The sequence below is a fragment of the Manis javanica genome, chromosome 15, assembly GCF_040802235.1.
Source record: "Manis javanica isolate MJ-LG chromosome 15, MJ_LKY, whole genome shotgun sequence".
Taxonomy (NCBI): domain Eukaryota; kingdom Metazoa; phylum Chordata; class Mammalia; order Pholidota; family Manidae; genus Manis; species Manis javanica.
Window position 1 is genome coordinate 38,697,138 of NC_133170.1, and position 72,089 is coordinate 38,769,226.

The following is a 72,089-nucleotide window of genomic DNA, read 5'->3' on the forward strand; positions in this document are numbered from 1 at the left end:
TTGGAACACCCTTCCCCCAAATCTGCATGTGCCTGCATCCTTCTCAGCTGTCAGGATTCAAAGTAACCAATTTTAAATAATTCCTCTTTCCAAACTGTACTGATTGTATGTCTCCTCATATGTCTCAATTTTGTTTGCTTTCTAAACGCATGAATAACTGAAAGGTATTTTCAAAATCTATTTTAGTGCACCCAGTTAAATCCAAAAGCAGAAGATTCTTTAATGTGGGGATCTTGTCTTTGCAATATTATCTCATCTGCCATGAGCACTGAATAATTATTTATGAAATTAATCAATGGAATGCTTCATCCCCTGGGTTTTTTAAAACTATATTTTAGTTAGTTGGTATATATATATATGTATGCTCTCCAAATCGTCTGTAAACACTCTGAAGATGCTGAACTTCTCTGTCCATTTTTAGGTTTCTAAGCATCCACAACACACCAATCAACATATACTTTCAACCTTTCTCACAGCCACACATTTAAAATTATAACATGTTATGTATTTACACTGCAGTAAACTGATAAAACCAGAGACAACTAGCCTAACAGCTTCAGGTGTCCCACAACCTGTTCAGCTGCCCCAGTGATTGACATGACCAGCATTCTGTCTCAGTTGTTACTTATTTATTGTCTTAGCATGCAAGCTGAGAAGCTCTAAAACAAATTCAGTGTGTCCCTTAGGGCAAAATGTTTCCTGAATACACTATATACTATAGAATGCTAATTTATGTGAGATGGTGTATGTTTCCTTAGGTAGAGCTTTATTAACCTTGAGTTCATCTGCATAAATTCTGAGGAATTGAGACTAAAAGCACCAATTGGAGAATTCCCAACTAGAAAAGTGTGGCAATATTCTCCCTGTGATCGTTTTCAGGTTACATCATTTCATAGGAAGATGGTCCAGCAATACAAAGGTGACTCTATCATTATCTAAAAACACATCAATGTAGAATGTCAGCCAAGATAGTTTTATTGAAACTGCTTTCTGTTATGCATAATAACTGGTGGGAAATACATTGCAAGGAAGTCTGGGTAACAGGGAGTAAACCTGTGGCAAAAGGCAAACCGAGGCCCTTCCAGCATTGCAGCATCAGAGGAACCAACATTTTCCATCGTATTTGAAACCAAGCTTTCCATTTCTTTCCCTGAAAGAAAAGAGATGGTGCTCAGAATGAAATGCAATGGAAATCAGTTAAGCCCAGCCTGGATGAACTGGCAAAGGGTACTCACACTATTTAGGTCTGTTTGGGGATAATAATATTGTCTTTTTAAAATAACAATCATCTATAAACTACTTAGCACAGTAAGGCTTAATCAGTAATTTCACTGACACATACCCATTAGCCCAACCTAAGGGTGCTGTTCTAGTAGCTTCCTCCATATGCTTACTTAGCTGCTTTGCAGAATTCACAGTGATTATGGTAAGTTTGTTCATCAGTACCACAAACTGGTTTGTGGATCTTGGGACAGGGTTTTCCACCTGTAGCTAGTTGCTCATAGTTGATGCAAAAAGCCTGTAATTTAAATGAAGTTCTTTTTTTTTTATTTCATGGATAATGGCATTGACATCAGTAGCTCTATCAAAGAAAGAAAAAATATGCTAATTTATGCTTAGAAATTCTTTTAAAAAGCTTAGATTTTATTATTACAATTAAAATATATGTTGAAACGAAGAAGTAGAAGTCATATATGTAGTCTTAGTGCCCAAGAATATCCTTTCTTAGCATTTTCTATTTTTATTTCTATCTCTTCTGTATGCATTGTATTTCCATTTATATAATATTAAAAATAGAACCACACTGTATGTATGTTCTATTTATTCTTTATCGTTTACCATTTCTATACCATTATGCACATTCTGAAAAGTGTGATTTTGTGGTATAATACACCACTATAAACATGAAATGATTTACTTTACTAATACTTCATTGTTGTATGTTTCTTTTTTTTTTTTTTACAGCAGTTGGGCTGGGAAGACCATTTTACATATAAAATACTTGCATATGACATAATATAGGGGGCACAGGGAAGGCAGTACCGCACAGAGAAGACAAGTAATGACTCTATAGCATCTTACTATGCTGATGGACAGTGACTGCAATGCAGTGTGTGGGGGGGACTTGATAATATGGGTGAATATAGTAACCACAATGTTGCTCATGTGAAACCTGAGCATAAGATTGTATATCAATGATACCTTAATAAAAAAAAATACTTGTACATACTCTATTTTCTTAGGGTATGTTCTTATAAGAAGAATTGTTGTCTCAAATATTACAATGTTTAAAGGCTTTTTATGCTGATTATCAAATTGCTTTGTCATAAGTGTATTTCCAAGTATAAATTCTTTATCTCTTTCTCATAATTTCTGGAGATATATGTCTATACCCCTCTTTTATGTCACCCCTCAACCCATCTGGAAGCATATTACCTTTTTATCCAATTCCTGGGACAGGTCCTGGTTAAAGTCAAATGTTGAAAAATATTTGTTGAATGAATGGGAAAAAAAAGAGCAGAAGTTAGGGTGTACATTGCAGATATCAGTGTTATAACTGACTTGCTTAATTGGCAACGAATCTTAGAAAAGTCACACAACACCATTCAAAATCCTACACAGTATGGCCCCTCTATACATTTCCAACTGTGTCTCTATTCTGTCTCAAATAAAAAATATCTAACATTTATGGAGTGCTTACTATGTGCTATGCACAGTACTACTTTCAATGTAATTATCCATTTTAATCTCCTCAGCAGGCCTATGGAGTTGATATTATCATTACCACCATTTTACAGATAAGGAAAACAAGACCTAGAGAAGTTCAGCTTTTTCAAGCTCACATAGTTATTAAGTTGTAGAACCAGAATTCAGTGAGGAAAGTCTGACTCCAGAGCTTATGTTCTGAGCCATCACACCATTATGGCCATGTAAGAACCCACTAATTTAACCAATTTGGTTCATTAATAACCCTTGAAAACTCTTTGCTTTTTCACAACACTATACAACTCCTTCCTCCTGGAATAAGTTTTCCTTTTCATATCATTCTTTAAGGTACATCTCAATACTGTCTCATACTCTGAAATTTTCCTAGTAACACTCAGGCAAAAGTGAATCTCTCCTGTTTCCAAATGCCTACAACTGACACCAACCTTCAGGAGCACAAACATGTTATCTTTTTTTTACCTTTTTTTTTTTCTGCTTTGAATGCAAACTCCTTGAAGAAAGGGATCATAAAATATGTATATATATAACAATAGTTCTATCATGGATCTCTTCATTAGCTATCTTTCTCTCTACCTATTAATTATACAAACAATGCATATTTATAATAGAACCTCTAGAAATACAGAGTCATAGGAAAGGAATTTATTTAAATCACCCATAATCTATTATCCAGAAATTTGCACTATTTTTGCACAAACTATTAACAGGTTTGTGTATATCCTCCCTGACATTTTCTGTTAATAGATTTCAAAAAAATGATCACCCAATTGATAGCATTTTATAAAATGTTTTTTAAACTCGAAATTATGCTTTCAATACCCTACTATGTCAAGTAGTATACATTCTATATTACCATTTTGAGTAGTTATCATATGTTGTACAAATTATTAATCATTTGGTTTGTTTTCATGTTTTTTGCTAATGCAAACAACACTGCCAGGAATATCTGTAGAAATGTATTTTTGGTATAATTCCAATTCTTTCCTCAGGATAGATTTCTAGAACTCAAATCTCTGTGTTTGCATTTGTCTTTTAAAAGAATTTTGATGAAATTATCAAGTAAAAGGTCAGGGATTATTTTTTCATATTTCTATTTTCTTCGGGCCTTGAACATAAGAGATACTCAGTAAACTTTGTTGAATAGTGGATAGATAGGATAAACATTACCATAAAATTATAGAATTTAATAGATAAACTGGAATAAACTCTGAAAATTTTTCTCATAAGTGAGAACAAACTTTCAGTGCCCACCTTTCTATCCTTCCTTTACCCCTACTTCAACCAGAGAAAGTTTGAATTTATCTGGTATCATCTCTGTATGTTGAGATTTTGCTTCTGATTTTATTAAGTCAAAGGACATTTCTTTGAAAAATAATAAGTCCAGTGTTTTAATTCTGTAGGTGGGGGCACAGAGGCTCTCTTCCTTCCTGAAGATATTCTTCCAGTGTCTCACATGATGTGGTGACAGTTAGAAGTAGGTCTTAGATATACCATTACATTGTGCTCTTCTGGTTTGCTTCTTATCTTTATTTATCTATCATGTTGATGACTGGAAACCATTTTTCTTAGAGTCTACCTTTGAATACTAGGTCCCTCCTCTCAAGAAGTTTCTATTTATTCTGATATATCTGTTTGCAAATTATTTGGCATTAAAATATCATAGCAATAATGCAGTTTATAAAGTTGAAGTCATGATACAGTTGCAATAATCTTCAAAATGTATTTCTAAACTTAAAAGTTCAACAAGAAAATATGTGACTCCACCAGCCACTTAGGAGTAATTCAAAGAAAGTGGGAGATGATTTTCAAGCTCTTTTCTACCATTAAGAAAAATGCATCTGTGCCAGTGATGACACTACCTAAATGAGGGTACCATGCCATCATTTCCCCTTCTCACCAGGCCAGCCATGTGGACTCAGGAGGTTTTAAAATGGAATAGCCCCCTTACTTCCCATCTTGAGATCACCACTGTTGTCAAGACAACCTCCTGGAATAGCAAAGGGCCCCTGGGAGAGAAGTACCCGGGAGCCTCCCTGGCTCACAGCCTCTGAAAGGAGAGAACAGACGCTGGTAAATCACAACAGCTCAGAGGAATTTCAGAATTTCTCTGTTAAAATTGTCCTTAAAGATATTCCATTACAACTACCTTGCTTTATGAATGAACAACTGAGGCCCAGAGAAGGGAATAAAACTGCTCCAGGACACAAGGTGTATTTCCTGCACACCTGAGCAAGAGGCTGGTCATGAAGTTCTTTTCACTTTCTTTGCTATTTATGATTTCTGTGGCTTTTATCCAATCATGCTGCTCACTTCTTTAATGTTTACATTAAAACTAGGCTATTACTGAAGAAAGGAGGGCAAACTCTAGATCTAGTCTTTGTCAAAGAGGCATGTATTTAATCAAATAGAAGATGAAAATTCCAAAATCTAGAAGCCATTTAAATGAAGAAAACTCAAGACAAAGGGCAGACAAGGTCCTAATTCAATAACTTAATTTAAAACAATTTTGAGATCATTTGAAAAAAATCGTGTGATTTGTCACCATCCCCACTAACATTACTAATAATATCTGCCATCCACTTGGAAGATTTCTCTATATTAAGCAGTTTATTAACTCTAATATACATGAAGTCGTCCATTAACCCCATTTTAAAGAGAAGACTGAGCTCTGTGGTAAATAACTTCTCTAGTGTCACGCAGCTTGTAAATGGCAGAGCCAGGAATCCAACCCGGGTCTCTTAGACTCTAGAGCCAATGTACTTAACCATGACCTTTCATTGAAAGAAATCTTGGAGCATATAAGGCTCACACTCTCTATTCTCATGTAATGAAACAAAAGCCAGAGAAAGGGAGTGAGCTGCTCAATATTAAAGAAAGAAATATTAGCAGAATGAGGATTAGAAGCCAAATCTGAGACTCGTAGCTGTGGACTCTATTTGTGGACTCTATTTCTCTTTTTCTATCTAACTCTCTCTTTATTTTGCTTACCTAGAGTGTAAGAATGACTCAGCTGTCAGTAAAATGGAAACATCTCAGGAAAATCCAGTTGAAGCTCTTTAGATAGAATTTCTTAAAGGGGACTTTAAATGAGAATTTATAATTTCAGGTTACATTGTTTCCTTAAAGAATGACGTTTCTTTGTAACCTTACGCTGTTAACGGTGGTCTGCCGAGGGGAACACAGCTGGCCTGGCACTCCCAGATGAGTTAGTCATGTGGGGCCCATCTGACTTGAAACAGGCCACCCCATGCTACCAGATGTAACACTGTTTTTGCAGTTGGATAAAGCTATCTCTTTATAGTGCCAGAGTGATAACTAAAGTAACTCATTTGTAAGAAAAATTCCTTCTAAAGTCAGTGTGATAGGCAGTCACTATCACTAACCCTCCTTATCACCTTCAGCATCATCATTATAAACTACAAGGTCACATCATGACTGCCGCCACTTACCAGCCAGCTCCAGAATTCCAATTCATATATAGTTAGCTATACATACGTAGCACTCACCTGAAAAGAGGAACAAATAAGCCACACTGACCAAAAGCAGAAGGCTGCTTGATGACTTCATGATAATGAGGTCTGCAAGCTTTGCAGGGAGCGTGTTAATGGAGTTCATCACTGTGGATGCTGTACAGGCTGTATTTATAAGTGGATGCTTGGACACTATGTTTGGAGTAAACCTTCCCAGAAGTTCAGAAAAATAAAGTATGTTAAATAAATGTGGATTATCTGAAAGGAAAAAATAACATAATTGATATCTGGTTGCACATTTGTTGATATTTTAAAATGTCAAAATACGTCAACTACACAGTAGAGTTCCCAAAGCAGTAAACAGGCACACATACACTCACCACTCTTGTTTACTGGAAGTTAATATTCCTCGGATGTTTTTATGTTTATAAATTTAAAACTTTTTTTTTTAATTCTAAAAGAAACATGAGACATACAAATGTGAGAAGTTGTTAGTCAACACAATATTAAAAGAGAAGAATCAATTTGAAAAATTGACACTATTTGACTAAAGACTTTCTATAGGGTCCCAATTATTAAGGTCTATGGTGTTGGCAGAACAACAGGCAAATAAATCAGTGGAACAGAATGAAATGGAATGGCCAGAAGTTACCCACATGAATGTATTAAACTGATCCTGACAAATGAGGAAAGGTAGTTCAATGGAGCATGTATAGCTTTCCCAATAAAAGTACTGGAACAACTGGACTCAATTATGGGTGAATGTAGTAACCACATTGTTTTTCATGTAAAATCTTCATAATAGTGTCTATCAATGATACCTTAATAAAAAAATTAACTCTTAGATGATAACATAGGATAAAATGTAGATCACCTTGGGTTTGATATCTTTCTAGATACAACACCAAGGCATGATGTATAAAAGAAAGAATTGGTAAGTTAGAATTCATTAAAATTTAAAATTTCTGCTGTGCAAAAGACAAATGTCAAAGAGAAGGAAAAGGTAAGCAAGCCACTGACTGGCAGAAAATATTTGCCAAAGACACATATGACAAAGGACTGTTATCCAAAATGTATAAAATAAATCTCTTAAAACTGAACAATAAGGAAATGAACAACTTGAGTTAAAAATGAGCCAAAGATCTAAACTTTTAACTCATCAGAGAAGATACACAGAGAGTAAATAAACATATGAAAAGATGCTCAACTTCATATGTCCTCAGGGAATTGCCAATTAAAATAATGAGATACCACTACTGTAACTCCAGGGAGAGGAAATCCTGGGGCAAAATACCTCTAAAACTGAAATCTGTCAAAGGGAGAAATAAAGTTTAAAACCCATTCATTGCTTACATACTGCAGTCTGGGGCCTTCTCTCTTGCCTGCTTCTGCAGAAGCAAACCCGGCCCTCCCCTCACCTCTCAGGTACAGATAAGCTCTTGGTTTCCCAGGTAATTACCCACTGACATGGAGATGAATGTTCTCCACCCCTGAGGACCACCTGTTGATATGCAGATGTGCTAAAGCCAGGCGAGATATTCTGGAAATACTACAATTTTACCCACAACTACACACCTTAGAATGGCTAAAATCCAAAGCACTGACACCACCAAATGCTGAAGGATGTGGAGCGGTCACAAAAGACAAGGAGGAAAGTTAAATGCATATTTTTAAGTGAAATAAGTCAATCTGATAAGGTTGGACTTATCAAGCTTTACTATTTGATAAGTCAAGCCTTATCAGATATTATAGCAATTTTGTGATTTTTTCATGTAAATTTGATCTTAATCCACAATTGCTGAATTACAGCTCCCAAAAACCCTCAGAATTTCCTAAGTGTTGAGAGTGACAAAGATGTCTTTTTTTATGTTAATGACTTGACTTTTAGAAAGTGCCTAAGGATGGAGGCTGGTTGCCAGAGGACCAAAACCATGTGATTGGAGGGACAGACCTTTCAGTTCCACACCCTTGACCTCTGGCGGGTAGGGAGGGCTTGGGGCTGGATCAGTCGCCCATGGGTAATGGTTTTATCGATCAAGCCCATGTAATGTGACATCCATCAAAGGATGGGATACATAGTCCAAGCTGGTGAACATGTGGATTTCCTCACACCTTTTGCCCTGTGCATCTCTATGATCTAGCTGGTCTGGAGTTGCATCCTTTCATAATAAAACAGTAATCTGGTAAGTAAAATGTTTCTCTGAGTTCTGTGAACTGCTTTAGCAAATTAATCAAACCCAGCAAGGGAGTGTGGGAACTTCTGATCTATAACCTGCTCAGGTAACAATCTGGACTTTTGATTGGCATCCTGAGTTGGAGGGGGGTCACTGGAACCTCCTGTAGGTCAGGTCACCTTTTAAAATAAAAGAGTGATTCGGTCCTTAGTATAGCGTTTATTCAGGAATAACAGAGGACCTGCAATTCAGAACAAGCAAATTGTGAACTATAGGCAAGTCACGACAACAGAGAAATGTTCTTTCAGAGAGGAAGGGAGGAAGCTGAACAGGTTGTTTTGAATACAAGTTCACTGGAAGAAAACGAGAGTTCTAAGATGTGACAGCTTATCATTGTCTGCAGGCGATGGAAGGGTGGTGGCCGCTCATTGGTTGCAGGAGAGGGTAGCTTGCCTTTGCGCAGGAGCTGAGCGGAATTTTCCTATTTCCTACTCGACTGTGCAAGCTGCGACAAGTGACACGTGCATGATCACCCCCAGTTCGTGGCTTCCCGACTCCAGTTTTGAGTCGCGTGTCCGTGACACATTTTCAGTCGGAAGCACAGGTGACAATCCGGGCCTGCGACTGGCTTCTGAGGCAGGGGTCGTAAGGGGCTGGCAGTCTTCAAGGACTGAACTGTGATCCTATGAATCTGACGCTGTTTCCAAGTAGACAGTGTCTGGATTGGGCTGGATTCTGAGGCACTGGACTGGTGTCTGAGAACTGCTTGGTGGTGGTGTGGGGGAATCCCCTCCCACGTGAAACTGGGAATCAGGAACTATAGATACATAGTCTGTGATTCTCAGTAAGTGACAGTTTTGGAAAAGGCAAGACTATGGAGACAGTCAGAAGATTGGTGATTGCCAGAGGTTCAAGGGGAGAGACTGATGAAAAGGTAAAGAGCATGTAATTTTTAGGGCTGTGAAACTATTCTGTGTGATAAGATGATAGTGGATACATGTTGCCACATTTGCCAAAACCTTGAAAGTACAACAGAAAGAGGGAACCCTATTTTAAATAATGGACTGTGGTTAACAATGATGTTCCATTGTTGATTCATTGATTGAAACAAATGTACCCAATTAGTGGAGGCAGTTGGTGGAGGGGGATGGGCATATTAAGGAACCCTCTATTTCCTGCTCCATTTTTCTATGAACCTAAAAGCACTCTCAAAATAAAGACTATTAATTGAAACAAAGAAGATAAGCATTCCAGAAGCTAAAGACAAAACGAAAAATGGTTGGAAGGAGTAGTTCATTCTCCTTAAGGCTACTGAGTGAATAACAGGGTTGTTTTGCCAGAACAGGAAGATATTTTCCTTTGAAACTGTTATTAACTAAAAACATATTTCCTATATAACTAAAAACATATTTCCTTATAGGTACTTGACCAAGCACTTTTCAATATGCATGGAAACTTTATACACATTGTATTTATTAATTTTTCCTAACATTAAATCTGTGATGTAGTAACATGATTGTACCTGTGACACTTTTTGAGACTTAGCAAGTTACGATTTAAGTCACAATTGCTAATAGGACTCAAACCAAAGACATCTGTCTAACTCCAAATACAGTTCCTTCCAAGGGCTCAGCATCACTGGAGAAAATAGACTGAGACTGCTGACATTACAGAGGTAGCAAGATTACAGTGATTTCTAATACAGACGGGGTTGATGAGGGCCCAGAGGCTGCCAAGGGCCCCACTGAGCAGATGACATTTGAGCTAAAGGAGCAAAGAAGGAAATCCATGAAAAAGAATAATTACTGCCTTTTGCCATCTTTTTGTTTTGTTTAGTCTGCTAGCCTACAAATTTCCATCAGACTTCCCTCTGAGTCTGTTTCTGCAGCTCATATTTCTCCTCTAGGAAGCAGTGAACAGTTTCCTTTAAGGCAGGCGTGTAAAGAGCTTATTAGCAGGTACAAGCAAGTCTCTTCCCAAATTTTAGGGTTTGGGGAGCAGAAAGGAGGTGTCCTTAGAGAGGTTGGGAATGCTGTCATGCCAGGTGGTGTGCTCTTGAGATTTCACAGGTTTCACCTACATAAAAGAGAATGAAGGTTTTTAGCAAGTCGCAGAAATTAACCTGTAATTATTAATGACGCCTGGAGGAGAGGCTCAATGCCTTTTTAAGTACTCAGTAATAAAGTATTTAATGATGTCTCCTTAGATCTATAAAACCGCTTTCAAAGCATTGTGCATCTAGCAAGATTATTACCACAAAATGAGTTAGATTTTATTGAGTGAGCAGTTTTGTGTGTTAGGAGAACAAAGACTGCATTTATTAAGTCCAACTATTCATAAGGAAGGTACAATAATCCAGGAAACCGCCACTGCTGCTCTGACCTGAGAATCACGTGGTCCCCTCTCCCACTGCTGCTTCCCATGCTCGGTAGATGGCTTTAGACACTTTTTTCTTAGCACTTTTTCAATACTCTACTATTAACTATAGTCACCATGTTTATAAATAGATCTCCAAAATGTATTCATCTTAAGTTGAAAGTTGGTCAAATTCCTTCTATTTCCCCACCTGTAAGCCTCTGGCAGCTCCCTTTCTCTCTTTGGTTCTCTGAGCTTCGTGTTTTTGATTCCACTATTAAGTGAGATCAGGCAGTATTTGTCTTTCTGTGTCTGGCTATTAAATTTAGCATAATGTCCTCTAGACTCATTCTTGTTGCTAATAGCAGGATTTTCTTCCCATTTTTTGGCTGCATAGCATTCAATCAGATATACTGTTTTGTTTTGTTTTATTCTTCCAAGGTCACGAACCCTCCCAGTGTGCCCAAATCGCATACTTTTTGGTGTCATATCACTTTTTCCACTAAAATATCAGATAAATTGTCAAAGGAGCTTAGCAAGGAGGCCGTTAGACGGAGGTGGCTCCAATGCCTTGGTACTCACACAGGAGCTGAGCCGAAACCGAGCCGAGTAAGTGCCCTGGAATCTGCAAAAATAAAACTTCAGAACAACTCATCACAACCAGCTAACCAGGCTTTCCCAAATAAGACTGACTTAAGCTATAAGTGATCAAATCATTGCTTTGCTCCCCCGCCTTTAGGAAAGCCCCTTCCTAACCTCTGCTGGTAGAGCGCCTCTGCCACTTTCTTAGTTTGGGGCTACTTGACTTGAACTGATGTTTGCCCAAATAAACTGTAAGTTTTAATGTGCCTTCGTTTATCTTTTAACATGATATACCAGAATTTCTTTATCTTTTCATCTGTGGATCGCCGCGTAGGTTGTCTGCGTGCCTGGCTGCCCCGGAGAGAGCCGGAGGGGCCGAGGGAGGCCGGTGGCCCTTTCGCACCCCAGGGCCATTTCCTCTGGGCTCTCACCCAGAGGGGGCTGCTGAGCTGTACGGTAGTTTTATTTTGAACTTTTCTGAGGAATTTCCATACTGTTTTCCATTCGGCTGTGCCAATTTGCAGTCTCACCAGTTATGTACAGAGTTCCCTTCCCTTTTCTCCAATCTTGCCAACACTTGTTATCTCTCGTCTTTTTGATGATAGATATTTCATTGTGGTGTTGATTTATATCATCCTTACGACTAGCGATGTTGAGAAGCTTTTTATGTACCTGTTGGCCAATTTTATGTCTTCTTGGAACATGTCTACTCAGTTCGCTAACACATTCTTTAATCAGATTTTTTTGAAGTTGCATGAGTTTCTTACATACTTTGGGTATTTACCCTTTATCAGGTACATGCTTTGCAAATACTTTCTCCCGTTCCGTAGGCTGCCCTTTCATTCTGTTGTTCATTTCGTTTGCTATGCAGAAGCTTTGCACTGCGATGTAGTCCCACTTGTTTATTTTGCTTTTATTGCTTGTACTTTCTGTATCATATCCAGAAAAGCAAGGCCAACATCAGAGAGCACTTTCACTATGCTTTCTAAGGAGTTGTGTGACTTTAGTCTTACTTTTAAGTCTTTAACCCATTTCAAGTTGATTGTTGTGTATGATGTAAGATAAGGGTCCAATTTCATTATTTCATATGTGGATATCCAGTTTTCCTGACACCATTTATTAAAAAGAGTATTTTTTCCATTGTGTATTCCTGGCATCTTTGTTGAAAATTAGTTGATCACATATGTGTGAATTTATTTCTGCATTCTCTATTCCATACCATTGGTCTATGTGTTCTTTTTTATGCCAGTTCTGTGCCATACTTAATTACTACCCTTTTTAATTTGAAATCAAAGAGTGTTATGGCTCCAGCTTTGTTCTTCCTTGACAAGTTGCTTCAGCTTTTCAGGATATTTTGTGGTTCAATTTGAATTTTAGGATTGTTTTTCTATACTGTGAAGTATGCCATTGGGATTTTTATGCAAATTGCATTGGATCTGTGGAACAGTTTGGGTAATATGGACATTGTAACAATATTAACTCTTCCAACCCATGAACACAGAGTATCTTTCCATTTATTTGTGTTTTCTTCAATTTCTTTCATCAATTTTTTAAAAAGAGACAAAGAAGATCATTTTTATAATGATAAAAGGTTCAACTCATCAAAATATGTAACAATTATAAAAATATATGCATCCAAATTAGAGTATGCACACACACACACACACACACATAAAGTAAGTATTCACAGAGCTGTAGAGAGAAATAGACAGCAGTACAATATTAGAGGGCTCCAATATTTCACTTTAAATAATAGATAGATAATCTAGATAGAAAATCAGTAAAGAAACTTTGGATTTGAACTACATCTGAGATCAGATGGGCCGGATGGCGCAGAACATCCCACCCAGCAGCAGCAGAGTGCATGTTCTTCCCAGGTGCACACAGCATGTTCTCCAGGATGGATCATATATTAGGCACAAAACAAGTCTTAACAAATTTAAGAAAGCTGAAGTCAAATCAAGTGTCTTTTTTTATCAGAGTTTAATGGAACTGAAAACCAATAACAGTAGGAAAACTGGAAACTCACAAATACATGGAAATTAAACAATACATTCCACAAAAAAAAAAAAAACCAATGGGTCAAAGGAGAAATCAAAAGGGAATAAACAAAAAACAAAACTTGAGACAAATGAAATGGAAACACAATATACCAAAGCTTGTGGAATTGTGCTTTATTATGTGCACTTTCTTAGCATAGGCATCTTACCAGATTTAAAGGGTAACTGCAGAGAGCTAAACTGGGCCACAAGGATGCCCTTTTCTTCATCACTTAGTTATAAATTGTTTCAACCTAAAGCAAGAGAAATCTGTTCTGTATATTTTCCTTTAAGTCAAACTACAGAACAGACATGAACCAAAATTCTGTAAATTTACAGTTACCAGCTCTGGGAAGACAAAAAGAAAGTCAGAGGAAGACAGAAAACATTTCACCTCATGCCTAGTTCAGAGTTAACAGCCTCTTTGAAGCAGGGCTTCTCAAGCTAGAGCTAGAGCTTCACAAAATCAACATGATTGTTCACGTATGAGGATACATGTCACCCTCTTTACATGTTTATGTAAGGCTTTGTAGGATTATGAATACTTCTATTTCTGAGGTGTCCAAATATATAGGATTAATCCTCCAATTCAACACATCCAAATCATTCAAATTACTGTGATGACTATGTGAAAGGGAGTTTAGGAATGTGGGACTGATGTGACCATCTCGAGTAAATCCAGACTCTGAAACTCACTGACAGTCACTTGTGTCTCTCGACCTAAGGCTCTTATAGAGTGGGAGTTAGAACTTCACTGCTATTGCTAAATTTAAATATAATAACATTTGTGTACTTAGTACAGTGAACAAGGGAAATACTCGGTAAATAGTTTGACTAACCTTATTAGTGGTGAATTATTTCAGTCTTTATCTTAGTTATTATTTTCTCAAGTCTTTTTTTCATGTTGTCCTCCTTCTCATTTAATAGAGTATGTGTGTGTGGTGCATATTCTTGTGTATTTCACTTCAAGAAGCCTTTACATTAGTACATACAAGCCCCCAGACAAACCCCCTTCACTCAAGCCTAATCATTGACACACCATGCCTTTTATGCAATGAATTTAGCTTCAGAAAAAACAAAAAAACAAAACAAAGATGACAACAGCTGAGAAGATGTGACTTGGCGACAGCTGGTGTAGAAAGAAAAATGCTTGAGGATAATAAGTGGTTATGTTTGGTGTGATCCAGTCTGACAATGCTCCCACTGTCATCTGAAGTCATAATGACAGATGAATATTCAGAGCCAGTAAGTTGTTTTTTGTGTGTGTGCTTTGAAGGGACTAGTACAGACCATACTTGAAACTGTGTGTTCTGTCCCGGGCATCACAGTAATGAGGAACATAAACAGAATTATGAATATTGACTCCTGTTGGCAGAGTCTCTGTGTTTTTCTTTAAATCATTTAACAAAACATTTTTAATGAATAATTTTAAACATGCAGCAATGTTAAAATAACTTTATGGTGAATTCTTGTAAAGCACCACCTGCATTGTACCATTATTATTTTTTAATACTTTTGTCACATATCTAGTCATCTATCTATCCATTAATCCATCTGTGATACAATTCAAAGTAAATTGCAGACATCAGTACCCTTCCCTTTAAAAACCTTCATATCACAGTTAAGACTACACTGCATGTTTACATTCTTTTTTTTAATGTACAATTTGCAGACTATGACATACCTAAATCTTGTGCATATTCACTGAGATTTGACAAATGGATACATCTCCGAACCCAAACTCCTATACTTCGACTGTTGATTTTCTATATGTAACTTGCCTCTTCTTTCTAAGAAATATAAGATTTCTGGTCTTTGTGGTTTATTTTTAAGTGCTTCCCTTTCATCCCCCAAACAATAGCTCAGAACCAGACAATGTATGGTATTTTGATCATTTATTTAGTCATGGCACCTGAAACAGGCCTTGAGATAAACGGTGGTCTTCAGAGATTTGCACGAGGTTGGCCAAATGGCAGAAGGTGGCCCAAGAGGCCTTCCAGGCAGGACACGGCAAGGAGGTGTAAATGCACTTTTTGTCTGGACAGCTTACAGGAACCTGACCTGGCTAAAGGGGACAGTTCCAAAAGAAGAGGGGGTGGCCAGTTGAGAGGCAATATTTTCAAAGATGCACAATGACTCAGTTACCAAACTACATGTAGTAATCTATGTGTTTACACTAGAAGTATCTAAATTACTTCAGGGAGTAAAAACCAGAGGAGAAGAGGGCTCGAGTTCCCTAATGGGCAGGGAATTTCATGAACAGATAAAAAGAGGACAGCAAAAAACAATTGATGAAAATTTTCAAAATGTTCGATGAACAGAAAATGGACATTTAGAAGACTGTTTAAAGACTGAGGAAAAGAACAAAAGTATCCTGCTCAATGAAGACAGTATAAGGCTGAAACTGATGACAGAGCACAATAATAAAAACTATTCATTTTTGAGCTCTTGTTACATAGCAGAGACGAAGCGCTTACGTGCATCATTTACTTAATCTTCACAAAAAGTTTAGGAGGGAGATACTAATATCTCCATTTTAGAAATGGAGAAATCATACTACAAAGAAGTCCATGTCAGAGCTTATGTCAGAGCTGTGACTCACGTTCTGGTCAGTGTGACTCAAAGAGCCACCCTCCTTTAGTCACCTTACCCAAATTATGTATTACGTAGTTCTTTTTCTCCAGCAAGGGGAATAGTCTTTAAGCTTGGAAAAGGATAAGTCCCACACTAGGAAGAGTAGAATGTATACTTTCTTCCAGCATAACCCAAACCACTCCTTAGCTCTTTATCTGAGTGTCAGATGCTTCCCCTAGTTTGGTGTGGTCCTCTTCAACTATATACATAAACTATATACAAATATCCACATGTGCATAAAATGTAATTGAGATTTTTGAAGTAGGAAACAGTCTTAATATTTATTTCTTAACACATTCTAAACATCAGAATAAAGGTGAAAATCTTAACAGTGACTACAGAGGCTTGGGTGCTTCAGGCTCATTGCTCTCTGACCCCATCACCTACTTGCCCACTCACTCCAGATCAGTCGTCACTGTGACCTTGCTGAACCTTGAACAACTCAGGCATGCTCCAGCCTTAAGGACTTTGTTCTGGCTTCTGCTCTTCTGCCAGATATTCGCCTGGCCCACTCTCTCATCTCCACATCCTCCCAATGAAAACCCTCCTACTACCTGACTTAGCACTGCGGTTGGCCTCCACCTCTCCCCAAGCATTACTACTGTCATGTACTTGTTTATCATGTATACTGTTTTTGTCTATTTCTCCCTGTTGCAAGGTAAACATCATTAAGATATAGAATTTTTGCCCCCCTCACCCTCTCCCATAACTGTACCCCAAGCACCTTAGAACAAAGCCTGCCACAGAGCAGGCACCCAGTAAATGTTTGTTGACAGAAGGATGGTTATTACCTAGTACATACATCTAGAGATGTCTTCTATATGTGTCTAACATGTTATTTCTAAAAACATGCTGTACTGCATGAAAGCACTCACAGGAAGACTTCCCAGAACTTCCATCTGGATTGCTCAGAATGAAATATTTAGATATGAAACTTGTCTTCATTGCATTGATACAGCTGCACGGAGACTGAACTCACCATCAAAACAGTTGTTTTGACCTGGACTTATCTACTAATGGAGCTTTTTTCCTTGACAGTAACTAATTAAAACTTTCCCTGAGCCTTAAGATTCCTCATGATTCATCCAGTTTTCTCATTTCATGATTAAGATCAATTGACTACATTCTTTCAATGCACACACTTTAAGGGACTTTATATATCTATTCACTATTTATTGAACAGTGATTATTTATTGAATGTTTATTCCCTCCTTTCTATCTGCTAGACCCTTTGATGTTGGTAGGAAGACATAGTATATAGTCCAAATCTACCATTCCATAGAAATGAGAAAACTATGGTCTAGAGAGGATAAATATTTTATATAAATATTTTATTTTTATAGAAACTGTTTTTATATAAAATTTTTATATAAAAATGTTTTATTTTTATATAAAATAAAAGTAGTTCTTTCCTGAAATTGGGAATAATGAACATCACATGATATAAGACTTAAACAATAGATGTCATAAAATAAGTAATATATGATCATGGTATTAAAAATCCTTCATAATCCACATGGAAATTCCAAGAATAAGAGAGGAGACAGAGTTTCCCAAGAGGGATTTTCTCAAGTCCCAGAGTGACTGCATGGTTGATTTAGATCAGAAAAAGGTCTTTTTATCCAAATTTATGCTGGGTCAAGTATTCCATATCATATCTGTATGTTTTCTTGATCTCATAGTTAAAAAAACACAAGCAATACTTCTTCAGAATTTACTTTATTGACAACTGAATGAAGGGAAATATATACTGCAGACCCAGAGTAGAAGATGTCTTTATAAATTTAAGAGATCTGCAAGAGAAAAGTAAAAGCAGAAAAATGAAAAGAAGGATGACGGAGATGGCAAGTCACCACAAAACATGGGCTCTAATTCAGCATTTTCCATAATGTTTTAGGCTGATCTTCCCACCACTTTTCCTATAAAAGAAAAAGACAAAAATATGTCCATCACAGAAGTTATGTATGGGTTTAGTTATGTCTTAGTCCATGTAATCATTAGATTGTACAGGTACCCATGTCTGTAATCTGGGAGAGGTTAATTAAATGCACTCAGAGGTGACACCTGGTCTAATTACGCGAAGCATGAATCTTAAACAGTTTTAACAAGGCTTAGACCTTTCGGTTTCAAATGTTCATTTTCTGAGAGTAAATATTCATTCAACTGGAAAAGGTAAAACTGACAGGAGAAATAATGGCAAAGAGACTTTAGTGTCATAGTTCTATCCCGATAGAAGATACAAGAAATTGAACTAAATATTCAGGCATTTGGCATTTTATAGCACACCATGTATTCAGTCCTTCTCAGTGATATGCCCATTAAATTAAATCTCATCTTACCCCTTTGTCCCTCTCATAGGAAAATAATGCTATTAATTAGATATGCTATATATGAATGTAGACACATATTTATTATGTTCTGATTCAATATTTATTAATTTCATTCTATGTGCTTGACCATATTATTATTATTATTGATAGAGAGTTATATAATTTCTTTGCTCAGGAATTACGCAGCAAAAGTTGAGGGAAATTAAGCTAGTAGAAATTCTAAGATAAGAAAATGACAATGGTGAGGAAGTGAAGTAACTTTTATCTGGGTTAAATAAGGGTTATAATTCTCTACTTTTACAGCAAAAACAAATAATCCTAAAATTTGTATGGAACCCCAAAGGACCCTGAATAGCCACAGCAGTCTTAAGAGGAACATAACTGGGTGATTTGCTCTTCTTAAAATGACATCTCCTAGTTTCAATCTATACTTTTGACCCACCCTTAGATGGTCAATTAATCTATGACAAAGAGGCAAGAATATACCCTGGGGAAAAGATAGTCTATTTGATTAATGGTGTTGGGAAAACTGGACAACTCCATGCAAAAGAATGAAACTGGACCACTTTTGTATACCATATAATAAAATGGATTAAAGACTTAAATGTAAGACCTGAAACCATAAAGGTCTCAAATGAAGACATAGGTGGCAAGCTCAGCTCTTTGACATCAGCTTTAATAATTTTTTTTGGATATGTCTCTTTACGCAAGGGCAACAAAAACAAAAATAAACAATTGAGGCTACATTAAACTAGAAAGCTTTTGCACAGCAAAGGAAACCATCAACAAAACAAAACAACCTACTGAATGGGAAGATACTTGTGAACAATGTATCTGATAAGGGGTTGATACCCAAAATATATAAAGAACTCATACAACTCAGCGACAACAAAACAATGAGTAAACAGTGGGTTGAGGACCTGAATGAGCACAGAGATGGTGAACAGGCACATGGAAAGGTGAGCGATATCACTGGCCATCAGGGAAGTGCAAGGCAAACTCACTGTGAGATACTGCACACCTGTCAGAATGGCTGTTATTAAAATGACAAGGAATAACAAATGTCAGCAAGGATGTGGGGGAAAGGGAACGCTCATGCCCTGCTGGGACTGTGAGCTGGTGCAGCCCCTGTGGGCATCAGTATAGAGGCTCCTCAAAAATTAAAAATACCCTATGATCCAGAAATGCCACTTCTAGGAAGTGGAATATTTAATGAAGAAAATGTAAACACTAATTTGAAAATACATATGTACTCCCACATTCATTGCAGCATTATTTACAATAGCTAAGGGATAGAAGCAACTTAAGTGCGTTTGTGCGCACGCGCGCACACACACACACAATGGAATATTACTAATCCATATAAAAGAATGAAATCTTGGCATTTGCAATAACATAGATGGACCTAGAGAGTATTATACTTAGTGAAATAAGTCAGACAGAGAAAGACAAATACCATGTTTCACTTACATGTTAAATCCAAAAATCAAAACAAAGAAACAAACAAAACAAAACAGAAACAGACTCAGAGAACAAACTGGTGATTGTAAGAGGGGTGCGGCTGGGGAATGGATGAACAGATGAAGGAGAGTAAAAGGTATAAACTTCTACTTATAAAATAAATAAGTCCTGGGGATGTAATGTACAGTGTAGAAAATATAGACAATAGTATTGTAATTACATTGTTTACTGACAGAGGGTCACTAGACCTAATGAAGTGATCTTCATAATGTCTAAAAATATTGAGTCACTATCTTGTATACCTGAAACTAATATATTGTACATCAATTATAATTCAGTAACAATAGGATTGATTGATTAAATACATTTTTATTAATTATAACCTATGTTCCATAGAAAGCTCCCAGTATGTTGGCTAAAATCTATAGCACCTGCTGTGTTCCTTAAGAGCGTGTGAGTTCGATAAAATTTGGCCCTTTGTAAATCTCCCTAGTATACTATCACTAAAGTTTGAATAGTCCAGATAATAAAGGTAATCCTCTCCTCTATTCTTTGTTGAAAACCTCTTTTCATGAGACTAAAATAGGAAAGAATGGGAATTGATGTCTGAGCAACATATAATTTGGTATGAAATAAAGTGTCTGAAAATCTAGATAAAGTAATATTTTTACTGATGATACATGTTCTCCAAGTTTTTCGCATTTCTGATTTTGATGCATTTTCAAACTTAACTGCATCTCAAAAAATTTCCTTCATCTTTTCCAAAGTTAATAATAATAATAAGAACAAACATAATTGGATGAATATTATTGAAATTTTACATTAGAAATAAATGGAAAAATGAGAAAATATATCAAAATTCTTAAAGATGTATAATTTTTTTTTAATTTCCAGGATTCATATCTATAATAACAAAGCAAATGATATATGTTTTCAAATAATTTAACATGTACTTTTTTTAAAACCATTTGTTATTGATACGTTTGCCTGAAACTTATTTCTTTAGTCTTTATGGGTGTGTATGAGAACTTTCTAGAATATGACAAGGAAAGTGTCATAGTCTTATTCTGGAAGGTTGTGCTAGCAAGGAACAGGGTTGGTGAGTGTGATACTTACACCACCGCCTTACAGAAGGCACATCTGTTGCCGTATGTCTGGCCATCAGAGCCACAGTGGGGATTTGATTCTCGAGTGCAGAACATGTTGGGGTCCTGGAACTCGCTACAGTCAACCTACCAAAGTGAGCATAGGGACATTGGTATTAGTGCATTCTGCCTGAGGGACTGCCCCTCAGAACAGAAGCAAAGCTTCTCGAAATAGAAAATAGCTTCCTGTATCTGCTTGACTAGAACGTATTAAACATAACTGAAACTTTTCCTTTGAGACACTGGAAACCTATTTCTGCAGGTTTTGTATACAGAGGAGTTAATGAAGCATGGCAGGTGCTATCTGTAGCAGATACATTGTAAGGAATAAGGCAAATTCTATCTATAGACATGTATATCCATCTGCTCCAGCACTGAATTGTTCCAACTGAGAGTAGTATTTGTTTTTTAGATGACATTTGTTCCGGGTTTTTGTTTGTTTTGTTTTTTAGTGTATATTATTAGTGTAATACCAACAGCACTCGTTCTGCACGCTCCAAGATAGGGATGGTCAGTGCAAGGGCGTCCCAGACGTTAACTGATGGCTTGTTAGTTTCCCTGTGGTGGCTACATCCCTTTATAATCTCACCAAAACAGAATTCAAATGTCTTTTTATTAACTTACTGCCTCAGAGTCTGTTTGTAGAATTTAAACTCTCTACCTACCACATAACCCAGGAATGGCCACCTAAGCTGCTGTATTAGGAAGGGTTGTGAGGTTGCATCTAGCCTTGCTGGGAACATGTGCTTTGAGTAATAATTACCATCACAGGCTCTATAGCAGGAAGGCTACCATCTATGCTAATGATATAGCCCTACTAATACAGCATTCTCTCAGAGGTAGTCTTAAGAGCTTTATGTTTGGAGTTTTAAGTTTCTGTTCAGTTCAGTGTCAAATGAGTCAGTTTTTGGTGTGCAAATGACATTTGAGCCATTTTATTCCAGGATACAGGTAATATGCAATAGGTAGACCTGAACTCCTCCTGATGTTAGGTACATGGGATGAAGTGACATTTGAATATGAATAGAGAGACTGTCCCTTTACCCCTATTTTGGTTCCATTAAAATAATACCATCTTACATTTATCAATTGCGTCATAATACCCAAACTACTCTCATATGGATTATTCACTCAATGGAGTCTCACGTTAATCCTGAGATATACTGAACAATCCTATATTAACCAGTTTACAAACATGGATTCTGATCCTCAGGAAAATAATGCCTTACCAGTGCCACACAACCAGCAAGCAATGCGATCAGTGCTTAAACATAGTCCTTGTTGCTGATCCTATTTTACCTATTGTGTATTGCCTGTACCCTGATTACTGATGCAGAATTTCTAGCAAATCTGCTGTGGTTAGTTTCCAACTCATCTTCATGGAGAGAAGTAAAGATCAACGGTCACTATGTACCCTTGACCACATTTGTAGTCGGGACATGTGGGTTTTATTAACATACCTTATTAGGGAAGTGTACGGGCATAGGTAAGAGGAATCACTAAAGAGATATCAGTAAGCTGTTGTATACTGGCAAAGCTCTCTAAAAGTTTTCATGGGGAAATGCTCAGCCAGAGCCATCAGTTGAGTTTGAAATATTATCACATAGATTTAAGCCACCTGAGACCATTCAATAGACATTTTTTTGAAATTTGGCAATCTTTTAGTATTGAGGTTGGAAAGGATAGTACAGATGTCTTCTTAGGGCATGATTGGTTAGAAGATGCTGGGCTTACAGTCCCACTTTGCAGTCCTACTTTCCCCACAGTTCTTAAAGACATCTGAATCCTCTCGTATTATTTCCAGGACAGCAATCTTTTTAAGTCTCCAAATGGAAAAACAGTTAGACAATCTCTAGGGCAATATAAACCATAGGATAATTTCTTCTCAATTTCTAATGTATTTTGTATTTAAGTCACTGGTGTACAAATTTACAGTTGTGTGTTTGAGTCCAGAAAGGACTGTACAACACAGAATCATCACTGATATTTTCATTTATTCCACAGACAGCAGATAACTATTATTTGGAAGATATGTTGCTGGGTAATGGTGATACAAAGAGGAATTAGTTATAAACACTACCTTGATAAGCTCACCATCTTATCTGCACTAAGGAAGCAGAGAAGAACATGGATAATTGTACATGATGTGTAATAAATGCCACAGCGGGACAAGCCCAGGCAATGTGGGAACTGAGAGAAAGGCATCTCGTCAGATGTATGTTGTCTCTACAGCCAGGTCAGTGTGGAAAAGAAAAAGGGAACTCTCTTACATGAAAGAGACACCTCCTTAAGACACCTTTTCTTGGCAATCAGCCCTCTGATCTTGTGATCCAGCCTCTTTTGTCCTTTAAAAGCAGATACAAAAGTGGCACTTGGGGACGGTGTTCCCTTTGAGAGCTTCTAGGCACCACTTCCCTCCCCAAGCCCAGTTTTCCCCTTCCACTGCCCCCTGGGGATGCGACTAGGAAGAACAAAACGTTTCAATAAATAAAAATGAATCAATCAAATGGCATATGCATATACTTCTTAGAACATAGATATGTTTCATGCTTTTAAATTGCTATAGTGGCCCTTGGTGATTCCTGAATTAAGCTAAGGACTCATGTTCTAGAACTTGACCGCTATTCATCATCAGTTCACTGTGTCTTGGGCAAAGTACTCAACATCTGTGCCTCAGTTTTCTTCACCAAAATTAAAACAAAACAAAACAGTTGCCATGCTTCTTTCCCAATGTTGTTATAAGGATTAAATGTGGTCATACAAGAGTGGGAGAAAGTCAGTGTGGAATATTTGAAATAGCTCTAGACTAAGAGTGCAGGAAACAAGCTTCTGATTGTGGGCCTGCATGAAATGCAGCTTTCCATGAAAGGTATTTGTAACTCCTATGAAATGCTGAGTACCATCAGACACTAGAAGGTCTCTAATAGCCCTTCCAGCTTTGATGGTCCAAGATGTAGCAGTGACTTCTTCCAGTGTGGTGGCTTGAATAAAGCTAAGACCTTAGGTCTTCGATTGGGTGGAGAAATAGCAAGTACTGCCCAAATGCTCCTTCCTTTATATCTAGAGAACCCTCTTTACTCACTGCGTGCCTGGGGACAGAAAAGGGCCACTGAGAGCCCCAGAGGTTAGGAAGGTGAGTGGGAGCCTTGCAGAAGCGACCAGGGTGAGGCAGGGGACTGAAAGAGACCATGGCTGGCTGCAGTTTCTGAGTGTCATGTGCTTCCTCTGCCAAAATTTCCTCTCCTCTTTTACATTTTTATTTAAGCTCCTTTAAACAGAATCCAAACAACTGGCTTCTCAGTAGAAGTAAAGACTAATCTAGATGTAGGGTGATAGTAGGATTTTTAAATTTCCTTTACCATTTCCTCTGTGGGAAGTATAAGAGATCCAGGAGAGCTGGAACCCACTCCCCCACCCTTGCTGCAGACTATTTAAAATGCCCTAATGCTCTGCAATGCTGGGAGACTCACCTGGGTTTGAATTTTGCTCCTCCCACTTATTAGCTGTATTACCATGTGCAAACACGTCTCTGCTCTGAGTTTAACTTTATTCATCTTTAACGGGAAGCTGGCAACACCTATCATCTATGGTTATTGTAATGACAAATCCTTTGGAAACACTGCAAAGTTTCAACTATTGTGCAAGATTGCTGTTACACTAGCAATGTAAATTGTATCACATTCTAGACTTTTTTGGATCCCATTATTCCTTACCCTATTTTGGCAAGTTTTTTTTAATATTTGATAGTGAAAAAGAAAAAAACAAGCACCCCCATTTTTTAGTTGGGATGCCGCAGACTACTTGCAGGTCCTTGGGTGCCAGCACTTAATATCAGTCTGACCTCTTGTGCTTCTTTGAAGCACTGTACCCTCTAAAATAGCCCAGATGGAGCGTAAGTCTTTGCATCAGTCATCACCACTTGTCCGGTAAATGAGCTTATATGGGCACTGAATCAGCTGAAGATTGGGGATCATTGATATTCTAGTCCAGCGTCTTAATTATACAAATAAAGCCAATGAAAATTTGCGATCACACAGAAGCACACACACACACACACACACACACACACACACACATCCGAAGAGTGGGATTTCATCTCTTTCCCTTTACTGAAAATATTACCTTTATGCTGAATCAGCTTCTTTCTTGATCATACTAGTTTTCTTAACTCTTCCCTGACTTAGTTTCTAATTTCCCATTTTTACACCCTTTCCATGCCACTAAAACTTCTGTAAGAGATGGCACCTCTCACGATACACCTATAGGCTCTTGGCTATGTATAAAATGTGCATGATTTTTTAAAAGATAACCTGCTCTCGATCAGTCCAGCCTCTTTGAAACTCTTTCCTGACTTCTGCAATATGCCTGTATCCTGATGTCCGACTATTTCTTCTCTATCCCTTTCATTGCCTTTTCTATTTTCCTCCCGAGTATTCATTTTGTTCATTTTCAAGAAACTGTATATACTTGATTTTTTACTAAGAATATATTTTCCCAGATTATAGTGATGAGTTCTAGACTCTTATTGTTCTTGAATCCTCATTAAAATCTCAAGCCTAATTCCTAATTGTCACAAATACACAGTACACCTTTGGTCAACAATCTGATTCACATTTACTACTCCTCTGTGTCCAAAATGTAACTCTTTATCATTCCCTCCAAACTAATTTTATATTCCAATTTTTTAAGTTTTTCATAGTAGCACCATTCTTCAGATTGTTCAACCTACCCTCAGATTAAATATTATCATTTCTTTCCCCTTGCAAGTGTTTCCTTTCGTGTATTTCTTTATTTCAAGTCTTCTTCAACAATTCCAAATTTACCACCTATACCCACCCTCAACTTCCCTGGCCTGAGCCAATGCAAGAAATTCTGCCCCCTCTGCTTCCCTCCCTCCAAGTTTCAAAATCCCTCCTACATGTGGAGACCAGTTATTTTATTTTAAACTACTGTTTTTATTATAGTACTTTGTTGCTTAAGCAGTGAGGATACTAAACACTATTGTATGTTTACTTAGAAAGTATACTGCTCAAAACACCTTTGCGGATATGCACGGGGCTTCCGCTGCTCACTAGCCGTACGTAGCCAGGGCTATGGATGCCCCATATGGAGGCAGGGGTCCTGAGGGGTTGACTGCACAGCTTTATTGCTCTTGGCAAACTTGAGTCACTTAGGTCCCCCTGTTTTCCTATCTGTGGTTAGGTTGTATATGCTGGTTAACATCTCCAAATTGTATTTACAGATTCTGTCAGTATATTAATTTTACATGAATTCAAGCCAATTAGGAAAAATGGACAGCCCCATACATACTCAGGTCATGGGGCATTGTTTTACTAACTACTACAATTTACCATATCTTTATCTTATGATACAAATAAAAATAAACTTAGATATTCCAAAAATTATTATAAAAGAAATTGGTTGCCAATTATGGTTTTTAAGAGGTTTGTGATGTTAATACCAATCTGGAATATTTATTTAAACAGCTCTTTAAAGGTATGGTCCCCAGACACACAGCCTGCTGAGGAGTTAGAAAAATAAAGGCCATGTAGTCAGTGGTTCCAAAAGATAAATTTATTTAGTTCAAAGGATGATTCTGACTCTGAGATTATGTCTTTCAAGCATTTTGGCATAACACTGTAACTTAGTTAATGAAGGCTGGTGATGGTAGATAGTAGTTTTATTTTTTAATTGCTATTATTATTTTGTTATTTTATATTCCTACTTGGCAAATTAAAGAGTTGGTAGCATATTAGTTAGTCATTTACATTTATGGGAAAAATTTTATAGGACCATGAATTCCTAAAGTCCAGAAAGATGCTTTTTGTTTTGCATGAATAATTATTTTGAAAGAATGTGAACCTTTTACAAACCTACAGTGTAGACTGCTGACTATAATCCTCCTTGAGATGCTTCGTCATGGAGATGCGTTCTGGCACAAGAAGGACTGCCTGAGGGCTGGAGAGCTTTCCTCCTTTTGTCTCGTCTAATCAGCCATGACCAAGGGTGCCCCCAACATCAAGCTTCCTCTGCCCAGCTTTGGGGCTGCCACCTGCCTGCCAACCATGCAGAAGATGAATAGCAGCCTTGATACCATCTGCAAGGTGGCACCCTCCCTGCCCTTAGTGTTTGAGTGGAAAAGAGACAGTTGTCTTACCAAGGAAGGCTTGGTTCAGTCGTCATTGAACTCAAACTTTCATTTTAGAGAAGCAGAAACAAGGGAAAGAAGGAAAGAGACACCCCTCAGATCACACAGCCCGTAAGTGTTCGAATAAGGACTCATCTGTGTTGTCCTTTTATATCTGAGCACTCTAAAGTCAGTGCTTGCCTGCGCTAGGTAATTATTAAGAATGAAGATTTGAAACTCCCCACCTGTGTGATTCTTATTCAGTAAGACTGGTAAATACATATTTAGTAGGCATCCCCAGTGATTCTAAAACAAGCAGTCTGTAAGATGTACACTCATCTAAAAGAAGAGAATCAGTAATTAGTAGATTTTAAATCAACTTCAGAAAACACAAAAAATCTGGGAAACGTGTTTTAATGAGAAAACTGGGATTAAATTCCATGTTTTAAATGTATTTGCAATGGTCTTACCACTTTTTTACTCTCTAATGGTATATAAAATGTGTTGGCTAGATCTCATGTCCTTTCCTTGTTTGTTTTGACACTTTGACATAGACCATGCTACCATACGTATTTAAACATAAGAAGAAATCAATATTAAGATGTGCAATTGTATATACCAATACAAGCACCATGGATTAGACACATACAAGTGCACACACACACACATGCACACACACACTGGAGGCTAGTTGTAAGGTATCAACCATTGTAAGATGCATCCCAATTTGCTAGATGCTAAAATTTGAAACAAAAAAGTCTTATGCAATGTAGCAGGTAAACTAGGGTTGGAAAATATTTTTCAACTTCTTTGCCAAAGCCAATCAGTTGGTAGTGTTGTCTGGAAACTTTTGACTCCAAGGGTTCTTGAGCACAGGGCTAAACAAGAACCGGTGCCACGGTCAGATGGGAATGTTCACTATGGACACAGGCGCAGGACAGGCAGAGCAAGTACTTGTTTGGGTTGCCTTTTGGACAGAACAAGAAAGATGGAAACAAGCTGCTGGATTAATTTGGAAAAAATTAGCCTGACAATGAAGATAACTTGTGCCTATTCCAATACTTAAGCCAAATTATTTTTAAGCTTGAGTGAATCTGTTTTTGTGTACTCAGTACAAAACCTTAAAGAAGGGTTCTCTCTATGCTTGTCTTACTTCCAGAAAGGAAATAATTTCTGTGGTAGTAAGCATCCCCAGTCATCCTAAAGCAAGCAGCTTCTGTCCTTTATGAGCTGTTAATTAATAATCATTAAGTCAACTTCTCATAGTTTACCAAATCCTCCCACATAGTTTATGTAATTTAAATCTAATTCTATTATCCCTTATCTATACTTGTGGAAATTGTAGCTCAGAAAAGTTAAGTTGTCCAAGATCACACTGTGGAATCAGTGATACATTACCAGAAATTCAACCTATTTTTATTAATATTCATTCTATTTTAACAACATCTGAAGATGGCCACTTAGGTGCTTATAAACTGAAAACAGTTATGATCACAAAAAGATTATATTTGTAAAGTGTACTATTTCCACTGATTTTTGCACTTGTTTTGTTTGTTCATTGTTTTTGCTCCGTCACCCACCAACAGACCTCTCTGGCCAGGGAATACCAGCCAAGCACCACCCAGGTCTGAAGAATAGATTTAAAAATATGCACTGACCTGTCCTCCTTGACTGAAGACACCTGAAAACATAAAATCAGCACACTGTAATCTTTGAAATGTGAAAATAGTGGGATATGCAAAATTAGGAAATCCCCAAGCATGGAATGATACTTGCTTTTTGTTCTTGACCATCTCAACAAGTCATGGCATGATTGTTCTGTTTGTTTATGCCTGCTTACTTCTTAGGGAGCAGTAGAAAATTGGAAAGTGATTTAAGAAGATGCACTGCTATGGGTGAGGGGAAATAGTTTAAAGATCTGGAGATTGATGTTGCGGTCCTGACCCAGTCACTGATTCACTCGGGGAGTGATCTCCCCAGCTCTGGCCTTGCTCTGGAGAAGTTGGGCTGGAAGAGTTCCCTCTGGCTGTGCCTGAGCTCACAGTGTTCCTCCCCAGAGCCTTTGTTACAGGCAGGAGGGTAAGGGAATGAATTTGTTCTTTGAGCCCAAATTATTTATCTGCCCTCTGTATTCAACCAGCTTTAAAGAGTTGGCCCAAATATAGACCAGTAAGGACAAATTCGTTCTCTTTTCTGTGACTCATTTCTCCTGCTACCTCTCTCTGATTTCCTGAAAGAGAGCAGAAGTTCATAAATACAGTCTTGCTTCTCCCTTACACAGATGATTGGATATGTGACTTAATGAGCTCCGTGGCTTAAAATGCTGAAATCATAAAAAGTCTTAGATTCAATCCTTGTAAGAGTTGCTGAATTTCAAATTCTGGCTATTCTGTGGAACCCCCAATGCCAGCACCACCTCCACATGGAAGCTCCATGGCACTGTTGTGGAGGAAGGGGGTGGATAGGCATCACCCTGCTCCGGTGCCAGTGACTGTGACAGGAGAGCTGGAAATACCATGCAGGGCCTTCTCTGCTGAGGAGGACGAGGAGAGAGCAGGGCTCTTAACTCTGAAAAGCAGGTGGTGACCATCTACTGTGGTGCTTGTCAGCCTTATTGCAGTAGTGTGCCTGGTTATTAAAAAATCAAATTCTTAGGATATTTACTTGAGAATTCCATTATATAGGTCAAACAGGGTCTGGAAGTCAATGTTTTTATAACGACTTCAAGTGATTTTTATGCTCAGGGAAAATCACTGTTACAGTTTTCACCAATCCCCCCCTGTACACATCTTTGATCAGAAGAGGGGAGGTCTTACCCAATGTGTCATTTGCAGAAAACGTCAAGGCAGAAGCAGGGCTAATAGCCACAGTGCCTGAGCCCATGTAGTACTCTTTCTATTAACTTTAAAAGTGGCAATATTCATAGATATTGTTGAGCCCTTACTCTGCCCCATCTACTATGTCAAGCACTTAGCATACATTTTTTCACTTAATTCCCCAGAAAGGGCTAGTCTTTTTATATTCCCATTTTACAGATGAGGAAAATGACACTCCTGAAGGCCATCACACCGCTGTAAAATGGGAATGCCAGGACCGAAATTCATTTCTTTTGAAGGCTCTTAGGCACTATGCCTCCCCAAATATGGATATGTCTAGGAAGGATCCCGTTTTAGTGTATTTGGTATTAGCCAACCAGTCCCATTAAAAGATCACTTAGCTTTTGTGAAGAGAAGCAATAAGAGGATATCAGTTAATTTCTGGGACCGTCTTTGCAAGAAGATTTTAATGTAGATCTATTTTTATGCATTCAGCAATTGACTAAGCTACTCACCCAAGTTACCTGGCTTTAGTAGACAAACTCACTGCACAATGTCACAGAAATTCCAGTCTTTTTTTTCTCCACATTTCTAAGTGTATTTGTTTATGTAGATACGACAGCTCCCAGTGAACAATCTCATTGACAAATTGTTGTTTTTTACATGTTCAGCTACTTAAAATCTCTGATGGCAGCAAAATTCAACTACTCTTGTCACAGAACATGATACCTCCTACCTGGGAAGTCCCAGGACTCAGTCTCATTTCTCGCCTTCTACAAATAAGAGACCAGGTCAGAGAGCCAAGTTTCCCTCGGGTTGACGCAGGCACTGGGGAGCAGGCAGGCCCAGGACCCTGATTGAGAGCTCTAACATGAGCTTCGGCCACTATGGCCGCACAGAATAATACAGGAGGGAAGAAGGAGATGCAGGGGACCTGCTCACTCACACGGTCCTGCGATGACAAACATCAGATTGAAGTGTAATTGTGCTTTGAACACTATGAATTGATACACTATGTAACGGCCACTCATTCAAGTGACCAAAGATAGTCCCCTGCTTCAGGAAAGTACTCCACTAGCAGCAGGTACGGTTCTGCATTTCAAGGTTCAATCACTTTTTCTGAAAGATTCTCTAATTGAGTTGCCTTTATACCCTTTGTTTCAATTTCAGTTATCTAAGGGCAGGAAATCTTTCCTTTGTCTTAAGAAGTGAAACTAATATTTACAACAATTACCATCCTCCAGGGTAGTTCTGTGGTGCACACATCATCCGTGATGTCTGGAAGACCTGGATTTGAATGTCAAATTCTACTTACTAGCTGAAAGTCCTCTGGCAGTTTTCTTAACTTCTTTGTGCCACAGTTTTCTTATATGTAGAATTTGGATTTGAATACCTTGCTGTGTATATTGGAGATAATGTATGTAACCCCTCAGTACTGGCCTGGAATGTAGCATATGCCCAACAAAATGTTATTTTTATCATTATTATTATCACCATTTTCATCCTCCCCATCATTATCATTATGATGATCTCTCAGAATTGGTGTTTTATATCAAAATTGTTAGAATTTTGAAATATGGTAGACAAATACATACTTGTTATTTCCAGTTCAGTATAAATATTGGATTTTAATTTTAAGGAAAAAAAAAAACTCACCTGAGAGAAAGCAGAAAAGAGCCAGAGAGAGGAACAGAGGGACACCTGATATTTTCATGGCACCAGTTAGCTCACTCAGATCAAGGCTGCCTCGTCCAGCTGTGATTCTCTTTCCAGACACTTCCCAGAACACTGAACCACACACTCAGACTTATATACAGACCTGATTGAGGGAGTTAAGATCTCCACCTTCTTCATAAAATCACATTCTAAAACCATATGCAAATCTATACACTTTAGGCATTTATTGGGACTTCTCACCAACTTAAAGAAATGCTTCATGTTCCCTGTCAACCTGAAAAATCAGGACAATTATGTGAGTCGCACCTTAGATCTTATTAACAGAGGATGTCATTTTCTACCAGTAGTCTACATTTTCCTGACGACCAACATATCCTCCCTGCTCTTCCCTCTTAGGTTTCACTGTATTAAAGGGATGACTCACCGGCAGAGCCCCACTTGATGCCTGCCTCCTTCAGACAGGTCCTGCGTGTCTGCGGTCCAGATGAGTAAGCACACTGGAATGGAATCCTGGGTGTAACTTGGATTTTCAGCATCCACATCATCCGAGGTGTACTTAAAAGAAGGAGGTATTCTACACTGTTATAGAACTGCATCAGAAAAAGCATTTTCTGGGCAGAAATCAGCTTGTACATTTTTTGAATCATTACTATAGTCAAATGCCAGTGATTTTCCATTTTTAAGTCAAAACAAAGAAGGAAGTCAATGCTTTTTTTTGAACTGGTAAAAATACATCATTTATTTTTGAAAGTTATGCAATTGAGGACTATTTGAAATGGGGAATGTTTAATATTTTTCCTTTTTCTGCAAAGTAGAAACATAGTTATAATAAAGCTCTTCATTTTACACTGTTCGTGTAAGTTAGATAAATCCCATTAACTATCATGGCCAATTTAATTGCAAAACAAATCAGAGAGTGAGATGCCATAGCATTCTTTGGGTGAATGAAAAAATTAAACAATGGTTATAGTGATAATGAGAAAGTCTCTAATCACAAACAGCTTTTTAAATTATCATGAAGAAAAAATATAAAAATTTTAAGTTTGGGTAGAATGTGCAAAATGAGCCCAATTTAATCACAAATGAGTAGTACAATACACATATTCCTGCAATATGCATACATATATATATATATATATAACCCAGAAATCATACATCTAAACATTTGGTTTCCTTTCAAGGTAGTCACTTTGAAAAAATAGATACATAGTTCAGATACTGTTACCTTTATTTCAGGATGTTTTCTTTTTTGGAAATTACATGTTTTCAGGAACTTTAATATGATTCATCTCACTTTTTAGGATGAATTTTCTGTCTTTGAAAATAGTGAGTATATTTTACTGAATCTGATAAATATATTACTGTTTAATCAACAATGAAGCATGATTCTAATAAACATAAGAATTGCTTTCTTTTAATTGCTTCTTTGACAATTTTAAAATACTTGAACTTAAAAGGTAGAAGAAAGAGAAGGGGAAGAGCACAGATAGAAATAAGAGGGAGGAAAATTATGTGCTTGGCAAGTATTGAAAATGTTTTCATTCTAAAGTGGTGAGATGTAAAACACACACACACACACACACACACACACACACACACACACACACTCACATATATACATAATCTTAAAGTCCTTTCCAGATGGTATAGGTCAGATGGTAGACCCCCAAAATTTCAAAGATACTAATGAACAGCCTTAAAAACTGTATTTTTCTTGAACACTTTATGGACTGAAGAGTCTGGCAATATTAAGAAAATAGAGTAATTGGGAACTTGCTCAAGGAAAACAATGAAGTTTTCAAATAAGATCTGTACAATTTTGTCTACTTGTCATTTCTTTAATTACTGTTGCCTGGTTAAATTAGATAATAATACAGAGCCATGCTTTGAAACTTTTAAACTTTACATGAGCCTGGTTTTAGGTACTGCTGCCACCTCCCTCCCTCTTCTCCTCTCTGTTCCCAAGGTTTCCTCTTCTGTTTTCCCTTTTCCTTTCCCTTTATGAAGTGAGTATATAGGGACAGTCTACACATAACCTTATGTCTGTCCCCCAGTGACAACAGTTCAAAAGTATTAACAAAAGAAAAAAAAGGAAGAAGAAAACAATGTGACAGCAGTAGTTGGTGATGTTCCATCCTAAAATCTGTGGCAGTTTTTCTAAAATATGTTTAAATTTCTCCTGTCCCCAAAATTTCCTTTATGATAATCACTTCTCATACCTTGGTCTAAACTCTAAACTCTCAAAATCGCTGTTTACCTGAATATTACTCCCTCTTCAGCTTCCATCCCCTCCCTCCCTACCTCCCCCATCCTTCAAGAGCTTCTCCTCTATAGACGTCCTTGGGTAGAATGAGTCTGCCCTCTTTCCTGGATGTTTTCAAATTCTGTGTCTTCCACATCTATCCTGCTCACCACCCCAAAACTTGGGGTCATGAAAACACTAATGAAGCATCGACTCTGGGCAGATGTCAGGGAAGGAATACTACATAATAAGCATACATATTTTAAGAAATCTCGTACCTTGAATATCAACTTTTGTTAGGTTTCTGAGCCCATGTGAAAGATTTTTTTTCTTTTTATAGAACTTAAAGGAAAAGGTGAAAAAACCATTCACTGGGAATCATTTAATTAGCTCCTCAAACAAGAAGCTGAAATAATGGAAGATCACAGAGATGTTACAGGCAATTATTCACAAGCACCAAAGAAGTATGTAGTTTTCATCTTTTGGCCGCAGAGTAAGTAGATGAGAATCGTTTGAGTTTTGTTTTCTCTAACACTCTGAAAAGGAAATAGGAAATGTTTTAAAAATCCTAACATTTAAAGGCAAGTAAATATCAAAGAATTGAATCCTGAGGGGGGAAAAAAAACAGAAAAAATGTGAATTTCACGCTGTGCAGTAGAAGGCAATACAGCAAACACAGAGCTGACTTCCAGAAACTAACTGAGCACATTTCTTTTAGGTAATTAAAGACAGAAACTCTGTAAGATTATATTTCCATGTACAGTTTATTATATAAACATGACACTTTACTCACAAATATTACTATCCAGGGTAGATTACACAAAGTCATTACATTTTAATTCATATACGTTTAAGGAAGTTTAAGGGATTATAGGGCAATTTTGATTCTAAAATTTTTGCTGCTGATTCTGTAATGCCACTTCACCTACTGAGGTGCAGCTTCATTGCTTTTAGCTTGCTTAGGTCTGGGTTCAGGGATATACACATAAATGTGCTTGTATGTTTTAACATTTTATTCATTCATATATATTTCCTTTCCCCAATACTGGCCATGTGTAGTAGAATGTATTATTTGTAAACATCACTTCTCAAACATCTATGTCCTTGTCTCCAAACCCTTGAGCCCTTCCACTATTTAACAAAGGCCAAGAGATAGAAATGTATTTTCAAAAAAAGGACAGCCACCACCTTGTTCAAGGAAGTCACTGCTCAGCATTCAATTATGATATTTTTAAAACATTCCTAGGCACACAAGAGACTAAAATCAAGAATTTTTAATTTGCAACAATGAATCTTTGTTCTGAGTAAAAAAAATTGTATTGCATTCAAATATTTGTCTCTTCATTTAGAAATTTCTCTCTTCCTAATTTTCTTTTTTATATTTTCTTGTATTTCTTCTTGAATTCATTTTTTAAGGTTGAACTTTGTATATGGGTTTTTATATTAGGCCACTTCAAATCTCTTATTTTTAAATTTGAGTGTTACAATTTAGCATTAAGTTGGATAAGAGTCAAGAGATTATTGTAGCATAAGTTTAGGAACACTAATAAAGGATGACATTTTTCTTAGGCATCCAACAAACAGATCAGAGTAACCTTGTTTTCTAATTTTACAAGGTAACTAGTCCGGTAGATTTAAGGTATTTAGTAGACATAATGGGGTGAATCAGCAAGGTGTTAGGTAAAGTCTCCCATGCTGTAATAGTGAGGGATAAAGACATAAGAATTAACTATTGTAACTGGTTGAATGACTGAACAAAAGTTAGCAGTGGGTGAATTAGCATAATTGGGAGGAATAGACTGGTGTCCCAGTCAGTGCTTTTATAATGGACTTAAATGAAGATTTAAAAAGCATGCTGTAAATAGGAAGTCAGATCTCTGTCATCCTCTACTTTTGAGGTTCATTTTTCTTGGCATGCACGGGAAGCATCTGTCTTGCTCCTCTCAGCCAGTCATCACCCTCAATATGTAGAAATCTTTTGGCTCCTGATAGAATCCCACCTTCAGCACTGCACTGATCTTACCAGTAAAAATGTTCAAGATGCTCGGTGAAATAAGCCAGGTGGAAAAAGACAAGTACCAAATGATTTCACTCATATGTGGAGTATAAGAACAAAGAAAAAAAACTGAAGGAACGAAACAGCAGCAGAATCACAGAACCCAAGAATGGACTAACAGTTACCAAAGGGAAAGGGACTGGGGAGGATGGGTGGGAAGGGAGGGATTGGGGGGGGAGAAAGGGGCCATTAAGATTAGCATGTATAATATGTGGGGGGAGTCACAGGGAGGGCTGTGCAACACAGAGAAGACAAGTAGTGATTCTACAGCATCTTACTATGCTGATGGACAGTGACTGTAATGGGGTTTGTGGAGGGCACTTGGAGAAGGGGGGAGTCTAGTAAACATAATATTCCCCATGTAATTGTAGATTAATGATACCAAAATTTAAAAAAATGTTCAAGATGACGGAGTCAGTGTCTATTCCTGTGATCGTTTATCTCTCTCTTCTTAGAACTGTTATAAATCTGATCCATAAAAGTTGGTCCTGAATTGCTATTTATATAATTTACCAACTGATTCTTGTTTCATAGCTTAATCTACAACCTGAAATTATAATGATCTTGAAGGCAAGACAGGGGTTCATCTTATTTTCCATTTAAATTCTCCTTCTTTTCCTTTAATAAGAAAATGAAAACTGTTTTAACATTTATTTAATTTTTAAAATTTGTCAATTTTTTGTTATCTTTACCTAGACTTCCTCCTAATTTTCCATGCCACTCTTTGAATGTTTTCATTTTTCAGTGGTTTCTATAGGCTGTTTGACTTTGCTTCCTTTATCTTCTCATAACATCATGCACATGTCTTGAATATAGTACTTATAACATTGTGTTATCCCTGCACCCAAGGAGCTGCCAGTTTAGCAAGTCGGATATATACTGCACAGTCCAGGCATACCTTGGAAATAATGTGTATTTGGTTCCAGACCTCTGTAATAAAGTAAATATTGCAATAAAGCAAGTCAAATGAATTTCTTGTTTTCCCAGGACATAGAAAAGTTATGTCTGCACTATATATAATCAATTAAGTGTGCAATAGCATTGTCTAAAAAATACGTGCATACCTTTGTTAAGAATGCTTCATTTATAAAAATGTTGACCATCATCTGAACTTTCAGTGAGTTGTAATCACTGGTCACAGATCACAGTAACAAATATAATAATAATGAAAAGTTGGAAATACTGTGAGAATTACCAAAATGTGACACAGAGACACAAAGTCAGCAAATCCTGTTGGAAAAATGGTGCCAGTAGACGTGCTTGATGCAGTGTTGTCATGAACCTTTCATTTATATATAACGATATTTGCAAAGTGCAAGAAAGCAAAGTTCAATAAAATGAGGTATATCTGTGTAGTGTAATAACATTCTGGAAAATATGTTTTCAAAATCTATGTGTGCATAAAGATCCAATTAATTTTTCAACATATAATCCTTAGAGAAGTTCTCATAAAAAAAAGATACACTTGTACAACTGTAAGTCTTGAAGGATAAGTGGGAATTATGTGGCAAAATAAGACTGATTATAAGTGGAGAAGGGATGCTAAAGAGGAGGAGGACACATAAGCATAGATAAAGTTGAGCTAAAATCCATGGGGATAAGCATGAATGTATGAAGACTACTGACTCCCTGGAAACAAAACAGTTCAGTAGGCTAAAGCATAGGATAGCTGGTAAACAAGGCTGCAAAGCAGGCTGGAAACAGTGCAGGGCCGCATGGTTCCCAGAGTGCCATGCTGTCTACAGGTGTGCAGAGGCTCAAGGTGATTCTGAGTCAGACAGCAATACCAATTCTTGCCAGCATGCTGATTTTCCCTACCATTCTAAATCGGAACATTTATTCACCCTCTGGAAAATGTGATGGAAAACAAGCTAGGGTGAATTGCACATTGCTAACAATAGTTTCTGTCCAACTCAATGTCTGGCTGTGCCTGTTCCCTTTGATGCTTAATTATAGCCATCAGAGGAAGCCTCTTAAATGTTTGCTAACACACTCTACAGTATGAGGGGAAAGTTCACCAAAGTCTTTTAAAATCACAAGAAAGCAGTATTGCCCAGGGGATCTACTTCAAACAAGTCACTATTAGGTTTGCCCGAAACACTGGGGAATTTATGTCTAAATTCAATAATCCTATTATCTGCTGTACAAATTCTCCCATGCCTATCAACTGGTCCAGACAAGCAACCTGGGGAAAGAAGTGCAGGGAGTGCCTCCCCATTGCCTGAGAAAACTTAGCCAATAAAATCAAAGAGCTTCACTTGGGATTCAAGGTTCTTCTGTGACCTGTCATACCCTCTGATTTCGTGTCATCTCCCAGTTTCCTTCTCCAACAAACAGAGGTTCAAACCAGTAGAATCCTGAGTCACCTTCATTCTTCCTGTACTTCTGCCCATTAATTAATATTTTCTCTATCTAAAACACATTGTTTGTATCTCTGTCTGAATCTGACTTAATTTTCCTGACCAAGCTAAAAAAAAGCCTGTTTCTAAAATATTTTTCACAGTTTCCCAAGAAGGAATCAATCTCTCCCTTCTAACTTATAATAAAACATAGCATTTTATTTTGCACGGCATTTAGCATATGGTGTATGATATTTACCTTATCAAAGTTATTCACTATTAAAGTAGATATAATCTTTGAGGATAGAGATTTATTTGACATACACCAGTATCCTTCATAATCACTAGGAAAAATATTAGAAGGTAAATAGCTATGTTGGGTGGGAGGATCAATGTTTATATGATTCAATTTTCAAAAGCTATTTATTTTATTTACTTATGTTGCATGTAGAGGGCAATATGTATAATATGTATGACTTGGGATTTTTCACTGAATGTATGACAAACTGAATCCTGTTATCTATTAGATAATATAACCCCATAAGTTCCTTATCTCCAACCCCTTGATGTAGGTAAATTTAGCATCATAACTTTTATTACAAATTGTTTTGATAATAATCCCAGTTGATATAACAAATTACCCCTATGTACAATAACTTACATAGGAGGAAGTCTGTTTCTCAGTTGTGTAAAGCTGGTTGACAGACAGCTGTTCTCTAGCAGCGATGAAGAGACCCAGTCTCCTTTCATTTTTGGCTTTAACACGTGGCTCAGATCAGCCATGCTTACTTGCATCAAGGTGATAGGAAGAAGGAACATATCGTGAAGGCTTCACACATAATTCTTTACCAACTTGGCTTAAAAGCGAAGCACAAAACATTCACTATTGCTGAGAACTAGTTTCATGATCACATGTGTAAGCAATGAGGGTGGAAAAATGAGTTCCCTTGTTGGGCTTCCCCTTTCCAGCTATGATTCTGTATTTATTCTAGCAGTGGAGTCTGAATTTTGCAGACAGATTCCGTGACTACCAGATAACCTTTTTCTCACCCTTAGGATATACTCACTCAGCTCCTCATAGAAAACAATCTAAAGCATTACCCAGTCATTGCAACCAGCAAAAGTTCAGGATTTCTGAAAGTAGCTCTTTATGGAGACCAGTGTGTAGAAGGGATGCTGTCAGCCCCATTCCCTCTCCTGTACTCGGTATGTGATGGAAGGACTTGGCCAGGACCATCACAGCTCACGCTCTCATTCAAGATGAGAGAGCAACGAGACACACATGAACGTCACTGGCACACAGCACCAATAAAAATCTGCTTGCTTGGACTGGTGGAGGCTCCTGCCCTGGTGTTAGGGCACATTCATCTGTAAAGCTCTGATTTTATTATCTGAAACAATGCCCTTTTCCACAGTTCTTTGTGGTTTCTGGCTCCACCCTCCAACAGGATCTCCCCTGTCCTTTGTCATCGAGGACCACCCGAGATGGAATTCGGAACATGTTCACCTGCATGGCAGCGTGACCTTTCAAAATCCCCTTCTTTATGGCCACATTCAGGGACTCAGCTTATTGAAGATAAGAGGATCTTTTATCTGGGCTTACAGTTTCTCTGACAATACAGATCGTCAGAACTTAGAAGGTTCCCCAACTATTTACTTTTACTTGTTTCCTTACTCAGGTCATTGTGTTCAAAGTCCTTGCCCAGCTACGATTCTGAAGTCTACCTGTGTCTTTTCTTTCTTCATCTCCTGTCTCTATCTCTATATTTAATGATGGATAGTTTGTGATATCTGAAATAATAAGCTTAGATGAGAAATCAGCATCCTTAATATGATCTTGGCAACAAACCTGAGTGATTTTTTAATATGAGAAAATACATATATATGGCTTCTGTTATTAAAGGGCTTTTAAAATGTTATTTCTTACCGTGGGAGTTCTAGAAGCAAACAGGTTTTTAATCTCCTTTTAAGCCTCACATTTCTAGGTGTTCTCCATATTCCCTTTGTTTTCTACTGGTATGCTTCCAAACACTTTTCTAAATTCATCACTTTCTTATCATATGTTAAAATAAAAAAGTAAAAGCCAAAACATACTCCCACTCTGATTGTTTCCAATCTTTTCTCCCAGAATTAGGCACAGTAGGCATGTGGGATAGCTTTTGATTTATCCTAATGTCATTTTAAAACACAGTCTCAAAACTGCATATACTCTTCCCATACTTAGAGGTAAGGTCTCTGGCCCGTCCCCTTCAGTCTGGGCAGGTCTGGGACTTTGCCAGTCGTTACAGTAGGTCAGAGGCAAGGCTATGTGACTTCTGAGGGTAGGTCATACAAGTCCATGCCATGTGTGCCTGGCTGTCTCAGGATGCTCCTCCTGAGAGCACCTTCCAGGACCCAACCGACATGCTCTGAGAAGCCCACATTACATGGAGGTGCCCCGTGTAAGTGTTCCGGTCAACAGTCCCAACTGCACTCAGCCTCTGAGTCTTCCTGGTTAGATGTCAGAACCTCCGATGATTTTACTTCCCATTCAAATCATTCTGACCGTTTGAATCTTCGGGAACTGAGACTCCGCACCGTGCACCTGAGACAGACTATATTCCCCTATCGCCTGCTCCCTGCCCCCACACAGCCCAGGAACATGATAAAATGCTGGCTATTTTGTACCACTATTTTGAAGTTGGTCTGTAATATGTCATTAATAAGTAGAACCAAATCTGGTATGTAGAAGTTGTGTTTGGTGATAATCAAAAGCTAAACAGGTGGCACCGACCTTGGGACTGGTTGTAGGCAGATGCTAGAAGAGCTTTGAAGAGACTTAGCAGAAAGGAACCTGTTGGAGAGGGTGTCGATAAAATGGAGAAAATATTACATGCAGCAGGGGGAAAGGAGACCTTTATTTATTTAGTGATGAAAACGTATCAAAACCGAGGGCTGGAGTAACATGGAAAACAGGAAAAGTATCATCTAATGAACTGATAGATCTCTCTCAGATCTGCCAGTCTAAAATGTTGAAAATACCACTTATTTCATCACAAGGTACAGAAAAAAAAGAGCAGAGCTAAAGAAGGAATGCTCCATTTTCAAGCCAAATCTCCAGGGAATATCAAGGACCAAGGACTTCCTGGATTTGAAACCAAATTGTTTTCCATCCCACCTCCCCTAGAAAAAAGAATCAGGAGGAAAACAAATCATGTCTGCTGCCAGTAAAACATCTCGAGGTGAAGATGCAGCCAAGTGCGGAACTGCCGGGCCTGTTTGAACCTCAGAGAGTTTCGGATGGTCCCTCATAGGCTCTTTGTGCTACTCAATGGACTTTCTAAGATCTTGAGGACATATCTCATAAACTTCACAGAAGTAGAGCCACTAAGTGGTATTGTCCCAGAACAAGCATACAGGGACCAAAAACTGAGAAGGCCTTCTTTCAAATAGATTTGAAATGCCTTTTATTCAATGAAGTGTAGCACAAAATGATGCATAAAGATATCCAAAACATTTTTGAAGAAGTTAAGCAAGCCTAGACTAAAAGGGTCAGATAGTAAAAAATGAAGAGACTATGCTTTTTGTAATTTGATACAAAACATCTACGGGCAGGAGGCAGGCTAAGAAAACTACTCAGCCATTTTTATGGGAGGTGGGGAGTCGGTGGGAGGTGACTCAAAATACCCAAGAGACTAGAGGACAGAACTGGAAACAACAGAGAACGATCCGAGGTAGCAGGACAGAGCCTTCATCAAAAGACTAGCAACTTGTGTCTGGTTAGAAGTGATTCGTAATGAAGGAAGTGGCGTGATAAAAAATATATTTAGCCAGAATTATTCCGGCTAAATGTACAGTGCTGTTGTATAATGCTGAATGTTGAATGGATACTGAACAAGCGGAAGCAAGGGTGGTAATGAGAAGATTATTATAGCAAAATCAGGCAGTGGCTGCCCGGAGGCATTAACAGTGGAGGTGATGAAAAGTGGTTAGCTTTAGGGTATATTTTGAAGAGAAACCCAAAAGAATTTGCTGATGGGTCACATGCTGGGTGTGAGAAAAAGAGTGGAGTCCAGGATGGATTGTAAGGTTTCTTATAGCAGCAGAAAAAACTAGAGTTGCTATTTTATGAGTTGAGAACAATGCAGAAGAAACTACTATGGGAGGAAAAAATATCAGGAGCTCAGACAAGGGCCGAGTAAGTCAGAGATTCTAATTAGATACTCAAATAAAAATGCTGAGTGGGCTGTGGTATACAAAAGTCTAGATTTCAGGGAAGAAGTACAGATCGGAGATATAAATCTAGATAGAGGGAGGTCAGTAAGAGGAGAGGTATAGGTGAAGCCCAGAATAGGTCCAAAGGCAGAAGAAACCTGGCAGCACGCCCAAGTTTACTTCAGCTGATAAAGACGAACTTGCAGAGCCTGAGATAGAGCACCGACAAGGGTGGCCCTGGAAGCCCGACGGGGGAGCAGAAAACGTGTTCTATAGAGGAAGGAGGGCTTCATTGTGTACAGTGCGTTGATGTGTGAAAGGAAACGAGGACCGAGAACTGACCACTGGTTATAGTAACAGAGCCGCCTCTCGGACCCTGGTAACAGCAGCTTTGCTCTAGTAGTGCCTGAAATTTGATGAGAGGAGACTTTAGGGAAAAATAGAAGGAAATAAACTGGAATCAGTGACATAGCCTACCTGTTAGAGGAATTTTGTTCTATGGGAAAAATTAATAAGAAAAATCAAGGAAAATGTGGAATCAGGAAGTATTTCTTTTCTTTTGTTTTATTTTTTTTAAATGGGAGAAATAACAGGGAGTGTATAAGCTATTGGGAAATGTCCAGAAGAAAGAGTAAAATTGAGAATTCGAGACACTGATGGAACTACTAAGAAAACATTCTTGAGATGACAGGAGTGGGGGAGATACTGTGCACAGGTAGAGGGATTGGTCCTTTATTTTTAACAAAAATTGTATTTATTTACTGTGTACAACATGATTTGATACATATATAGAAAACTGATTACTACAGTTAATTAACAGAAGTAGCATGTAGTTAACATTTTTGTGAGAGCACCTGAAATCTACTCTCTTAGCAAATTTCCAAGATTTAATACTACATTATTAACTATAGTTACCATGCTATATATCAGATCTCTAGACTTACTCATCTTATGTAACTGCAGCATTGTACCATTTGACCAACAGCTCCATTTCCCCCATCTCCCCACCCCTGGTAACCCCCATTCTACTCTCTGTTTCTATGTATTCAACATTGTTTTTGATTCCAGATATAAGTGAGATCACTGATTTCTACCCTTTATTACCTCCTTCCTTCTACTTGCTTTAGGTTGTGTTTGTTTTCCTGTTTGTTTTTTTTAATGGAAACTTAGATTATTGATTTTATATATTTCTCTTCTTATACCACTACATGCTATAAAGTTTCCCTCTAAGCACTACTTCAGAAGCAACCCACAAATTTTGATATGTTGCTTTCACATTTGACTCCATTAAAAATAGCTTGATTCTTCCATTATCACCCATGTGTTTTTTAGAAGTGCACTGTTTAACTTCCAAATAATTGGGGATTTTCTAGATAATTTAATTTCTTCTTAGTCAAAGGACATGCATTGTGTGATTTCTTAGTTTTACATCCCAAGATATGGTCTAACCTGGTGAATGTTTACGTGCACTTGAAAGTAATTATGCAAGCTGCTGTTGTTGGGTGACGTGCTCTATAAATGTCAATTAGGACAATTTGGTTGTATTGTTTAGGTCTTCCATATTCTTAGTGATTTTTTGTCAACTTGTTATACCAATTATGAGAGAAATGCTGGCATCAACTATGTTAATTTTTTCTATTCTTAGAGTACTGCCAATTGTTGATATATACATTTTGATGTTATTTGAGAAGTACACATTTAGGATGGCTATTAGGTGAAAACACATCTATAATTAACCCACACTTAGGATTGCTATTAGGTGAAAACACATCTAAAGTTGATCCCTGTATTATGATCTAATGTCCCTGTTTGTCCCTGGTGACATTTCTTATTCTGAGGTTGGCTTTGTCTGCCATGTAGTTACTTTAGCTGCCAAAGAGATTAAGGAAAGGAGAAGGAAACTGAAAAACTTGTCCATTTTTCAAGAAGAATGTAGATGAAATTGTCTTGCCAATGGGTTTCAGCCCCGGGCAAGTTCGCTATGGATTCAGTATGACCAAAGAAAATGACAGCAAAACGTTCTTGGGGTGAAAGGGTTATACCCAACTTTATTTCCAGGTGGCAGGTCAGTCACTAAAATCCTGTTCACTCAGACTGAGTCTGCAGGCAGCAGGCCAGTCTCTGTCTCTGGGCCCCTTTGTCCACCCAGCTGTCCTCTGGACCTCTCTGCACAGTCGTCCACACAGATGTCCTGTGGGCCTCTGTCCTCTGCTCTGCTCCCCTGCAGCTTTGCAGCCCTGCCACCGTGTCATGCGCAGAGCACTGGGCGGAGCTCTTTATATAGAGTCAGCAACCATGTATTGCCCACAGGTGTGCAATGAGGTAGTCAACCAGGGCCAGGTGAGAATCCTGGACACAGGAGATCTCATTTTATCCACAGAAATACACAGGTTTAGGACAGCCTCTCCAACTGGTAAAAATATTTTAAAATTGAATTAACCTTATTTATGGCAGGGAGGCTGAGCAGAAGAGAACCAAAGAGCTGCAGCTGAGCTCCCAGGAATCAGGCAACGTCAAGCACAGCTGGAACTTCCAGCCACACCACCATACCCGCTGACCCCGTGTGGAGAGAGGGATCAACCCGTCCAACACGGAATAATATAAAGGTAACAAGTGTTACTCCTTTAAGCCGCTATGTTTTGGAGCATTTACTGTTCAGCAGTAAACAACCAAAACAGTATGGCAGAATGCAATCAGGTCATAGATCTGCCTTCTTCTGCATTTAAACAAGTGAACCATAAAAATGGAGTGTATCAAATAATCCTAGTATAAGAACAGGATTTATTGTAAGATCAAAAACCAGATAAGTAAAAAAACTGAAATGTAAGGGAAAGTGGAGATAATGCATTTATTTATTAGCTAATTTGATACCATCATTTTATATTTTGCACATTTTTCTATTGGGCTCTTTGTCTTGTTTATAGAAATTATTTATGTATTTCTGAAATGAGTCACTTGTTGGATATATGTGTTAGAAACATTTTCTCCTAGTTGGTAGTTTACCTTTTACTCTCCTAGTGGTAGATTTTGATGAAGGGCAGTTCTTAATATTTTAGAACACACATTTCATGTTGCACAATTTATCATATTTTTATTTATGGTTACAGAAGTTTTTTGTCAGTCGTGCAAACGAATATTTGCACGCTCTTAGTTCATAAAGTTCTATTTCCTCCCCCCAATTTTTTTTGAGTTGGTTTTTTGAAATCAGTTCAAATGAAATTGTCAAGATTCATTTTCTCCTATATGTGTATCCAATAGACTCAGCATAATTGATTAAAAAGAACAACTTTTCCAAATTTTACTACAGTGCTTTTTTGGCCACAAATCAAATAACCATGTATGTGTGAGTCTGTTTCTGGATTCTAAATTCTATTCCACTGGTCTATTTGTTTATCTTTACACCAGCATTTTTTTATTGTGATTGCTTGAAAGTAAGTCTTATTATGTGGTAGTCTAAGTCCTCCAGCTTTATTCTTACTCAAGATTATCTTGTCTATTCTTCATTCCTATTATATGTTCATACAAATTTGAAAATTAAACTAGTACTCTCAGAAAAACCTTGCTACTTATTTGAGTAAGTATATTGGATCTATAAAACAATTTAGAGTGACTGTGCCTCTTTTTAATATCGAATATCGAATTTTTAAGTTGATGAATGACTGCACTTGCATTTATTTAGATTTTCTTTGAAATATTTGATTAATCTGTAATATTCAGTGTAGAGATTACACGTACCTTCTGTTATAGTTGTTTTTCCACACGCTTTGCTATTTTTAGATTCTGAGAAGTAATATCTTTTAGTTTCATTTTAAATGTATTTACTGCACACATTTAGAATATAGTTTCTTCTTTTGCATATTGACTTTGTATTCAGTAAATTCTTATTTCCAAAGTAACGTGTATGATCCTGTTTTTACAAGATCATTTCTACCACACTCTGTATCCTTAGTCATTGAGAGAGAGACAGAGAGGAAGATAAAGAGTTTAGGAAAGATTTTCATCTAAAATTAAAGGCAGTAAGTCCTGATTGTAATGTTTTGCTTAGTTTTCTTTTATTAAAATTTACTTTTCTGCTTTTCTGAATTCTTCAGGAGTTTATATTATCATTTAAAAGCAAAATAACCTTAAAATACAGTTTTAAACTTGAAGAAAATTAATCAATCACAGTGTAGGCTGATTTTGTTGTTTGCATATTACTTGACTAACTACCTTCACGTGCCCATGGACTAGGAAGAAGGATTTCCCAATTTTTGTTTGGATAATATATGATAAGCAGTTTGCTCAAGTCTGCATCTTTGAGTTGATTAAATTTCTTTATATCTTAAAAGAGCCTTACAAGGATCTAATCAAGGAAATAAAAAGGAACTCCTTAGAATAATAAGTAATAATTAGTCCATTAGTTAGATAGAAGCATTTCCTAACTCTTTCATCCAATATGAAATCTAAATAAAAGCTTGGGATGGACTATGTTAGGAGATTTCATCTTCCTGGGAAGAATAAAAATATCAGAAATTGCAGAAAGCCATCTCCATTTTCGGGTTCAGAAACAGGTTTCCTAAGCAGGTGGTGAAGGAAATCTCTTTCATTCTACCTAAGGTTTTGCTTCCATTTGTCACTCACCTGGATATCCCTATTTAAACTTTTTGGGAGCGTCACTTCTCAAAATCAGGTGTATACTATTATTATCATCATGTTAAGTGATGAGAAATCTGCAGCTCATAGAGCCTTAGCCACTTCCCCCAAATCACCTTGTTGGTAGGTGACCAAACGGCCATGGAGCCAGTCAACGGTTTAAGCGGCAGTGCTTTACTGCCGCCTTATGGGAAAAAAGGGGTTATTACAAGTCCTGCAAGAGTTCATTACGGTTGAAGTTGGGCTTCAGAGAGTTCCTCTATCAAATGCAACAGTGTCTTAAAGTCATACTAGATGTTTATTTGTATTAAAATTCACAAAAGCGAGTGATTTTTTAAGGGGTCAAATTTAAATTATTATAGAACAAAGACAAGTTTATGGTTGGAAGAGTAGATTGGAGGCTGAGGTAAGTCAAGAAGAATATAAAAATAACCCACCAAGAATGATGACAACTTGGACTACATAAATGTTCATGAGCTTAATTTATGCTTAAGATGAAGTAAGGAATATAAATTATGTATTGAAATTGAGTTTGAGAAGACTCATTGAGCAAATTAAATCAAAGCATGCGGAGGATCACATTTAGAAAGAAAAAAATAGGACTTATACTGGATAGACTGAGTTTAAAAATTCTTTGACTTAATGAAAGGAAGATGTCTAGTATCTGATCTTAAGAAGATGAGTACAGTCTCACAAGGTGAGTATGTGAGTCAGAAGCATATGGGCAAGAGAGTGACTATAGATGTGAGTGGGACCGTAAAGCAAAGGGAGCAAGTGGGGAAGAGAAGACGGCAATGACAAAAACCTGGGATTGACCAATAGAGGAGAAAACATGTGGGGAACAAGACAGAGGGATTTCAAAATTCAAAGCACCTGCCAGAGAGGCCGAGCCTGAGCAAGCACACAGTGGCTGTCAGACTAGGAATGTGAGCGGAGATTTTATATTGGCAGTGGTAAAATATGTGTGGAAATGACCAGCTTTTAGGGTTTGCACTGGAAAAAGTGAAGTATTGCATTTAGATAAACATCCCAACCTCCTTTCCCTCTTTGGAAATGACTACAGTCAAATGACAGAAAAAAAATATTATGAAAGTTCTTTTCACTGTTGTGTACACCAATTTTAAGTAAATGTTTTCTTATCCACTGAAAAGTTTTGTATCATCACAGAGCACAGGCCTTTTCCTTTGGAATCCTTAGAAAAAATACAGTAATGACATGGACTCCAGTCTAGACTTTAGAAATCATCAGAGGAAAACATAAGTACAATGACATGGTAAAGGTAAAACTGACTTCTAATTTCAAATAATATAGAGTAAGAGAAACCAGATATATCTCCTTCCTGAAAAGACAATTAAAAAATTAGACAAAATACACAAAACAATGATGCTAGACATCAACAATGGATGCTGATTCCTGAGTGATTAGAAATAAATATGATGAGCAATAATATTGGCTTTGGATTCTGCACCGTGAGAGAGCTTAAAGAGAAGCCTAGGTGGAACAAGCAGATTTCCGGAATTGAGGAGGCAAAGCTGAGAGACAAAGCTGTTTACCACCAAAAATAAAGGTGATAGTTTTCAGGACCACAGCCAGGGAGAGCTGGGTGGAAAGCTCGGCAGGTCACTGTTAGTGCTGGTGTGCGAGGGAGTCACCCAGAGCCAAGAAAGAGCCTCCAGAGAAGATTAGAAAGACAGAGCCCAGATCTCATCTGGGGCCAGTGATGGTGCCTGTCCCTATTAGCCAGATTAGAAACCTTAACAATTCAAAGAGTACTGAGTAGAATATTCAAAACTTGTCTCAGTAATGAGGAATAATTAGCCCAATTACTGAATACTGCACTAGTCCTACCTAACAACTCTTAAAAGCAATCTTCCATAGAATCAGACTGTTTCTGAGCAATTGAGCTGTGTTTCAGAACAAAGCTCAAGAACATTTCTAGAAATAAAAGATATTCAGAACCAAACAAGGTAACATTCATAACATCTGGTGTCCTAAGATATAATCCCTGATGAGAAGAAAATCAACCAACTCAAAACTGACACAGATATTAGAATTAGCAGGTATAGTGGTGGCGATCATTTTGCAATATATATATATATATATATATATATATAGATAGATCAAATCATGTTATACATCTAAAACTAATACAATGTTATATGTCAATTATATCTCAAGAAAACTGGAAACAAAAGTAATTTTTAAAAAGATAGAAAATATAAAAGCAGCGAAACAAATTTAAAGAATCAAATATATTTATGGAACACCTGCTTTGTGCTACACACTGTTCTAGGCACCAGGAATAGAATAATACATGAAATAGACCAAAACCCCTGCTCCTGTGGAACTTTGAGGATGAAGTCTGTCCAGCTTTAGCAAAGACCCACCTGGCAAGACAAGTCCCTTTCTGGAGACTTATGGGCAGCCCTGGTCCAAGAGCTGCTCATCTCTCCCATATATTCCACTGTACCCTCTACATCAAGGTTCCCAGATGCCAGTTCTTTGGCTTTTATAACTAATGCTTTATCAATAAAGGAAAAAACAAAAGGAAAAAACTTCACTTAATCCTACAATATAAGAGCTATGCTAACATTATCCTGAGTTTAAAGACAAGGAAGCCAGGAGCCCGAGTGACCTGCCCGGGCTCACCCCACTGACGGGCACAGCAGAGTCCAGGTTCGAGCCCTGACCGTGTGACCCCAGACTGCTGGTCCTCACCACCGGTTAGCGCCTGTCACCCTGCCAGGCAAATGAACCCGCTCTGCAATGGGGTAGCCCAGCAGCCGTCAGAAAGTGCAGGTCACCACGCCTCTGGCTACATGTTCTGCAGACTTCCCCTGCGGGGGATGCCCACCGTGCCCTCGCCAACAAGGGTCAACCCAGGAACTGGCAGCGACAGCTCCAGGGGGTGGCGGGGCTGCTGACCTGTGACCCGGGCAGAGGTCACCAAGCTGCCGGCCCTGACCTCACCTAGGACAGCGGACTGCTGTTTCCAGAATGTCGGCCTCCTGCGCTCGACTCCCAAAGCCAACCTGGGGTCCAGGGCAGACAAGCCTCACCCTGCAAGGTTAGTAGTAGAAGTAATGGTCTTACACAGTAATGGTCCCTACTCGCTCTCCTGTCCACCCATTTTAAAGACAAGGAAATTGAGGTCCATAAGAACTAAGTCACTTCTACAACACTACTTCCTAGGTGATTCTGACTAGCTGTCGGTGTGGCTAATGCTGCCCCAGGGATTCCTTTCACAGGGACGAGGGGCAGGGTATAGACTTCCAGGTCTTCAATGCCCATCTTTCCTTTCTTAAGCTTATCATACTAAAATTAATTTAAACCCTTAACCAGCAGGGGGCAGCACAGGCAGGGTATTTGCGTTACAGAGAAAATCATCCGGGTGACCTTTCTATTCTTCACAAGTACAAAGATCACAGTAGCAACGTAAAATTGTACAGGACATCCCCTCCTCCGACGTCACTGACGCCCTACGTCTTTGCACCATGCCTGTGAAGTAGAGGTTTTTGTGTGAGTGAGGACATGTCTGAGAGAAGCCAGGTGATTTCTCTAAGGCCTTATTTCCAATAACGGGCAGAGATGGACTTTTCCACATGTTTTGGAAGCAGGGGGGAGAGTGACAGGGGAGGAATCACAAGAGCCTCATCACTTAGAACTTAGAACATGAACCAGAAGCGCGAACACACACCCCAGCCCAACCTCCACTCCCACCTCACTACTGTCTTCAGCAATTCTGTCTAATAATAAAGTCCAGGTGCCTCTAGCCTACACAGAGCCATATTCCTACAGAGATTAAGACAATTTACCATCCACACACTCACATGGAATTAGAAAAAGTGAGACTGAGAGAACCATTTAAATAGATAAACTAGTTCTTAATTTTTAAAGTGAGTTTTAATGACACAGACTAGTATTTCTCAAACATTAAAGTGCAAACAAGCCACCTGGGAATCTTACTAAAATGCAGATTCTGATTCTCTAGGACTGAAGCACGGCCCAGCTTTCTGCATTTTCCAGCAAGTCTGTGGACCACACTCTGACTAGTAAGGCCACAGCCCTTGCCACGCTCTGCCAGTCCTTTCCACGGATGGGGGTGTCCAGTCAGAATGAGGCAGGGGTGACAGAACTGCCACTGCTCCGTTCCCTGCCTCTCACTGGGTGAGCATCTCCCCCCACTGAGAGAACTCTTGTGTTCAAAGATGAGTTTTGTTCATACATGGCCCCTGAACCAAGCCTATCGATTAACCTCAAACTCTCCCGAAGAAACTATGATCATGCTGTAACCCCAGGCTTCTAGATCATTCCAAGGATTATTTGATTAAATGAGATTTTGAGGTCCAAACTTCTGATATGATACAAGCCTCATGTATGCAACACTACCATTGGCTTGAAGCAAAGGCGGAATATTTGTGAGGAAAGAAGGAGGAATTCTATTTTGTTTTTCATTACTGAATTACAGTGGTTTTCAACTAGGGGCAATTTTGCTTCCTTGTGGGCATTATTAACATGCGGAGACATTTTTGGTTGTCACAGCTGGACACTGCCTTCAGCGGGTAGAGGCCAGGATGCTTCTAGACATCCTGCAGCATACAGGACACTTCCCACAACAAGGAACAACCCAGCCCCTAATCTCAGTCATGCCGCTGTTAAGAAAACCTACCCTGTCCAACCCACTCATCCACATCTGGATACTGATTCATCTCTTTGGCAACTCACTGAATGATTACTTGACTACTTCCACAGATCATGGAGAAGTAAAAGGTTACAGGCAGCCACTCAAACTGGACACCTTCAAGACCTCACTTTCCATTGAGCAGGAAAGTTTAGTGGCTAGAGGGTCCAGTGGTTGGGCTTGAATATCAATTCTGCCACTGAGAAGCTGCGTGGAAATGAACAGGTTACACACAATCTCTCAATTTTCATTTTCTCAGACATCAAATGACTGTAAGTCCCCCAAGGGCAAGGACTGCCTCTATTTGGGGCAGTTAGGTGTATGCATTCTCCTGGCACCTAAATGCTTGTGTGTTTGTCAAAGGTATAAACGGTAGCTGACTTGCTTCTAGCCCAGTGATTTTTTTAGAAATCCTGATTAGAGACTTGAACACTCGGGATCATGATTATTAACTGCACCCTGTCCCGGCAGAGCCAGACTTATACTCCAGGATATGCATAATGTCTTGCAGTAGGCATGGACCAGTCCTGGCAGTGGGGAAGACCTTAGGCTCTGACATCAGGCAGCCTGGGTTCGAATCTCAGCTCCACCCCAAATGAGTTTCGATATTTGATTTATCCTCTCTAAGCCTTAGTTTCTCCTTTTGAAAAATGGGGGTAATAACAATTCCTATCTCACAGGGCTCTTGGAAAAATTAAATAAGATAATGTATGCAAAGCCCTTAGAACCATGCCTGGCTCACAGCAAGCTTTTGGTAAAAGGAGGCTTTGCTATACTTTTGGCCTGCACCCTCTGCTCAGTTACCTCTCCAAAGGGAAGCAGGGACACAGTGCTGAATCCGGAGCCTGGCCCCTAACACCAAGCTGAGCTCAATCCTTTCTGCAGCATGGAAAGTCAGGCGCTCCCCCTGCTCATTCCCCATGCCATGTGCCTGAACAAGGGGCTTCAGAACTACTTCATCCTCCTCTGCATGCTCATTAGTCATGTTCAGAATACAGCCCCAGTGACTAGATACCCAGCCTTTCATTCTGCTAAAAGGCCAGAGGACACTAATGAAGATGTCAAAGCCAAAAAGTGTTTGGAGAGCAAAGAAACAAATGAGGAGAGAAGCCTGCAGCCTTTGGTTCAATGATGAGTTTTGCATAAAGGGCTCCGTATTACAGCCCACCAGCAGCCAGACTGCCACACACTCTGCAGTCCATTTTTTTTTTTTTTTCACGATAGTAAAAGAATTTTATTTGACTCACAGTAACTTATAGTACAGAAATACAGTTATATAAACCCATTTCATCAAACAAATATTTCTAGACCACATTTTCTAAGTTTATAAAATACCATTATTGAGCCAATAATTTATTGTAGGTCAACAGCATTTCACAATAAAATTGGAGGCAAACAAGTGAAGAGATCTGCAATTATGACTATGGTCCTTATTCCTTACATTCTAAAATGAACACATATGTAATTCTCTTGCAGTAATTGATTAGCCACAAAAGCAGGTGTCATCATTTCTCCCAGTAATTCTGAGGTAATACTGGATTTTATATTCACCACCACCACCACCATGTGTATGTATATTGCAAATATATATCTGTTGTTGCATCTTTTACTCTCTAATTTTTGTAACAATTTTTAAATGGTAGCACAATTCTTTAAAACTACTTCTATTACCAATATATTAAACATGCAACATGAGGCAACAGAACTTGCAAATGCAGGTACCAGTCCATGACAAAGAGGCCAGGGTATTCTGACAGATAAAGTGGGTGTAAACAAATCATGTGCTTCTGGCTGGGCTGTGTTCCCTGGCATTTTCCTCAGTGCCTTTTTTTTTTTTTTTTTTTGAGAGGGCATCTCTCATATCCATTGATCAAATGGTTGTTAACAACAACAAAATTCAGCATAGGGGGGTCAATGCTCAATGTACAATCATTAATCCATCTCAAGCCTAATTCTCGTCAGTCTCCAATCCTCTGAAGCATAACGAACAAGTTCCTACATGGTGAACGAACTCCTACAGAGTGAATAAATTCTTACATGGTGAACAGCACAAGGGCATTCATCACAGAAACTTTCGGTTTTGATCATGCAATATGACCTATAAACCATCAGGTCAAATATGAATATTCATTCGATCCCTGTACTTGATCTATATGTTGACCCCACACTTCTCCCATTATTATTATTACCTTTATTTTTAATAAAATGCTGAAGTGGTAGGTAGATGCAAGATAAAGGTAGAAAACATAGTTTAGTGCTGTAAGAAGGCAAATGTAGACGACCAGATGATCAGGTGTGTGCCTATGGACCAAGCATTAATCCAGGCTAGACAAGGGCAGCAAGACATCCACGGATGCAGAAGACCTCTCTCAAAGCAGGGGGGGTGAGGCTCTGAGCCTCACCTCTGTTGATCTCCAAATTCTCACCTGATGGCCCCCCTGCGACTGTGCCTGTCCTAGGCTGTTCCTCCCTTGAGGAATCCTACCCGTCTCTGGCTAACCAGTCATCTTCCGGGGCCATACAGGGAAATGTAAAGTTGGTAAGTGAGAGAGAAGCCATATTGTTTGCAAAGGTTAGCTTTTTACTTCTTTGCAGATTTATGCCCTGTGGCTTCTATGCCCAGCACTTGTCTCGAGGTATCTTTACCACCTGGAGGAATTATGATACTCGGTAAATTCGATATGAGGCACGAATTCTATTTAAGGTTTGTAATTAGGAAGGAAGAAGAAAAGCTATAGATGTAGCATATGAAGGAAACATGGGAGGATTGATTATTTCTTTGACATATCTTCTTGTATAGTACCTTAAGTATGTATAGGTTTTAAACTACTAACTAATTTGCACACACATATTAACATAATAGGAATACGGTGACATAAACAAAGCAAATCTATAATTACCAGCCATCTCCAGTGAAGCCAAGAAAACCATTTAGGCACCCTAGGCATTTGTGAAAATTTATCTATGATATGATGGATATTTTCCAACTGTACTTGAACCATCAGACAAATTAAAGCAGCCCATTTCTGGGATCTGTTCACATCCCATATGTTCTTTTAACCATAGATAGTCTATAGTCATGAGATTTTGGGGTGCTACAACTTGCACCCCTCCCAACCCCTGGTTGAGTTCCAACAGTACAGATCCAGTCAAATTCGTTGTCTCACTGTATGCACATGCCAGCCTAGACATCTCCCTCCTCCTTCTTATGGCAAGTCCAGGAGACGGTGGGCTGGATGCAGCCACAACCGCAGCATCGTCCGGATCCCTGTGGAGGCTTTTTGATGATCATCCCCCGGCACGAGTCCTCCAGAGAGTGCTGATGCCGGAAGCTCCTCCTCATATCGTATCTTAGTTCATTTTCTGGGTATCCAAGCTAGGCCTTGATCTTCTGCGTAGAAACAAACAGACCCTTTGCCCACACTTTGACATGCCCTCTATACCACTGTGCAGAACTCATTGGAGGTCAGCACACAGGAACTGCTTTTTTTTTTTTTTTTTTTTTTTTAATTAAGAGAAAGGAATATTATCAGCAAAGAGTACCTCCATAGCTGATCATCTGACACCCTTTAAGTGATCAACATTAAGGATATTTAAAGCATGCGTTGATCTTTGATTTACCAATAGTTTTATCCTGTTAAGGAGTAATCCCCCTTTTCTTTCTTTCTTTCTTTTTTTTTTTTTTAAGTTTTTAATCTACACTTACCTGAAGAATACTATGTTTACTATGCTCTCCCCTATATCAGGTCCCCCCTAACAACCACATTACGGTTACTGTCCATCAGCTTAGCAAAATGTGGTAGAGTCACTACTTGTCCTCTCTGTGTTGTGCAGCCCACCCTCCCCTTTCTCCCTCCCCCCCATGCATGCTAATCTTAATACGCCCCTTCTTCTCCCCCCCCCTTATCCCTCCCTGCCCACCCATCCTCCCCAGTTCCTTTCCCTTTGGTACCTGTTAGTCCATTTTTGGGTTCTGTAATTCTGCTGCTGTTTTGTTCCTTCAGTTTTTCCTTTGTTCCTATACTCCTCAGATGAGTGAAATCATTTGGTATTTCTCTTTCTCCGCTTGGCTTATTTCACTGAGCATAATACTCTCCAGCTCCATCCATGTTGCTGCAAATGGTTGGATTTTTCCACTTCTTATGGCTGAGTAGTATTCCATTGTGTATATGTACCACATCTTCTTTATCCATTCATCTACAGATGGACATTTAGGTTGCTTCCAATTCTTGGCTATTGTAAATAGTGCTGCGATAAACATAGGAGTGCATCTGTCTTTCTCAAACTTGATTGCTGCGTTCTTAGGGTAAATTCCTAGGAGTGGAATTCCTGGGTCAAATGGTAGGTCTGTTTTGAGCATTTTGATGCACCTCCATACTGCTTTCCACAATGGTTGAACTAATTTACATTCCCACCAGCAGTGTAGGAGGGTTCCCCTTTCTCCACAGCCTCGCCAACATTTGTTGTTGTTTGTCTTTTGGATGGCAGCTATCCTTACTGGTGTGAGGTGATACCTCATTGTAGTTTTAATTTGCATTTCTCTGATAATTAGCGATGTGGAGCATCTTTTCATGTGTCTCTTGGCCATCTGTATTTCTTTTTTGGAGAACTGTCTGTTCAGTTCCTCTGCCCATTTTTTAATTGGGTTATTTGTTTTTTGTTTGTTGAGGCGTGTGAGCTCTTTATATATTCTGGACGTCAAGCCTTTATCAGATCTGTCATTTTCAAATATATTCTCCCATACTGTAGGGTTCCTTTTTGTTCTATTGATGGTGTCTTTCGCTGTACAGAAGCTTTTCAGCTTAATGTAGTCCCACTTGCTCATTTTTGCTGTTGTTTTCCTTGCCCGGGGAGATATGTTCAAGAAGAGATCACTCATGTTTATGTCTAAGAGGTTTTTGCCTATGTTTTTTTCCAAGAGTTTAATGGTTTCGTGACTTACATTCAGGTCTTTGATCCATTTTGAGTTTACCTTTGTATATGGGGTTAGACAATGGTCCAGTTTCATTCTCCTACATGTAGCTGTCCAGTTTTGCCAGCACCATCTGTTGAAGAGACTGTCATTTTGCCATTGTATGTCCATGGCTCCTTTATCAAATATTAATTGACCATATATGTTTGGGTTAATTTCTGGGGTCTCTAATCTGTTCCACTGGTCTGTGGCTCTGTTCTTGTGCCAGTACCAAATTGTCTTGATTACTATGGCTTTGTAGTAGAGCTTGAAGTTGGGGAGTGAGATCCCCCCTACTTTATTCTTCTTTTTCAGGATTGCTTTGGCTATTCGGGGTCTTTGGTGTTTCCATATGAATTTTTGAATTATTTGTTCCAATTCATTGAAGAATGTTGCTGGTAATTTGAGAGGGATTGCATCAAATTTGTATATTGCTTTCGGCAGGATGGCCATTTTGACGATATTAATTCTTCCTAGCCATGAGCATGGGATGAGTTTCCATTTATTAGTGTCCCCTTTAATTTCTCTTAAGAGTGACTTGTAGTTTTCAGAGTATAAGTCTTTCACTTCCTTGGTTAGGTTTATTCCTAGGTATTTTATTCTTTTTGATGCAATGGTGAATGGAATTGTTTTCCTGATTTCTCTTTCTATTGATTCGTTGTTAGTGTATAGGAAAGCTACAGATTTCTGTGTGTTGATTTTGTATCCTGCAACTTTGCTGTATTCCGATATCAGTTCTAGTAGTTTTGGAGTGGAGTCTTTAGGGTTTTTTATGTACAGTATCATATCATCTGCAAATAGTGACAGTTTAACTTCTTCTTTACCAATCTGGATTCCTTGTATTTCTTTGTTTTGTCTGATTGCCGTGGCTAGGACCTCCAGTACTATGTTAAATAACAGTGGGGAGAGTGGGCATCCCTGTCTGGTTCCCGATCTCAGTGGAAATGCTTTCAGCTTCTCGCTGTTCAGTATAATGCTGGCTGTGGGTTTATCATATATGGCCTTTATTATGTTGAGGTACTTGCCCTCTATTCCCATTTTGCTGAGAGTTTTTATCATGAATGGATGTTGAATTTTGTCAAATGCTTTTTCAGCATCTATGGAGATGATCATGTGGTTTTTGTCTTTCTTTTTGTTGATGTGGTGGATGATGTTGATGGATTTTCGAATGTTGTACCATCCTTGCATCCCTGGGATGAACCCCACTTGGTCATGGTGTATGATCCTTTTGATATACTGTTGAATTCTGTTTGCTAGTATTTTATTGAGTATTTTTGCATCTACATTCATCAGGGATATTGGTCTGTAATTTTCTTTTTTGGTGGGGTCTTTTCCTGGTTTTGGTATTAGGGTGATGTTGGCTTCATAGAATGAGTTTGGGAGTATTCCCTCTTCTTCTATTTTGTGGAACACTTTAAGGAGAATGGGTATTATGTCTTCTCTGTGTGTCTGATAAAATTCCGAGGTAAATCCGTCCGGCCCCGGGGTTTTGTTCTTGGGTAGTTTTTTGATTACTGTTTCAATTTCTTTGCTTGTAATTGGTTTGTTTAACTTTTGTGTTTCTTCCTTGGTCAGTCTTGGGAGGTTGTATTTTTCTAGGAAGTTGTCCATTTCTTCTAGGTTTTCCAGCTTGTTGGCATATAGGTTTTCATAGTAGTCTTTAATAATTCTTTGTATTTCTGTGGAGTCTGTCGTGATTTTTCCATTCTCATTTCTGATTATGTTGATTTGTGTTGACTCTCTTTTTCTCTTAATAAGTTGGGCTAGAGGCTTATCTATTTTGTTTATTTTCTCAAAGAACCAGCTCTTGGTTTCGTTGATTTTTGCTATTGTTTTATTCTTCTCAATTTTGTTTATTTCTTCTCTGATCTTTATTATGTCCCTCCTTCTGCTGACTTTAGGCCTCATTTGTTCTTCTTTTTCCAGTTTTAATAATTGTGATGTTAGACTATTCATTTGGGATTGTTCTTCCTTCTTCAAGTGTGCCTGGATTGCTATATACTTTCCTCTTAAGACTGCTTTCGCTGCATCCCACAGAAGTTGGGGCTTAGTGTTGTTGTTGTCATTTGTTTCTATATATTCCTTGATCTCTATTTTGATTTGTTCATTGATCCATTGATTATTTAGTAGCATGTTGTTAAGCCTCCATGTGTTTGTGAGCCTTTTTGTTTTCTTTGTAGAATTTATTTCTACTTTCATACCTTTGTGGTCTGAAAAATTGGTTGGTAGAATTTCAATATTGTGGAATTTACTGAGGCTCTTTTTGTGAGCTAGTATGTGGTCTATTCTGGAGAATGTTCCATGTGCACTTGAGAAGAATGTATATCCTGTTGCTTTTGGATGTAGAGTTCTATAGATGTCTATTAGGTCCATCTGTTCTAGTGTGTTGTTCAGTGCCTGTGTGTCTTTACTTATTTTCTGCCCGGTGGATCTATCCTTTGGGGTGAGTGGTGTGTTGAAGTCCCCTACAATGAATGCATTGCAGTCTATTTCCCTCTTTAGTTCTGTTAGTATTTGCTTCACATATGCTGGTGCTCCTGTATTGGGTGCATATATATTTAGAATGGTTATATCCTCTTGTTGGACTGAGCCCTTTATCATTATGTAGTGGCCTTCTTTATCTCTTGTTACTTTCTTTGTTTTGAAGTCTATTTTGTCTGATATTAGTACTGCAACCCCTGCTTTCTTCTCACTGTTGTTTGCCTGAAATATGTTTTTCCATCCCTTGACTTTTAGTCTATGCTTATCTTTGGGTTTAAGGTGAGTTTCTTGTAAGCAGCATATAGATGGGTCTTGCTTTTTTATCCATTCTATTACTCTATGTCTTTTGATTGGTGCATTAAGTCCATTTACATTTAGGGTGACTATTGAAAGATATGTACTTATTGCCATTGCAGGCTTTAGATTCGTGGTTACCAAAGGTTCAAGGTTAGCTTCTTTAGTATCTTACTGCCTAACTTAGCTCGCTTATTGAGCTGTTATATACACTGTCTGGAGATTCTTTTCTTCTCTCCCTTCTTATTCCTCCTCCTCCATTCTTCATATGTTGTGTGTTTTGTTCTGTGCTCTTTTTAGGGGTGCTCCCATCTAGAGCAGTCCCTGTAGGATGCCCTGTAGAGGTGGTTTGTGGGAAGCAAATTCCCTCAGCTTTTGCTTGTCTGGGAATTGTTTGATCCCACCATCATATTTAAATGATAGTCGTGCTGGATACAGTATCCTTGGTTCAAGGCCCTTCTGTTTCATTGCATTAAGTATATCATGCCATTCTCTTCTGGCCTGTAGGGTTTCTGTCGAGAAGTCTGATGTTAGCCTGATTGGTTTTCCTTTATAGGTGACCTTTTTCTCTCTAGCTGCCTTTAAAACTCTTTCCTTGTCCTTGATCCTTGCCATTTTAATTATTATGTGTCTTGGTGTTGTCCTCCTTGGATCCTTTCTGTTGGGGGTTCTGTATAATTCCATGGTCTGTTCGATTATTTCCTCCCCCAGTTTGGGGAAGTTTTCAGCAATTATTTCTTCAAAGACACTTTCTATCCCTTTTCCTCTTTCTTCCTCTTCTGGTATCCCTATAATACGAATGTTTTTCCTTTTGTATTGGTCACATATTTCTCTTAGTGTTGTTTCATTCCTGGAGATCCTTTTATCTCTCTCTATGTCAGCTTCTATACGTTCCTGTTCTCTGGCTTCTATTCCTTCAATGGCCTCTTGCATCTTATCCATTCTGCTTATAAATCCTTCCAGGGATTGTTTCACTTCTGTGATCTCTTTCCTGACATCTGTGATCTCCTTCCGGACTTCATCCCACTGCTCTTGCATTTTTCTCTGCATCTCATCCCACTGCTCTTGCATTTTTCTCTGCATCTCATCCCATTGCTCTTGCATTTTTCTCTGCATCTCTGTCAGCATGTTCATGATTTTTATTTTGAATTCTTTTTCAGGAGGACTAGTTAGGTCTGTCTCCTTCTCAGGTGTTGTCTCTGTGATCTTTGTCTGCCTGTAGTTTTGCCTTTTCATGGTGATAGAGATAGTTTGCAGAGCTGGTACAAGTGACCGCTGGAAGAGCTTCCCTTCTTGTTGGTTTGTAGCCTTTTCCTGGGAGAATAGCGACCTCTAGTGGCTTGTGCTGGGCAGCTGTGCGCAGACAGGGCTTCTGCTTCCCGCCCAGTTGCTTTGGGGTTTATCTCCGCTGTTGCTGTGGGCTTGGCCTGGCTGGGGCTGTTCCTCCAAAATGGTGGAGCCCCGTTGGAGGGGGAGCAGCCAGGAGACTATTTATCTCCGTAAGGGGTCTCTGTGCTCCCTGCTGCCCAGGGGGTTAGAGTGCCCAGAGATCCCCAGATTCCCTGCTTCTGGTCTAAGTGACCTGTCCTGCCCCTTTAAGATTTCCAAAAAGCACTCTCCAAACCAAAACAACAGCAGCAACAATGAGAGAGGGAACAGAAAGAAAGAGAAAAAAAAAAGGAAAAAAAAGGAAAAAACAAGCGATTTTTTTTTTTTTTTTTTTTTGTCCTCAGGTGCCGGTCCCAGGCACCCGCTCACTGGTCCTGCTGCCCTGTCTCCCTAGCACCAGGGTCCCTGTCCTTTCAAGGCTTCCAAAAAGCACCCACCCACCGGTCCCGCAGGGAAGGAACGCTCAATATTCTTTGTCCTCAGGCACTGGTCCCACGCACCCGCTCACCAGTCCTGCCACCCTGCCTCCCTAGCACCGGGGTCCCTGTCCCTTCAAGGCTTCCAAAAAGCACTCAGCAAAAAGAGAGAAAAAAAGGGGAAAAACGCGCGATTTCTTCCGTCCTCAGGTGCTGGTTTCAGGCACCCACCCACCGGTCCCACAGGGAAAAATGCGGGATATTCTTTGTCCTCAGGTGCCGGTCCCAGGCACCCGCTCACCAGTCCCGCCGCCCTGCCTCCCTAGCACCGGGGTCCCTGTCCCTTTTAGGCTTCCAAAAAGCACTCGCAGAAAAGAGAAAAAAAAAAAGGGGAAAAACGCGCGACCTCCTCCGTCCTCAGGCACCGGTCTCAGGCACCCGCCCCCAGGTCTCGCAGGGAGAAACGCGGGATATTCTTTGTCCTCCTGCGCCGTTCCCAGGCACCTCCTCACCGGTCCCGCCACCCTGCCTCCCCAGCAACGGGGGCCCGTCCCTCTAAGGCTTCCAAAAAGCGCTTGCCAAAAAAAAACAAAAAACAAAACCGCTCCGGTTTCTCTCCACCCGCCGGGAGCCGGGGGGAGGGGCACTCGGGTCCCGCCGGGCTGGGGCTTGTATCTTACCCCCTTCACAAGGCGCTGGGTTCTTGCAGGTGTGGATGTGGTCTGGATGTTGTCCCGTGTCCTGTGGTCTCTATTTTAGGAAGATTTTTCTTTGTTATATTTTCATAGCTCTATGTGTTTTTGGGAGGAGATTTCCACTGCTCTACTCACGCCGCCATCTTGGCTCCGCTGCAGTCCATTTTTTATAAGAAAAAGGAAAATGGAAAAACAGCTAACGCAAACTGATATTAGAGGCATATTAAAGGAACTGTATTCAAGCATATATCTTGATGTGAGCACATGGACCCAAGCCATTTCTATTTTATAGCCTAGTAAAAGTTCGGAGCTGAAGAAAAGCATCTCGTCCGATCTTTCTGTCTTCCAGATGAGCAAACTGAAGCATGCGGGCATTAAGGAACAGGCCCCACACTTTCAGCATCAAGGGACTTGCCCCCCTATCCAGTCCTGCCTGGCTCAAGGATTTAACTCCTGACTGTAAGGGACTAGTAGAAACTTAGCATACTTCTTCTCCAACTGCACTCTCCTCACTGAGCTTGTGAAGGTCACACATTCATTCACATAGTCTTCATGGAGCACTTACTATGTGCCACACGCTGCTCTGGGCACTTGTGCTACAGAGAACAGGATAGGTGCCCATGCCTGATGCACCTACCTTCCCATGGGCAACACCGTTGATAAAAGTGCACAAATAAATTGCACAGTATAACTTCCAGCAGTGTTCTATTCTCTAAGGGAAATAACATAGCACGTTGTGGCAAAGAGGGACATACAGCAGAATGGTGACTTGGAAAGTCCATCCAAGAGGCAGTGTTCACCAGAGGTGGGAGCTGAGCCATGAGAGGAGCTGGTCCCGTGGAAGTCAGAGCGAGAGGCTCAGGTCCAAAGGAACAGCAAGCACAGGCACCCGGGGCAAGCGTGGAAGGTCGATGAGTGGAAAGGAAGCCCTAGTGACTGCAGCAGGAGCAAGGGCAGAGGCGAGGGGAGGAAGGCAGAGCTGGGCTGGCACTTGCCCAGGGCTTCCCCGGAAGATGGAAGCAGGACTGAGATTTGAACTGGGGTCCCCAGGCTTAGTTTTTAGGGTTCTGTCAACTATGCCCTGCAGACCCTTCCGCTTGTTGAGCCTCCAGGTCCGTTACAGGTGGACCCTGCCCTACTGGCCCCTGGCCACTCTGTGCTCACACTCAGGACCTGGCGTGGGACAGGCCTGCAGAAGCCACGGGGCCCCCAGAAGCAGAGTGTCCAGGCAGCATGGAGAAGGGAAGTGGACCCTGTCCCCTTCGGGCACTGTGACTCACACGTGGTCAGTCAGTCAGGAGTCAGCCGTGCCCTAGTGAGAGTCTAAGGCTAACTGCTGAAATCATTCTTATTAATTGTTAATCACATGAAAAATCACGAATACATTTTTCCTTATTAAAAAAAAAGAAAGAAATGAAATAAAACATGATGCCTAAGGCTGATGTTTCCTTAGACTTCTCCAATCCTGGTCACGTTTCAGCCTCTCATCCCACTTACAGCCACATACTATTACTCTCAGTTAAGTGGGAAAACATCCAGACCATTTCTCATGCCTTGGAACAAATGCATGTAGGTGTATGCCTTGAAAAGACAGTGTGGTTCTTTTGGGTTCATTTTAATAAGTTGTAGCTTATTGTAGGTCATGGCTCTGCAGCTCACCTTTGCCTCCCACCAGACCATAGGTCTTGAGTAACCCTCCATGTTTTTATATAAACTCCCACCAAATTTGCTAATTGCTGTGTAATATCCCTTGGCATGATATGCCACAGTTGATCTCCCTATGAATTGTAATTTAGTGTTTGCAATCCTCCTTGAAGTGCAAACAAAATAATGCTACAATGTGATCACCTTTCTGTCTGCTTTGTGAGAAGTCCTCCATGGCAGATGGAGGTCTTTGCTCTTAGATGCAACTCCCAAAATGAAGCAGACTCAACTGTGGGAATTTCTAACTACCCAGTGGCCATCTAGACCTCAGAGACCCTTCCTTATCATCGCTACCCTCACCATTGACTCAGTGCAGGACGTCAGCCAATCCCCTATGCCTTGGGGACTCTGTAGAAGGAGGAACTTATTTTTGATGAACTCTAAGGACTCCCACAGCAATTGCAACCCAACACTCTGATTCTGGGTCATGAACTATGGGGTTCTCTCACAATAGAGGTCCAATTCCCAAGTGCCTCCCTAAGGCACTTGGCCGCCTGTAGATTGCAGAGTGTCACTCCTGGCAGTGGGACACACTGTAATGGTGCTCCTGGGGAAATGACAAGCATGCACCTATGTTGACTGCTGCTTGCCCTTTTCCGTGGCCTTCCTGGATATCAGGGGATATGATGTCACCTTCTGCAAATTTGATGTGAATGTTAATTCAAGATGAGGGAAAAATAATCACCACTTACTGTGCACAAACTTCAGTTTACAAAGCACACTGTTTCTCATTTCAGTTGTGGAACAACCCTGAGATTTGCATAGGAAAGGGATAATTATAATATATATTGTAATAATGTTTAATGAACACTGTTATTCATTACAGCTGAATAGACTGAGACAACAAGAATCACGTGATGGCCCAAGGTCACACAGCTAGGAAGGGAAGACGAACCTGATCCCAGCTCTTTGGATTCCTACTCCTTTTTCTCTTGCACAGGACAACCCTGAACGACCCAGCTGTGCAGCTGTGAAGACCCATTTGTAATGAGTAGGAGAAACATGCATTCTCAGCAAAACAAAAAGGATTTAGTGGAGGACCATATTCAGAGATAGAATCTAGATCCCAAAGAGCCGAATGAATAGAGGAAAGAGAGCCGAATAGGGGGAAGAGGGCATGAAGGCGATTCAAGTGCACTCTAAGAAGAGGTGGATATGCGCAAGCTGTCTGAGAGGCTTTTCCTCTGCCCATTATTTAAAGACACTCCCTGGGGTACTTCAGGGGCAGGTCATGGATGACCTCTCTATTGAGGTGGCAATGAAGCTAAGATGCCGAGGATGAGGGTGATGCTGGGGTTCTTGTTCACAAAGCCAAAGAATAAGCTTCACAAACACTCAAGGTAGGAGAGCAAGGCACAGGCTTTTATTTAGAGATAAAGTGAGAGAATAGAGCTCCTGGCTCACACCAGGAGGGGACAAGAGAGTCCACAGTGATGCGTTGTCTAGGGGTTTTATAGGCAATTGGGGATTTTTCGAGAGCATCAAAAAAAGGCTTAGGGGTGTGGACTTGTACCGCCTGCCCTGTCCTCAAGGTGGGCTAGGTCACAGTCTGATTGCTAGGGTGACAGCAGAGTCACGGGTCATGCTGATACCCTTGCAGAACACTCAAACATTTCAGGCCGAGTCACTTCTGGCCTTTTGACCTTTAACTGATCTCACTGAAGATGTCCATATCTTTATAGTGTGACCTTGACTTTGCATGATGCTTAACAGAGTTTCAATAGGGACTTCTTTGCCCACTGTTACATTGCTCTGACTGTAAATATTCCACCCTGCTTTTCCCAGAGGCCCTCACCCTGCTCTGACTACACCCACCGTCCTTGTCTCAAGGGGATTCCGGTTTTGCAAAGAAACGTGAAGAGCAAACCAGGTATAGGGAACAGTGCAAAGTTCTCCAGATAGACAAACTCACTGGAAGGCCAGAGGAACCCTTCGTATGGGGAGCCATAAGAGGTGGGCCTCTTAATGACAGTCCGCCCTATGGGAGCTCCGAGGATGGCTTCCAGGACGAGACAGGACTTGAGGGACTTGTGAGGAAGCAACTGATTTTACCCAAGGCAAGCACAGCGAAGCAGGGCACTCCAGACAGGACTGGAGGCAGAAGAGACATTACTGGTGACTAAAGAGTAAGATTCAGTCTGTTAATCTATGAATGGAAAAGTAGGATAGAGGGTTCACTGCATCCCTGTAGATGCCAGTGAGGAAGTTGAGCCCAAGCTGGCAGGCCTCAGTCTAGCTCTCAGATCCCCCGGGTTCCCGTCTGGAACTGGCTGTGCCCCAGTTCCTCGCTTCTGCTGGCAGAGTGGCGGTCAGGAAGGCGGCCCCGGCCACGGTTGGATATGGGGCCGCCTGCAGCCAGCACCGAAGCCCTGACACACTCATGTCCAAGCCTGCTTCCTTGTTCCCCCTAGAAGCTTCCCAAAGACCTTAGGATCCTCTTTGACTTTCTTTAAACGTTTCTCCACGAAACAGTGTGAGGAACAAGAGGAAAAGCATGGCCCCATCACAAACCTGTTCCAGCCTGGAAAGCAGGCCCACGCCCTGCCAGTTCCACCGCGGCTTTGGGGCACCCCAGGGAGGAAAAGAGCACAGACATGCACTTGGGGAGCACCACACAAAGCACCATCTCTCGGGAGGGGGACCCACCCCGGGGGGGGACCTCGGCTCAGGGCCTGCATCTCAGCACAAGCCAATGGGGCCCCTGGGGCATAAAAGGTCCCCACCCCTGGGGTGGGGTCTCCAGGCTGTGGCTTTGGAGGCATCCCTCTAAAAGGACATGGGACACGGTCCCCTGCCACTGCAGGGTCTGCAGAGGGATGAGGAGTGAGCAGGGCAGGTGTGCACCCTGAGCCAGCGCAGCCACGCCTGCTCTCAGCCAGGCCTTAGCCTGGGCTGCTCGAATGAGATCCCGTGGGCCACAGACTTGACTCAGGAAGCCACTGCAGGGCCAGCCCAGACGGCTGCTTTCCAGCTAATGCACTCTAGCTGCGTGCAGGGCTGGTCAGCCGAAGGTAGCTAATTCTTGGCAGAGGCATGATATGGCAGATGGTTTGGAATGTCCCAGGTTCTGAGTCAGCTTGGGGGTCAAACAGACACCTGGTCCCTCGGGATGGTTGCCTGGCCATCAGGAGGCTCAGTGTGAGACAGCTGACAGTGTGCAGAGACTGGGGGCGGGCGGCCACAGGGACGTCCCCTGTGCTTCTGTTAGGATCAGAGACTGAAACAGAGAGAAAAGGCCTGGGTTAGGATTTGGGCTCTTTTCTTGGCTCAGACGCCTCCTCCAGGGCATCACCTTCTCCTGCAGAAGCCTCGGGGCAGGAGGACTTGAGAAAGACAGTGAGGGGAGCCCTTGGTTCAGGGCCCCAGGGCAGGTCTCAGGTGCCCTGGGCAGATCTCAGCGGTTCAGGGATCTCTGTCCCCAGGGAACCAACCTGTTTCTGTCCCAGATCCATCATTAACCAGTGTTGTGAGCCTGGAAAAACCACTGAACTCTCTAAATGTCAATGCCCTAAACTGTAAAATATTGGTAACAGCTTCTATTCTGCCCATCCCACAGGACTGACGTGAGGACTCATGGGAGATGCTAACAGATACTGTTTGTGAGCCATAAGCATCATCTCCATGTAAAGGCTGAAGAGTGAACTCCCCCCGCCTCTATCCTGTAATCATCCGAGGCCCCCCTAAATGCAGCCACTACCGAATTTCTAGAGACATGTAATGACTGAACACTTAACAGAGCACTTAGGAAGTAACAGCCATTTTCTTAAGGCCTGGCCTATATTTAAACATTTTATCCTCATGCCACAATACCAAAGAGTAATTTCTATTAATGTTTTCATAGGATAGTGCAGAGAATGGAGGCACAACTGGGTGATGTAATCTTCCCAGATTCATGTGGCTTCTGAGTGGGATTTGAACCCAAGATATGAGGCACTGGCCTCACAGGCTCAGGCACTGTGCTCTGCTGACCTTCTGTAACTGTCTCATCTGAGCAACGCTATTTCCCACAGCATCTGTCCACTGGGTGTTTTAAGTGCACACCAAACGGCAAGATGCTCCGAAAGCCCAACTGTGATTCAGGAGGCTCCACTTGGCAGCTGGCGAATGAGGGATCAGAAGTTTGAAATGGGGATATGTTATTACTAATTTCCTATGGTTTTCTGCCAATAAGATGTGAACAGCTCTCTTTATTGTGAATGCTTTTCCCAGATGCTTACACGGTGGGGAGAAAGAGAAAAGTCCTTTCTCCTTTGAGAAGATATGCAGCCCACCCCCAGAAGTGGGTCAGAAAAGTGGGCATCATGTCACACGGCAGGATGCACCCCACCTGTGGGTCAGTTGAAGATACTGTGGAAATTCGGTCTTTAAGTAAGATTCAACTATAGTGATTGAAGTTACTCAGTGTGCCATATGTAAAAGAAAACTATAAAAGTGCTAAGCCCTTTTTATTCCATGCATGAAAGTTTTCATTCACTAAGTCAATCAGTAGTTCTATGACTGTAGAAATAAAGATGCATTTAAAACTCGGGTTTGGTTCATATTTAACAGTAAACAATGTCTCAAGCTAATGTTTCGATATTAGCTGATTGCCCAACACTAGCAGAAATAGATCCCTCCCTGAAATGGTGCTGCCAGATTATTTTTTAATTAATTCACCAGTATTTAGAAGAGCTTTAGATGAGCATAAAGTTGAGCAGATGATGGAGAAAGTTCTCATATAAGCCCTTCCTGCACAGCTCCCTCTGTTATCCACATCCTCTGTTACTGAACCAATATTGATCCATACTTTACACTAAGACTCATTTTGTGTGTTGTATATTCTTACAGGTTTTGAAAAATATATAATATTTTGTGTCAAGCAACCAGAAGAGTCCAGCTGCTCTTCTAACCCCTGTGCTACCTGTCGGCCCCCCACCCTTTCCCCCTAAACTCCTGACAACCACTGATCTTCTCACTGTCTCTGATTTGTGCCTTTTCCAGAATGTGTTCCAGTTGGAATAGTATATGCAGCTTTTTCAGACTGCTTTCTTTCACCTAGCCTTACATGTTTAAGGTTTTTCCATAGCTTGATTACTTTCTCACCAACCAGTATTCCATTGTAGGGATGTGACACCATTTTTTGATCTGTTCACCTATTGAAGGATAGTTCGGTTGGTCCCAGTTTTTGACGATTATGAATGAGGCTGCCATCAACATTCTATTTCGGGTCTGTCTCAGCAAATTGACAGTGATGTCATCAGCTAGGAAGGCCTGGGGGCACTCACCGGGGTCCCTGCTCTTTGTGGGAAGCCCCCTCCAGACATATCCCTAACCAGAGCTAAAGTGTGGCTGTTCCAGCCCTTGTGGCTCTTACCATGATTGCAGGACACACTTCAGCAATAACTGCCAGGGAACTTTGAAAGAAAAAGCAAGGTTTATTACTCACAAATCCTGAAGACTACATGGCCTGCCCAGAGCACACAACAGAAAGAGAGAGAGAGAGAGCACATGCAGAGAACTGTTCATACTGGTTATTTTTAACTAGTAGGATATCAGTGTTTTCAAAGTTTCTATAATTGATTATATGTACAACACAGTAAAAATGAATGAATATCATAGAATATTTTGACTCGTACAGACTCTAGTGCCCAGTAAAAGCTTATGTTTAATCAGCTGTAAGTCCCATACAACTGATGGTAAGTGAGGTAACAGCATACGTGGGCCCACGGTGACCAACAGGGCCTGCAAAGAGTCCAAGAGGACAGTGGCCAGTTAGTGGTCCTCAGATGGGGAGGGAGGAGTGATAGGACCCTGTCATTGGGTTACAGCACGTACTTTAGTACCGTTTGTAGATTGAACGATTCATGTTGATTCAAGTGGCCTTTAGCTTCAAAGCCAAGGACCCCGTTTCTCAATGCTTTGCCTCCCTTCACCCACCAAGGAGGATGGCCCCAAATGGCTCGATCCGGCCTTGTTAATGCACTGCCACCATACATGTTGTCCATGTCCATCTCAAGCAAAGCTCTCTGAGTGAGTCCTGAGTGGCACCGCCATGACTGACAGGTGCTTGGTGTCCCCCTAAATGCCCCCAGGTGCCTGGAGGAGCTGCTTCCTCACGACAGAGCAGAGGGAGAGGCCCCGTCGATGCAGAGGTAAGGTCACCTGCCTCTGTCTAAGGTGGGAATGCAGCTCTGTTGCTTCAGCTTATTTCATGTTCAGTTGAATTCATGTATGAAAATTCGACTATATAGTATCAAAGTTATATACAATGTCCAAGCTGGGGAGACTGTCAGCTGGGAATCTTTTCCCAACTAATGCCTGATTTAAGAGGCCATTCACAAGTGACCACGTCAATTACAAACCAAGATGGCCTTGGGAGATGTGTCCCCCAGGGAACGCTGGTGCCTGTGGGCGCAAGTGCATTTGCTCTCTTCTGACTCTTGGCTTCTCCTGAGTCAACTGCTGCTTCCCACCTGGTTCTGTAGACTCACTGAGAGAACAAAAGTTCTCTACAGGCAGGAAACAGGATGATCTGATTCTCATAGTGTTTTCTTTTCTGGAATTGCACGTGGACTCAAGAACCAGTGAAAACAGCATGTTTTAGAATCCCTTGCTACGGAAAAAAACCTATGCAAAAAGAAAGGGGGGCACTTTCTTACTGGTTTTAGTATGAAAGTCACTCTGATTCAGCTTCCTGCTGGGAATGTGGGCTGGGGATGTGGTATAAGGACCAATTTTCCAGGTAAAGACCTATGGCCTTGTCCACAGTCCCTGGGGGCAGCTGTGTTCCCTTGAGGTGGTGTGGATCTGCATGCATGGAGCTGGAAAGGTGTCTGTGTGTGAGTCTGTGGTGTGACTATGAGTGGGCAGGCAATGTGTATGGGTCAGAGTATGCATTTCCCCAGTAGATATATCCCACTTGTACATCATGAGTGCCTGTGTCAGCTTTCTCAGAAAACCTCAACCCCACAGCACACTTTACCTGCATTGTCTTGCTCATCCCGCACCAGAGCTGTGCCTGGGTGTTGGCTTATGGTCCCCACTCTGCAGAGAGAAACTGAACTGCAGAGATGAATGGTCCAAGGCAATTTGCAGTGCCTGGAAGTTCTAGAATCTACAGAGGTCCCCACCACTGCCCATCACTGTAAGTGGCCTCAGTGGTCACAGCGCCCAGGGCAGCTATGGGTGCATTTGTCTGCTGGTGTTGGTGTAGTCATCAGTGTGAAACACACATAGAAAGCCTGCGGGCTCCTGGTCAGCCCAGAGATTCTGAGAGGTGTGAGCCCCCACGTAGGACAATGCAGGTCAGCGTCTGTCTGTGTGGGGTCAGTCAGTCTCTGGTCTAGAGCAGATATGAGTCAGGGAGATATTTTAGGATATTTAATAATATCATCATCACACATACCAGAAGTGTCAAATTGTGTAGCTTCATGCCTTGGATGGTGACATATGAGAACTCCATGTACAGCTTTGCTCCCTGGACTCTGCCCCTCATGTCTTGCCTGTCCTGCTCCTGTGCCTTCCTCTCCCCCCAAGAAGGCTGGCCCCTAACAGCTCATCCTTGCTTGTGAACCCGTTACTGCCATGCACCTTGGCACCATGTCGGTATCAACCAAAACTCCCTGTTAAGTCCTGAGCAGCACCAGTGACTGATGGCCACTGTGTCCCTCTAGGTCCACAGGAGGGCCTGGTGGACAAGCATCCCGGGGGCAGAGCTGAGGAAGAGGCCCATCTAAAGCCGAGGTAAGCTCGCCTGTCTTTGAGACAGAAATGCTGCTTTCTTGGTTTCTTTGTTGTTTAATTCAGTTGAATTGTGTGAAATCTGAGCATGTGCATTAGAGATGGTATTTCCCATTTCTTCGTTGGGGGAAGGGAATGCTGAGTCTCTCCCCAATGACACCCAATTCAAGAGGCCGTCCATGAATGGCAGTGTTAACTTACAGACCGTACGAGGGCTTTTCCAGAGCAGGAATCTCTCTCTCATTGCACCAGAAATGTCACAAATGGTAACCAATGTGGACTCAAGAGACACATGGTCCAGAAAAAACTTGTGCCTTTCTCACTGGTGTCCTCTACATTGCCTTTTGGGGCCTTTGGACCACTTCCCATCTATTTTTTCTGAAGTCACCCTAAGAAAAAACCCCATGCAGATAGGACACAGGGCAATCTGATCTTCACAACCACCTCTTCTCTGTAATTTCAGGTGACCTCATGAGTAACTGATAATGGTACATGTTCAGAATCCCTCACTTGATGAGGAAAAATCTAGATGGTGAGGAAGGTGGGGTTTGCTTGCTGGCTTTCTTCTGGAAAGCCACCTGATTCTGGGTTCCTGCTGGGAATGGGGGCTGAGGATGCAGCGACAGCAGCTGAATTTCCAGGTATACAACTATGGCCGTTTTTCAGTAAGTGGTTTTGTTCCCTTTAGGTGGCAAGGGTTTGCGTGCTTAGCAGCAGGTTGTTCTCTACGTCAGTCTATGTGGTGTGATTCTGAGCCTG

At 40.1% G+C, this 72,089-nt stretch overlaps 1 protein-coding gene and 1 long non-coding RNA gene across 3 annotated transcripts; one reads left to right on the forward strand and one right to left on the reverse strand.

The window, feature by feature from the left end:
- Positions 1–17,684: 17,684 nt before the first annotated feature.
- LOC118970769 (serine protease inhibitor Kazal-type 6) lies at positions 17,685–31,648 on the reverse strand. Of its 2 annotated transcripts, none has more exons than XM_037009524.2 (4): positions 31,517–31,648; positions 28,703–28,725; positions 20,889–21,004; positions 17,685–17,900 (listed from the first exon to the last, which is right to left on the reverse strand). In XM_037009524.2, exons 1-4 carry the CDS (start codon positions 31,572–31,574, stop codon positions 17,855–17,857), a joined length of 243 nt encoding a protein of 80 aa, XP_036865419.1. In that variant the 5' UTR covers positions 31,575–31,648; the 3' UTR covers positions 17,685–17,854. The 2 variants fall into 2 exon arrangements, with proteins under 2 accessions (XP_036865419.1, XP_073079275.1); XM_073223174.1 differs by lacking the exon at positions 31,517–31,648 and adding an exon at positions 29,861–30,003.
- A 13,048-nt stretch (positions 31,649–44,696) lies between these two features.
- On the forward strand, positions 44,697–71,327 carry LOC140846533 (uncharacterized). Its single transcript, XR_012125710.1, has 3 exons — positions 44,697–44,974; positions 69,683–69,742; positions 71,264–71,327. It is a non-coding gene; the product is annotated as an uncharacterized lncRNA (long non-coding RNA).
- The last annotated feature ends 762 nt before the right edge of the window (positions 71,328–72,089 follow it).

Excerpts from the sequence above, each read along its gene's own strand:
- LOC118970769 (XM_073223174.1), bottom strand. The coding sequence starts at position 29,927 with ATGGGCTCAGGCACTGTGGCTATTAGCCCTGCTTCTGCCTTGACGTTT. Across the intron at positions 21,005-28,702 it reads TCTTCAGTCAAGGAGGACAG|GTTGACTGTAGCGAGTTCCA; the intron begins GTCAGTGCATAT and ends TCACTTTGGTAG. Across the intron at positions 17,901-20,888 it reads GCCTTCTGTAAGGCGGTGGT|GAAAAGTGGTGGGAAGATCA; the intron begins GTAAGTATCACA and ends TTTCTTTTATAG.